Source organism: Cherax quadricarinatus, chromosome 13 (genome assembly GCF_038502225.1).
Source record: "Cherax quadricarinatus isolate ZL_2023a chromosome 13, ASM3850222v1, whole genome shotgun sequence".
Classification (NCBI taxonomy): Eukaryota; Metazoa; Arthropoda; class Malacostraca; order Decapoda; family Parastacidae; genus Cherax; species Cherax quadricarinatus.
Window position 1 is genome coordinate 9722034 of NC_091304.1, and position 72089 is coordinate 9794122.

Consider the following 72089-nt stretch of genomic DNA (forward strand, 5'->3'; position numbering starts at 1 on the left):
TGGACAGGGAAGGGTGGCGGCATCGAGGGGTCTGATGGCTCTGGTCTTCCTCGCCTGCCTGCGCTGCTCAGCTAGTGAGAATCTGCTTGCCTCGCAGGATGTTGCCCATTTCTGGACAACTGCTCGCCAGTCATTCCTGTCCTGAGTTATCAGCTCCCACATGGTGTGGTTGATGTTGAAAGCTTTCAGAGCAGTCTTAAGGGTGTCCTTATAGCGCTTCTTTTGGGCTCCTTGAGAGCGCTTTCCATGCTGCAGTTCGCCAAATAAGAGTTTCTTTGGCAGCCGGTGGTCTGGCATGCGAGCAACGTGACCTGCCCAGCGAAGCTGTGTCTGCATTAGAATGGTGTAGATGCTAGGCAGGCCAGCTGTAGTCAGCACTTCTGTGTCTGGGATCTTATCTTGCCATTTGATGCCAAGAATTTTTCTGAGCCGTGTGGTGTGAAAGTGGTTCAACTTTCTGGCGTGACGTTTGTAGACAGTCCAGGTTTCGCAGCCATAGAGAAGTGTGGTGAGGACTATGGCTCTGTACACCTTGATCTTGGTGCTTGTGGTGATGCCTCTTCGGTTCCATACATTCTTGTGGAGCATGCCGAAGGTGGCTCTGGCTTTGGCAAGTCTGGCATTCACCTCATCATCGATGACAACTTTTCTGGAAAGGGTACTGCCGAGGTAGGTGAATTTGTCTACGGCATTCAGTCGCTGCCCGTTGATGGTGATGTTTGGCTCAACATACGTCTTTCCCGGAGCAGGCTGATGCATCACTTCAGTCTTCGTTGTACCGATTGTCAGCCCGAAGTTGTTGCAGGCGTCAGAGAACTTGTCAACACTGTGCTGCATGGCGGCTTCTGAAGCAGCGTTGAGGGCGCAGTCATCAGCAAATAGCAGGTCATTGATGGTGTCAGTTGCAGCCTTGGTTTTTGCTTGAAGCCTCCTGAGGTTGAAGACAGACCCATCTGTACGGTACCTGATGCCGATTCCTGCGTCTGTGTCCCTGAATGCGTCTGTAAGCATGGCCGAGAACATCAGGCTGAACAGGGTGGGAGCAAGCACGCAGCCTTGTTTCACTCCATTTGAGACTGGGAATGGTTTAGACGTCTCTCCGTTGTCTTGGACTCTGGCCAGCATTCCATCGTGAAGTTGGCGTACGATGGCGATAAACGTCTTTGGGCAGCCGTACTTTGCCATGATTCTCCAAAGGCCCTCGCTACTAACGGTGTCGAAGGCCTTGGTCAAATCGATGTAGGTGGAGTACAAGTCGGCGTTCTGTTCCTGACATTTCTCCTGTAGCTGTCTAGCAGCGAACACCATGTCGATAGTCCCGCGATCTTTCCGGAAGCCGCACTGGCTTTCAGGTAGGAGTCCTTGCTCTAGATGTTCATTGAGCCGATTGAGTAGAACTCTAGCCAGGGTTTTGCCTGCGATGGAGAGCAGGGAGATACCACGGTGGTTGTCGCATGCCTGGCGGTTTCCTTTTCGTTTGTAGAGATGCACGATGGAAGCATCTTTAAAGTCCTGAGGAACTGTCTCGTACTGCCATACAAGCTGGAAGAGTTGGTGAAGTTTCTCTACCAGTGCCATTCAGCCTTCTTTGTAGACTTCAGCTGGGTGGTAGTAGTGTCTACCACTACTGGTACCAGTTACCACCACAACTGGTGCTAGATACCACCGCCACTGGTGCCAGCTACCACCACTGCTGCCAGACACCACCACTGGTGCCAGCCACCACCACTGGTGCCAGCCACCACCACTGGTGCCAGCTACCACCACTGGTGCCAGACACCACCACTGGTGCCAGCCACCACCACTGGTGCCAGCTACCACCACTGGTGCCAGCCACCACCACTGGTGCCAGCCACCGCCACTGGTGCCAGCTACCACCACTGGTGCCAGCTACCACCACTGGTGCCAGCCACCACCACTGGTGCCAGCTACCACCACTGGTGCCAGCTACCACCACTGGTGCCAGTTACCACCACTGGTGCCAGCCACCACCACTGGTGCCAGCTACCACCACTGGTGCCAGCCACCACCACTGGTGCCAGCTACCACCACTGGTGCCAGCCACCACCACTGGTGCCAGCTAACACTACTGGTGCCAGCCACCACCAGTGGTGCCAGCTACTACCACTGGTGCCAGACACCACCACTGGTGCCAGTTACCACCACTGGTGCCAGATACCACCACTGGTGCCAGACACCACCACTGGTGCCAGCCACAACCACTGGTGCCAGACACCACCACTGGTGCCAGCCACCACCACTGGTGCCAGTTACCACCACTGGTGCCAGCTACCACCACTGGTGCCAGCCACCACCACTGGTGCCAGTTACCACCACTGGTGCCAGCTACCACCACTGGTGCCAGCCACCACCACTGGTGCCAGCTACCACCACTGGTGCCAGCCACTACCACTGGTTTCAGCTACCACCACTGGTGCTAGATACCACTACTGGTGCCAGCCACCACCACTGGTGCCAGCCACCACCACTGGTGCCAGCCACCACCACTGGTTCCAGCCACCACCACTGGTGCCAGCTACCATCACTGGTGCCAGCCACCACCACTGGTGCCAGCCACCACCACTGGTGCCAGCTACCACCACTGGTTTCAGCTACCACCACTGGTGCCAGCCACCACCACTGGTGCCAGCCACCACCACTGGTGCCAGCCACCACCACTGGTGCCAGCCACCACCACTGGTGCCAGCCACCACCACTGGTGCCAGCCACCACCACTGGTGCCAGCCACCACCACTGGTGCCAGCCACCACCACTGGTGCCAGCCACCACCACTGGTGCCAGCTACCACCACTGGTGCCAGCCACCACCACTGGTGCCAGCCACCACCACTGGTGCCAACTACCACCACTGGTGCCAACCACCACCACTGGTGCCAGCCACCACCACTGGTGCCAGCCACCACCACTGGTGCCAGCCACCACCATTGGTGCCAGCCACCACCACTGGTTCCAGCCACCACCACTGGTGCCTGCCACCACCACTGGTGCCAGACACCACCACTGGTGACAGCCACCACCACTGGTGCCAGCCACCACCACTGGTGCCAGCCACCACCACTGGTGCCAGCCACCACCACTGGTGCCTGCCACCACCACCACTGCCAGACACCACCACTGGTGACAGCCACCACCACTGGTGCCAGCCACCACCACTGGTTTCAGCTACCACCACTGGTGCCAGCTACCACCACTGGTGCCAGCCACCACCACTGGTGCCAGCCACCACCACTGGTGCCAGCCACCACCACTGGCACCACCATTAATCCCCAACATTTACAACCAGCAATTAACACAGCTTATCACATGAACATAAATAATTAACGAGTGTCATCAAATAACGTTGATTCTGGAAATGTTTCATTACTAAAAATCTAATAATCTGATAATTAACACGCATAATAAATGTTACAATGTTTTCCAGTCAAAACTAACATTAATGAGCCTCCAGCGTCACTTAATGTTAAACAAAAAGTTAACTTAGGTAGACACTAGGTGAAGAAAAGACGGAAATAAAGACGCTTTTGTTAACGTTGTTTGGCAAATATCACTGTCGGTTTACGTACTTTATTTTCAAGGTTTCTTGATCAAGGATTCATGGATATTTTCTTTTCGTATTATTATTATAATCAAAAAGAAGCGCTAAGCCACAAGGACTATACAGCTTTCTTTCCGTAGCCGCTATCCCATAACATAATTTCTATCTACTCTCAGAACTTATGATGTAACGTTCATAATTTCTTTGTTATGACTGCTAGTTTAAACATTACTACTGCTACTACTACTACTTACAAGCGACTGTGTGACGCTCTCTCTACTAGGACTGGATCGTCACTGATGTAGCGACTGTGTGACGCCCTCTCTACTAGGACTGGATCGTCACTGATGTAGCGACTGTGTGACGCCCTCTCTACTAGGACTGGATCGTCACTGATGTAGCGACTGTGTGACGCCCTCTCTACTAGGACTGGACCGTCACTGATGTAGCGACTGTGTGACGCTCTCTCTACTAGGACTGGATCGTCACTGATGTAGCGACTGTGTGACGCCCTCTCTACTAGGACTGGACCGTCACTGATGTAGCGACTGTGTGACGCTCTCTCTACTAGGACTGGATCGTCACTGATGTAGCGACTGTGTGACGCTCTCTCTACTAGGACTGGATCGTCACTGATGTAGCGACTGTGTGACGCCCTCTCTACTAGGACTGGACCGTCACTGATGTAGCGACTGTGTGACGCCCTCTCTACTAGGACTGGACCGTCACTGATGTAGCGACTGTGTGACGCCCTCTCTACTAGGACTGGACCGTCACTGATGTAGCGACTGTGTGACGCCCTCTCTACTAGGACTGTTCCGTCACTGATGTAGCGACTGTGTGACGCTCTCTCTCCTAGGACTGTTCCGTCACTGATGTAGCGACTGTGTGACGCCCTGTCTCCTAGGACTGTTCCGTCACTGATGTAGCGACTGTATGACGCCCTCTCTCATAGGACTGTTCCGTCACTGATGTAGCGACTGTGTGACGCCCTCTCTCCTAGGACTGTTCCGTCACTGATGTAGCGACTGTGTGACGCTCTCTCTCCCTAGGACTGTTCCGTCACTGATGTAGCGACTGTATGACGCCCTCTCTCCTAGGACTGTTCCGTCACTGATGTAGCGACTGTGTGACGCCCTCTCTCCTAGGACTGTTCCGTCACTGATGTAGCGACTGTATGACGCCCTCTCTCCTAGGACTGTTCCGTCACTGATGTAGCGACTGTGTGACGCTCTCTCTCGTAGGACTGGACCGTCACTGATGTAGCGACTGTGTGACGCCCTGTCTCCTAGGACTGTTCCGTCACTGATGTAGCGACTGTGTGACGCTCTCTCTCCTAAGACTGTTCCATCACTGATGTAGCGACTGTGTGACGCTCTCTCTCCTAGGACTGTTCCGTCACTGATGTAGCGACTGTGTGACGCTTTCTCTCCTAGGACTGTTCCGTCACTGATGTAGCGACTGTGTGACGCTCTCTCTCGTAGGACTGTTCCGTCACTGATGTAGCGACTGTGTGACGCCCTCTCTCCTAGGACTGTTCCGTCACTGATGTAGCGACTGTATGACGCCCTCTCTCCTAGGACTGTTCCGTCACTGATGTAGCGACTGTGTGACGCTCTCTCTCGTAGGACTGGACCGTCACTGATGTAGCGACTGTGTGACGCCCTGTCTCCTAGGACTGTTCCATCACTGATGTAGCGACTGTGTGACGCTCTCTCTCCTAGGACTGTTCCATCACTGATGTAGCGACTGTGTGACGCTCTCTCTCCTAGGACTGTTCCGTCACTGATGTAGCGACTGTGTGACGCTTTCTCTCCTAGGACTGGACCGTCACTGATGTAGCGACTGTGTGACGCCCTCTCTACTAAGACTGGACCGTCACTGATGTAGCGACTGTATGACGCCCTTTCTCCTAGGACTGTTCCGTCACTGATGTAGCGACTGTGTGACGCCCTCTCTCCTAGGACTGTTCCGTCACTGATGTAGCGACTGTGTGACGCTCTCTCTCGTAGGACTGGACCGTCACTGATGTAGCGACTGTGTGACGCCCTGTCTCCTAGGACTGTTCCGTCACTGATGTAGCGACTGTGTGACGCTCTCTCTCCTAGGACTGTTCCGTCACTGATGTAGCGACTGTGTGACGCTCTTTCTCGTAGGACTGGACCGTCACTGATGTAGCGACTGTGTGACGCCCTGTCTCCTAGGACTGGACCGTCACTGATGTAGCGACTGTGTGACGCCCTCTCTCCTAGGACTGTTCCGTCACTGATGTAGCGACTGTGTGACGCTCTCTCTCGTAGGACTGGACCGTCACTGATGTAGCGACTGTGTGACGCCCTGTCTCCTAGGACTGTTCCGTCACTGATGTAGCGACTGTGTGACGCTCTCTCTCGTAGGACTGGACCGTCACTGATGTAGCGACTGTGTGACGCCCTGTCTCCTAGGACTGTTCCGTCACTGATGTAGCGACTGTGTGACGCTCTCTCTCCTAGGACTGTTCCATCACTGATGTAGCGACTGTGTGACGCTCTCTCCTAGGAATGTTCCGTCACTGATGTAGCGACTGTGTGACGCTTTCTCTCCTAGGACTGGACCGTCACTGATGTAGCGACTGTGTGACGCCCTCTCTACTAAGACTGGACCGTCACTGATGTAGCGACTGTATGACGCCCTTTCTCCTAGGACTGTTCCGTCACTGATGTAGCGACTGTGTGACGCCCTCTCTCCTAGGACTGTTCCGTCACTGATGTAGCGACTGTATGACGCCCTCTCTCCTAGGACTGTTCCGTCACTGATGTAGCGACTGTGTGACGCTCTCTCTCGTAGGACTGGACCGTCACTGATGTAGCGACTGTGTGACGCTCTCTCTCCTAGGACTGTTCCGTCACTGATGTAGCGACTGTGTGACGCTCTCTCTCCTAGGACTGGACCGTCACTGATGTAGCGACTGTGTGACGCCCTCTCTACTAAGACTGGACCGTCACTGATGTAGCGACTGTATGACGCCCTCTCTCCTAGGACTGTTCCGTCACTGATGTAGCGACTGTGTGACGCTCTCTCTCCTAGGGCTGGACCGTCACTGATGTAGCGACTGTGTGACGCCCTGTCTCCTAGGACTGTTCCGTCACTGATGTAGCGACTGTGTGACGCCCTCTCTCCTAGGACTGTTCCGTCACTGATGTAGCGACTGTGTGACGCCCTCTCTCCTAGGACTGTTCCGTCACTGATGTAGCTACTGTGTGACGCCCTCCTAAGACTGGATCGTCACTGATGTAGCGACTGTGTGACGCCCTCCTAAGACTGGACCGTCACTGATGTAGCGACTGTGTGACGCCCTCCTAAGACTGGATCGTCACTGATGTAGCGACTGTGTGACGCCCTCCTAAGACTGGATCGTCACTGATGTAGCGACTGTGTGACGCCCTCCTAAGACTGTACTGTCACTGATGCACCTCTCGGTTCTTCACATCACCTGGGAAGGCGCTACAGGGCTACTGGACTCCTTACTTTTGCAAGACGAAGACGCTGTGTTGAAAATGGTATAGAATACCGACAAGTTAGTGAATAAGACGCATGTGGAACAGTTAGTTATCTTTATTATTGAAACGTTTTGCCTACAAAGTAGGCTTCTTCAGTCAAATACAGAGATATCAGGTGTAGTACTGAAATAAAGGTGATGCAATCAGTCCATCAACCTTGGGGAAAAAGTATTTGCGGTGGTCAGTCCCTCAGCCTGGAGAAGAGTTTAGTTCCATGGTCTGGAACGATATCGTTCCATGGAGCTGAACTTTTCTCTAAGCTGAAGGACTGAAGACTGGTCCAGTGTCCTCTGGAGAGTGTAAGTTACTTGTAGGTAGCTTCAGTGACGCTACTTGGTAGCTTGTTCCACCTCGTCCACAACCATAGTGCCACACCAGTGCCACCTCACCCACACCCATAGTGCCACACCAGCGCCACATCAGTACCACAGTTTAGAGGATGAGATATGTTTCCGCCATGAAGGTAACAAGGTAAACAAAGATGCTAGTTTAACACCATTGTTTGGGAGATTATAAACACATGATGCGCCCCTCCATGTATTTGCATCTTTCAATTGAACACTGATATCTCTCTCAGTCGTAAGAAACACTGCTAACACACCCAGCTAATATAGTCGTCTTTATATTTTCCATTTATATTTTCTGTAATGTGAAGTACGAAACTGCGTCACATAATCTAATTAAGACCTTATCAACACAAGATAAAATGGTAATATAACCTTGGTACTTGTGATTCGTCTTATAAAGCTAAATTATCAACGTCTCCTCCCGCCCCAGGATCGAACTCGGATATTTTGGTTGTGAGCTACAAGCCACTGTTGCTTTGGTTACAGCGGCTTGTAGCCAGCCTTCCAGGTGACTGACGCATCTGGTTATGCTAGCGTGCCTAACAGGCCTGGTAGGCAATGCTCTCGCTTCACACACTGAGTATCCGTGGTTCGATCCTCGGCAAGGGTAGAAACATTGGGTGTGTTTCCTTACACCTGTTGTACCGTTTACCTAGCAAGCAAGTAGGTACCTTGGCTTTAGTCGACTGGTGTGAGTGGCATCCTGGGGGACAAGACTGAGGACCCCAATGGAAATAAGACAGACAGTCCCTTGATGATGCACTGCCTTTCTTGGGTTATCCTGGGTAGCTGACCCTCCGGGGTTAAAAATCCGAATAAAATCCTATCAGTCTGCATCATCCCAGAGGCCGCCTATATCCTCCCTTTAATTTGTGTGTGCACTCGTGTAGCCAGCACTCAACTTGCTGCTACTGTCCACTCATTTACTTCGTTTATGTCAACAGTGAAGAACAACAAGGGGACCAAAGATAGACTTGAGGGACGCCACTTGTGACTCTTCTAATTTCTGACTACTCTACTAGTATGTCAACTCTGTCTTGCGTCACACTCTGTAGAGCCCTCCAGGGTGTCACACTGTGTGGAACACTCACAGGTGTCACACTGTGTGGAACCCTCCCAGGTGTCACACTGTGTGGAACACTCAGAGATGTCACACTGTGTGGAACACTCAGAGGTGTCACACTGTGTGGAACACTCAGAGGTGTCACACTGTGTGGAACACTCAGAGGTGTCACACTGTGTGGAACACTCAGAGGCGTCACACTGCTGCCTACCTACCTGGAGCACACCTGGAGGATGTTCTGGAGGTCAACGCCCCCGCGCCCCGGTCTATGACCAGGCCTCCCGGTGGATCAAGGCCTGATCAACCAGGCTGTTACTGCTAGCCGCACGTAATCCAACGTACGAACTACAGTCCGGCTCGTCAGGTACTGACTTTAGTTGACTGCCCAGCATCTTCTTGAAGACAGCCAGGGGTCTATTAATAATTTCCCTTATGTACTCTGGGAGGCAGTTGAACAGTCTTGGGTTCCTGACACTTATTGTGTTATTTCTTAGTATACTCAAGGCGCCCTTGCGTTTCATTAGGGGGATGTTGCATCGCCTGCCTAGTCTTTGGCTTCAATAGGGAGTGATTCCCGTGTGCAGATTTGCGACTAGTCCCTCTAGGATCTTCCAGGTGTAAACTATGATATATCTTTCTCGCCTGCGTTCCAAGGAGTAAGGGACTTCAAGTGGTCCTAGTAACTAAGGTGCTTAACTGTACTTATACGTTCAGTGAAAGTTTTTTGAATATTCTCCAGAAATGCATTTTTGCCTGAACTGTCAGGGGAAGTTAGTGTACAGCAGTACTCCAGCCTAGAGAGAACAAGTTAGTGTACAGCAGTACTCCAGCCTAGAGAGAACAAGTTAGTGTACAGCAGTACTCCAGCCTAGAGAGAACAAGTTAGTGTACAGCAGTACTCCAGCCTAGAGAGAATAAGTTAGTGTACAGCAGTACTCCAGCCTAGAGAGAAAAAGTTAGTGTACAGCAGTACTCCAGCCTAGAGAGAACAAGTTAGTGTACAGCAGTACTCCAGCCTAGAGAGAATAAGTTAGTGTACAGCAGTACTCCAGCCTAGAGAGAATAAGTTAGTGTACAGCAGTACTCCAGCCTAGAGAGAATAAGTTAGTGTACAGCAGTACTCCAGCCTAGAGAGAACATGTGATTAAAGAGAATCAGCACTGGCTTGGCATCTCTTGTTTTGAAGGTTCTCATTATCTATCCTAGGTTCAGGGTGACACTACTGAAGTCTCCCGGTTCAGGGTGACACTACTGAAGTCTCCCGGTTCAGGGTGACACTACTGAAGTCTCCCAGTTCAGGGTGACACTACTGAAGTCTCCCAGTTCCGGATGAAACTACTTAAGTCTCCCAGTTCAGGGTGACACTACTGAAGTCTCCCAGTTCAGGGTGACACTACTGAAATGTCCCAACTCAGACTGACACTACTGAAGTCTCCCAGTTCAGGGTGACACTACTGAAATGTCCCAACTCAGACTGACACTACTGAAGTCTACCAGGTTGACACATTTTATTGCCTCACGCATGCAGATCATCCTGGGTGATGGATATATGACAGGAAAACAAAGGCAGCCTTCCTTCCCACAATGTAATTATCATGCAGCACCTATGTAGTGATCATGTACTCAATGCCCTCCTTAGTGTGCAGCATCAAACACACACACACACACACACACACACACACACACACACACACACACACACACATACATACATACACACATCCAGCAGAACCTTTTAAATGAGGTTATGTAGAACCAGTCTACATAAGTCCATCAGTCTGGTGGTTCACAGAACCACCAGATGAATGGACTGATCACATCGACTCCAGGCTGAGGGACTGATTACTTCAAACTCCTTCTGATCTTTAACCATTCTTCTCTGTTTTGGACTAAGGAAGCTACTAGTTAATGAAACGATTTCACAATAATGATACCCAAGTGTAGCACAAATGTCCAAGTGAGGTGAGTTAGTTACCAGTTGTCACGGACACATGTCAACAGAGGTGTATATCTCTCAGTGTACATACAGTAAGTGCGTACTTTAATTCCTTTACAAAGCTTAAAAGTATTCTTGACTGGTGGTGTAGAGGTGACATGCAGCCTTAACTACCCTCGTGTGGTTGATAGGCTTAAAACTATTAAAGCAACCAAGAGTAATAATATTAACAACATTCTGGTTTGTTCATCACAGTAAATGGCTGACGACCCGCTCACTGTTGCTTCTCCTTTAAGTTTAATCCAATTATGTGGTTAATAATATTAAAGCAGCAGTGATGAGCTTTAATAATGAGAGAAGTGAGGTCCCCGACCTGTTTTGTGACACACTAGGTTCCAGACCTGTGTTGTGACACACTAGGTCCCCGACCTGTATTGTGACACACCTGGTCCCCGTTCTGTGTTGACACATCAGGTCCCCGATCTGTGTTGTGACACACGAAGTCCCCGACCAGTGTTGTGACACACCAGGTCCCCGACCTATGTTGTGACACACCAGGTCCCAAACCTGTGTTGTGACACCAAGTTGGACAAACATCAGGTGGCCACTGGTGTGACACCAGACTGCACCAAACACCAGCTGACCTCCATTACGAACAAAAGTCCAAATAGAAGGCTTGTGTTTCCCGGCTGTAAGACAGATCACCAGTAAAGGAACGATCACAGATATATGAAGATTAACACCAAACATAATTTTTGAGCAGTCATCTACTCCCACCAACAATGTTTACAATATTTACAGAGTGTGCAAGGAAGCAGCAGTATCAGCTGATATCATTCTGGTATAATGATTACATCCCTTAGATGGGTAGTGGGCCATCATCCCACAGCTAAAATAATTAGCTGATGGCACCACCTTTCCTCTCGTACCATCCTAGGTAGCTGGCAGCGCTTAGCCAAAAATAATTGCAAATTTTACATGGATTACTTTAGGTTCTAGTCACTGTCACAGGGAGAGACATAGGACAGTATGACTAACATATGCTAAGACATTTTTGGAGGGTAGCAATGTGTTCCCTCATTAAAGAAAAGCCTTACTATGTGTACATAGTAAGAAAAAAGAGAAGCTTAAAGTTATCCATTATCCTAAGTTTAACTATCAGTACAGTAACACACAAATATAGAAGAAATATATCCTAACTAGCAAACAAGCCCTAGAGAATCCATACACACAGAATATATATATATATATATATATATATATATATATATATATATATATATATATATATATATATATATATATATTGCTGGAGTTCTATGACTAAGTAACAGAGCGACCTAGGGATGAGCACAGTGCACAGTATAACAGCCGAGGCTCACATCAGCAGAATAACCTCTACAGCCAATGCTCATTTGGCAAATCTAAGAGTGGCCATCAGGAATCTCAACAAAGAGGCATTCCGGGCTTTTTTTACAACATACGTCAGGCCCATCTTGGAATAAGTAGCACCAGTATGTAAACCACACCTTAGAAACTGGAGAAAGTGCAGACGTATGCAACAAGGCTTGTTCCTGAGCTAAGGTGCATGAGCTACGAGGAGAGACTAATGGAACTGGATCTAACGACATTGTAAGACAGAAGAACTAGGAGAGGGAGGGGAACATCGTAACAACATACAAAATACTCAAGGGAATTAATAAGATAGACAAGGATAAGCTGTTTAGAAGTGAGAAACAGGAACTCAGGGACACCACTGGAAGTTAAAAGGACAGATGAGCCACAGGGATGCTAAGAAGTATTTCTTCAGCTTCAGAGTAGTTGGGAAGGGGAATGAAGTTGGTGAAGAAGTGGTGAAGGCAAACTCCATACACAGCTTTAAGAGCAAGTATGATAGGGCCAACGAGGATAAGAGGGAGGGAATCTGGAGAGTGGCAAGAGGCCGGGACCAGGAGCTGTGAATCAACCTTTTCAACCAAAAATATGTGAGTACACACGCACGCACACACACACGCACACACACACACACACACACACACACACACACACACACACACACACACACACACACACACACACACACACACACACGGCTGCAGCATATGGGCGCCTAGCAAACCTCAGAACAGCATTCCGATATCTTAATAAGGAATCGTTCAGGACCCTGTACACAGTGTACGTTAGGCCCATATTGGAGTATGCGGCACCAGTTTGGAACCCACACCTAGCCAAGCACGTAAAGAAACTAGAGAAAGTGCAAAGGTTTGCAACAAGACTAGTCTCAGAGCTAAGGGGTATGTCCTACGAGGAGAGTTTAAGGGAAATCGACCTGACGACACTGGAAGACAAGAGAGATAGGGGGACATGATAACGACATACAAAATACTGAGAGAAATTGACAAAGTGGACAGAGACAGGATGTTCCAGAGATGGGACACAGCAACAAGGGGTCACAGTTGGAAGCTGAAGACTCGGATGAATCACAGGGATGTTAGGAAGCCTTTCTTCAGTCACAGAGTAGTCAGGAAGTGGAATAGTTTGGGAAGCGATGTAGTGGAGGCAGGATTCATTCATAGCTTCAAGCAGAGGTATGATAAAGCCTATAGTGCAGGGAGAGTGCCCTAGTAGCGGCCAGTGAAGAGGCGGGGCCAGAAGCTATGACTCGAGCCCTGCAACCACAACTAGGTGAGCACACACACACACACACACACACACACACACACACACACACACACACACACACACACACAAACGTCTACGATAGGGATGCCCGGGGGTTGCGCATGTGTCTTAATTTCATCTTGTCGGTATTACATACCATTCTTGTGCTACTGGTACTACCACCACTGCCTCTTCCTGCCTGTGTATAGCCGTCCTGCTCCACTTCTGTTGGTGTGACTTTGTAAATGGTCGGTTACAAAAAACGAGATTCTAAAAGTTTAGAGATCTCCAATGAATACTAGAAAGGACTGCCCTTCTAGCATCCAGCCTGTTACTGGGTTTTCGTAACAAGTAGTCAGTATCCTTGTCCAATTATCCATTAGAATTCAGTATGATTCAATAGTGCTTCAGGATTACAACTGGTAGGCTACTAACTAGAGAAATTAAAATTTAATAAATTTATTAAGTCTAGAGGTATATTATCAAATTAAATTAAATTAATCACTTCAAACAAATTAATAATAATCACTTCTCTCGTATACAATAGTACATATTGTGCTGAAAGCACATATCACATTTATAATTCTTAAGTACCGTCTGGTACATTAACATTTAATAAGATATTACAAATATGTACAAGTAAGTTTGTGTGTATGTGCTCTAAGTAGTTCGCTATGTCTCACGACTCGACTATACTTAAACAAGTGACTGACAAAGTCCTCACAAACTAACTTCTTGACCAACTGGCAATCAGAACAGTCTGCTTGAACAATAAAAAGAATGCTAAGCCCAATAGCAATATAACAAGCAACTGCGACACAGAATCAGAAACAAGGAGATAATATAACGACACTAAGTAGGGACCATCAGCAGATCCTCCACAGGTCACCAACCTCCCATACTACTGAATCTAAGTTCAGCATGAGAAAATCCCCGACTGTGATAATACACAGATACCAGTACAAGTTAGGTCAGAAGGTACAGCTCAGGACCTGAGTTACTCAGAGTGTCTAGGAGACACACAACCTCAGTACAACGTCGAAAATCACAAAGTCTATACAATGTTCTGTGAACAGTTCTACAGAACTAACAATAATGAGACAGAGACGGTCTTCCAACAAGGGCCTATAAGGGAGATTTAGGCACTTTGTCTGGAATACGTCCAACCACCCAGCGAGTCTAGACCAGACTGAATACTTCAGGCGAGGTTGTCATGTAGGGGGGTAATGAATAGGGGAATATGGGGGTAAGCGGGGGGAGTCAGTAGGTAGGGGACAGCCGAGGCAGTAGGAGGGATTTGTGCGGAGGTAGGTAATATGAGGTCACTGGTGACTACAACTTCACCTCTCATTACTCTACCCACCACACTACACTCCCTCTCACTACATGAAATAAAATAATGAGTAAAATAGCAAATAACGGGGACCGTGAATATTGCTATTCTACTCAAACACAGTTTATTATTAAGTCTTTGTACAATAATATATTTGGGAACAGAACATTATTGTGGTTTAGATAAATGGGGTAGTACACATAAGCAGTGAGACAGGGAACACAATCAACTTGACCAAAATGAATGTAACTTACAATATAGTTCAGAGGGCAGTTCATCACAGGAACTAAGCCACAGGTCCCAAGACCTACACAGCACGAGTACTGCGCCAAGCCAGTACTCTGCCCAATGCCTCCAACAGTCTCCTCCAGAGACTTCAGCAGCCTTCTCCCGAGCCCTGCACCCCAGCAGCAGCTCCGCTCGAAGTCTCTGCTCAGGAGCTCTGCACCCCAGCAGCAGCTCCGCTCGAATCTCATGATCATGCTCTTCCTTGGGCTTTTATGGTGGTCCAAGCACCCTCCACAACCACGTGTTGCGACCTGACGCCGAGCTCTGACGCTGTTAGGAACAAAAGACCTCAGACGTGGGCGTGGCTACAGACGTCTGCCAAGGCAAGGTGTGACCATATAATTGGTTAAATTAGGTCTCCCCAGAGACCTCACAAGCCCAGCTGGACTACATCACATCCCCCTTTCTCCCCCAATTTAAAATATCTGAGAACTAGGACAATTTGTCCTAGTTATTAGACTATTTTAATTCCAATCCCTTAAATCTATTACAATACAAAGACAAAATTATACATAATACAATTATATTTCCCTCAACCTCCTCAACTACCACAAGGCAGCATAATCAGTACCTCTGGCAGTTGGCCAGCATAATGGTCGCTCTCTGGTGCAAAGCCTCCTTACCCGTCATTTCTCCTTAAACCTAAATATCGGGCTCCAGTGCCTTCCCTACTTCTACTAGAAATGCACTAGCCAATGCTAGTCACCCTCGCACGTTAACCATTGGGCCAAACCTCTCTAGGCTTCTATGGCGTGGAAAACTGCTCCAACGGGTTGCATTCTTTCAAGTAACTGCAACTGGACCACTTCACGACCACCAAGGTCGCATTTTCGGCACACTTCACATGCACACTACAACATCTGAAAATCGAGACAGGGCAGGCATCGCAGCTAAGACCCTCCATTATCCTATGCCACTACTAGGATTCACTGGCCTCATAAAACAAGGCGGCCATAATCACTGGACCGTTTTCAAGGTCACCTTATTCCACACAGGTAACACTAACACTTCTGGCAAGTCAAAGTAGGCTGGGGACATCTCACACTCTTAATTGTCTCTCATGGCTGGCAGGGCATCCCCGCATACCTGTCGCACAGGTCGACCAGCAAGGCAGGACACACCTCCATGCCGCCCTTGAAAGCAGGCTGGTCCCAGCAGCTGGAGTCCATCTCCGCGGCTCACGTCCTTCCACATCTCCGAGGATGGCAACTCCTTCATAGTAGATTCTCCTGTCCTGGCACACCAGCCAGAATCCTTCACACACCACTGCAGCATCACTGCCATCTCCTCTTGAGCTAGGCAGCATCGCAGCATCACAGCACGGCCACAGCATATCCATCATCACAGCACGGCCGTATCACAGCAGCACATAGCACGGCCGTATCACAGCAGCACACAGCACGGCCACAGCATCGCAGCACGGCTACAGCATCGCAGCACGGTCCCAGCATCACAACACGGCCGCAGCGTCTCAACATCACAGCACGGCCGCAGCATCTCAACATCACAGCAGCACACAGCACGGCCACAGCATTGCAGCACGGCTACAGCATCTCAGCACGGCCACAGCATAGCAGCACGGCTACAGCATCTCAGCAGCATCACAGCAGCCGACATCAGCAGTAGCAGGCTATGGTCAGTTGCTCGAGGTGAGGTGAGGTCACTTCAGGTCATCAACAGCAGGTGCGGTCACCCATCCCTGGCAACTGCGGGTAACTGGCGGTCCGCAGGCAATGGTCACAAAGCTGGGTGACGCAGACAGACACCCACTACACTGGATGACAGACCAGGGCAGCAATACATCTACTGGGGCACATCAGCTGGGTGACTGGGCATATCAGCTGGGTGACTGGGCATATCAGCTGGGTGACTGGGCACATCAGGTGGACAGCAATCATAGGCAACTCTTCAATGGGTGACAGTTGTGGGTGAGTCTTCCAAGGCGGGCTGGGTGACTTCTCATTCCTCTGTAAATATTCAATTTCGGCCAGTAATTGCTTCCCCCAAAAGTCTCACCCAAATACTGATATTCTCCACCATTTATCTCAAACCAACAACCAATTCCACCAAATATAATATTACACCCAAACAATTATTTAGACCCACCGTCAAAAAAGGACAGTTAAGGTCACTAGGATTATAATATCATACAGATATTCACTTTAGATTTTACACACACAAGAAAAAAAAAAGTGGTAGCAAATGGTAGCATAACAAGTATAACCGAGCAGTCAAAAATAAGGCACATGGGACTGGTTCCTACTATAAAAATAATAAGAACCACCACCGCTTAGACACCATGTCATGTAGGTGGGTAATGATTGAATAGGATATAAGTGGGGAATATGGGAGTAAGGGATTATGTAGGCAGGGGAGAGGCAGGCGAGGTGGTAGGAGTGAGATGATTAGCGGAGGTAGGTAAGTAATGACAGGTCAGTGGTGACCACCACGACACTCTCATTAAATCTACAATACTCACTAACATATGCCTCGTCCACTCTTCACTCATATATAAACATAATAAAATATAAGAAATATGAATAGCAAGTAACAGGGAGAGTGAATATTGCTATTCTACTCAAACACAGTTTATTATTAAGTCTTTGTACAATAATATATTTGGGAACAGAACATTATTGTGGTTTAGATAAATGGGGTAGTACACATAAGCAGTGAGACAGGGAACACAATCAACTTGACCAAAATGAATGTAACTTACAATATAGTTCAGAGGGCAGTTCATCACAGGAACTAAGCCACAGGTCCCAAGACCTACACAGCACGAGTACTGCGCCAAGCCAGTACTCTGCCCAATGCCTCCAACAGTCTCCTCCAGAGACTTCAGCAGCCTTCTCCCGAGCCCTGCACCCCAGCAGCAGCTCCGCTCGAAGTCTCTGCTCAGGAGCTCTGCACCCCAGCAGCAGCTCCGCTCGAATCTCATGATCATGCTCTTCCTTGGGCTTTTATGGTGGTCCAAGCACCCTCCACAACCACGTGTTGCGACCTGACGCCGAGCTCTGACGCTGTTAGGAACAAAAGACCTCAGACGTGGGCGTGGCTACAGACGTCTGCCAAGGCAAGGTGTGACCATATAATTGGTTAAATTAGGTCTCCCCAGAGACCTCACAAGCCCAGCTGGACTACATCACAAGGTGAAGACACCCCCCCTCGATCACGTGATAGCTCCGTGGACAGCTGCAGCTCAGAAACAGAAGCCGGCAGTCTAACGAGCAAAGAGCGATAATTACAGTAGTTAGACAATCAAGACTTGAACTGAGCACATACCTAACAACATAACTAAGTCAAATATTATCGCAAATATAAGCAAATATTATCGCAAATATAAGCAATATAAAATTATATGAAAAGGTAATAATTATATATACATAATAATCATTGCAACCCATTCAGGGGTTGCAACATGGTCCAAGTCGGACCGAAACGTCATCGTAAGCTTCTCTCTTTTATGTGCGGGTTATTTGTGTAATATGTGACAAAGCCTACAGATCAGCCTTGGTTTGGCTTTCATTGTAGAGAGGCTGCTACTGCTAAGTACAAAGCATGGCGAAGGTATAAGAGACATCCTACCACCTATAACAGGAACTTGCACAGGCAAGCCTGTAGGCATATGGGTGACGTTCAAAAGTGGGCCATTGCTAAATTGGAGGTGGACACTAAAAGAAAGCTAGCATCAGGTAGGGTAGGCTCCAAAACCTGCCAAGATTGCTGAGATGATGTGCAGACCAGCTAGCAGCACCTCTAACTCATCTTTCAGCACTGCCTAGTACAGTGTAAATGGCCCTCTCTATGGAAAGAGGCAAATGTAGTCCCTGTTCACTAAAAGAAGAGCAGAGCAGAAATCAGCAACTGCAGACCAGTGTCACTCCTGTCAATCACTGGTAAGATCCTTGAGACAATAATCTCAAGACAAATGACAGTTTTTTGACTACCACTCACTACTTTGTGATCATCAATATAGCTTCAGGAAAGGTTACTCTGCTGCTGATATGTTGTTAAACCTCTCCACTAAGTGGCACCAGTCACTGGATGAATCCAAAGTCAGCTGTGTGGTAGCACTGGACATTGCTGGCGCTTTCGACCGGGTGTGGCACCAGGGCCTCTTAGCAAAACTTCAAGCACTGGGAATTGCAGGCTCTACCTTATGTCTCCTCAGTGATTACCTTCATGGTAGATCTCTAAGTGTAGTTCTCAATGGAACGGAATCAGCAAGACATCCTATTGGGGCAAGTGTTCCACAAGGAAGTGTACGGGGACCATTGTTATGGAATGTCTACTTCAACGACCTTCTTCATCTCATCCCAGAATCATATGCATATGCAGACGACTGTACCCTGACATTCACTTATCCAAGAGAAGAAATGCCAGCTGCCCTAAGCTACATAAATCACCAGCTGAGAGCTATATCAGCTTGGGGAAATAGATGGCAAGTAACATTTGCACCTGAGAAAACGCAAATGATGATCGTCTCTAGGCACCATGATGGTAATGCTGGTGCAGTAGTAAGGATGAATGGGAGGGTGTTGGCACCTGGAGAAGAAGTTGATATCCTTGGGGTGAAATTTGACTCCAAACTAACCATGAAGAACCATGTTGTAAATCTTGCAAACAAGGCAGCCAGGAAGCTTACAGCACTTCGCCGTATCTCGCATCTGCTTGACAGTAGGGGTTGCAAGATTCTGTACGAGGCACAAGTACGCTCACACCTTGAGTATGCTCCACTTTCTTGGTTTGCCTGGCCCCCCTCTCATCTGTGACTGCTTGACAGAGTAGAGAACAGAGCAAGACGTCTCATCTCTCGCCTGGACCCATCCTGGATAGATCTGTCATTTCAGTAGAGCCTTCAACATAGGAGGGATGTGGGTGACCATACTGTTACGTACAAGGCCAATATTGTCAGAGTACCACACTTGGATCCACTTTGAGGACAGAGTGAAACAAGCTTTTATGCCACAAGACGGGCAGAAAGCGGCAACTTCTCTCTGGCTGTACCCTTCTCCAGAACATCACTCCATCTGAGATCATATATACCCAGGATGACTCGAATATGGAACACATTCGTACAGCATAATGATGTCAACGAGATGAAGTCAGTTGATCACATGAAAATGCTGGCCCACAGATGACTCCAACTTCATCCTGTTCCCTACTTGTATGTCTCATAACAATAAAAATGCTTTGAAATGAGCTGATGTAGGTAACAGCTCTTAGCTTGCCAATAAAGTTAGGAATCCTTAACCTTGTCAAACCCTGTATAAAAAAGACACACACACACACGCGCGCGCGCGCACACGCACACAGACACACACACACAGACACACACAGACACACACACACAGACACACACACACAGACACACACACACAGACACACACACACAGACACACACACACAGACACACACACATCAAGCCGTGGAATAGCCTAGAAAGTGAAGTAGTGGAGGCGGGAACCATACATAGTTTTAAGGCGAGGTATGATAGAGCTCATGGAGCAGGGAGAGAGAGGACCTAGTAGCAATCAGCGACGAGGCGGGGCCAGGAGCTATGACTCGACCCCTGCAACCACAAATAGGTGAGTACAAATAGGTGAGTACACACACACACACAACACACACACACACACACACACACACACACACACACACACACACACACACACACACACACACACACACACACACACAAAGACTAAGAAACAAGGCTACTGGGGATGGCTGGGCTGAAAAGGAAACATTGGCAGAAAGGATCAAGAGTGGGGGAAAAAAAGGCTAAGCGAGGATCCATACATAGCTTTAAGAAGAGGTACGATAAAGTTTATGGAGCAGGGAGGGTTGTTCAAACAGGTGTTCACACTTCCACATGTACACTCATGCACGAGCATACGTGAGTAGTGAACACACACACACATGTACATTGCCACGTGCACATTGTAATGATAGGTGTGTACACCTGATATTAATAATATGCCTTTGTATTTACCTCACAATATATTCTCTCTTCCTTCCGTCCGTCCGTCCGTTCTTCCAACCATCTGTTCATAAATCCGTCCCTCCGTTTTTCCATTTATCTGTCCATAAATACGTCCATCCATTCGTCCATCCATTCGTTTATCCATCCCTCTGTTCGTCCATCCACCCGTCTGTCCACTCTTCCATCCATCCGTCTATAAATCCGTCCGTCTATTCTGCCCGTCCACAGAAATGTCCAACAGTAACTGCAGTACTGGCAGCATGATGTGGTTGTCTGCTACCAACCTGCCTGTATTGTGCACACACTGTGCACACACTGTGCACGTACTGTGCATGCAATGGTAGCAGAGTACGGAAGTGATACCACAACACATCAGTGTTAATGCATTGCTAGTGCTACCACAGCACGTTAGTGCTGTATTTCTGTGGCCTGCACACCTGGTTGTAACACGAAAACCAAGCAAGGAATGAGGAACGAGCAAGTAAGCAGTAAATAAATACTTATATATATTTCCTTCACCGAAAACACCATGCAAGTATATGTACAATATATACTATATGTACAAAGCAAGTTTTGCAATCAAGTGAGAATTGTGGTGGACCAGACTTGAGGTATGCCAATGGTGCCCCTAGAGTCTCCAGCATCGTTTCAAACACTGACCAGGCTTCCTTGTGACTGGCTGCGTTGAACCAAGATGCTAGCACAACAAGGGGGTCCCGCTTGTTATACTCTTAGTATTTGGTTTGCTGGTCGGGAGGACATGCTTATATGGGGGTGTGACTTACGTCGAATAAAATATAACATACTTATAGCATGCCACAACAGTGTTAGTGCTACCACGGCAGAATAGTGCAGTGGTGTGTGTGAGACTGGTTCTGGAGAACTCTGCAAAGGGTTAGCAGTGCTGGCTGGTCTTCTAAGAACCCAGCGATCCTTTCCAGGTATCAGGAAGGTCGCCGACCACTCCACAGTCTACCCTCCCTCACTCCATCAATTTTATCCACCCAGTAATATTCCTTCACTTCTGACCTGAATGGTAAGATAAATTTACCTTCCTGTGTTCTAATCAGTAAAACTAGAACAAATTAAAATTCATTTTACAGTAAGCCAGTCACTTCTACAGAATGGAACATAATTTAACAATTAAGAGGCTTAGACTATCCTAACCCAGACTAGCCTAACCTAGCCTGACCCCAGAATACCACCTACAACAGTCGAGTAACTAACAGTAGTACAAGCTCTTAGGTAAATAAGGGCAGCAGGAGCCTCGCTCAGTCCACGCATTGATCCCTGGTCCTCCCGGTTGTGAGCCGAACGTACCAGCGGTGAATTACTGGTCAGCAGTACCGGTTGGGAGAGCCATCAGTCCCAGGACAACCCTCGCAGCTTCTAGTTGTGTCCAGGTCAGTCACTGGGATCCCTGTGTGTGTCACGTCCACTCACTGCCCGAAATATTAGTGTGGTCACTGTAATGTTACAGTACCTTTTGATAGGACAGCAGTGCTATGTTGCAGTCCTAAGTTTAGCCCACTGGTGAGGCAACGTTTCGCTCACTGGTGAGACAGCGTTTCGCTCACTGGTGAGACAACGCTTCGCTCATTGGTGAGACAACGTTTCGCTTACTGATGAGACAACGTTTCGCTCACTGGTGAGACAACGTTTCGCTCACTGGTGAAACAACGTTTCGCTCAATGGTGAAACAACTTTTCGCTTACTGGTGAGACAACGTTTCGCTCACTGGTGAGACAACGTTTCGCTCACTGGTGAGACAACGTTTCACTCACTGGTGAGCTTCCAGTCAGTAGCTACAAAGAAAACTCACCTGAGAGCGAAACGGTTTAGCGGAAAGATATGTACAGAGTAAAGCTTCATAGTCCAGTGGTCGTTGAGCAGAGCTGGGTCAACTTAGTGACGAGTTGAAAGGTACAGGAGCTAGAGCCCGACGAAGACCTGTTGGTGTCACTTTCATCTGGTCAGGGTCACTTTCTGTACCAGAGCTGCAACGTTCAGGGCCACTGTACCAGACCATCAGCGTTCAGGGCCACTGTACCAGACCAGGAACGTTCAAGGCCACTGTACCAGACCAGCAACGTTCAAGGGTCACTGTACCAGACCAGCAACGTTCAAGGGTCACTGTACCAGACCAGCAAGGTTAAGGGCCACTGTACCAGACCAACAACACTCGGGGGTCACTATACCAGACCAGCAAGGTTCAGGGTCACAGTACCAGACCAGCAAGGTTCAGGGTCACAGTACCAGACCAGCAAGGTTCAGGGTCACTGTACCAGACCAGCAAGGTTCAGGGTCACTGTACCAGACCAGCAAGGTTCAGGGTCACTGTACCAGACCAGCAAGGTTCAGGGTCACTGTACCAGACCAGTAAGGTTCAGGGTCACTGTACCAGACCAGCAAGGTTCAGGGTCATTGTACCAGACCAGCAAGGTTCAGGGTCACTGTACCAGACCAGCAAGGTTCAGGGTCACAGTACCAGACCAGCAAGGTTCAGGGTCACTGTACCAGACCAGCAAGGTTCAGGGTCACTGTACCAGACCAGCAAGGTTCAGGGTCACTGTACCAGACCAGCAAGGTTCAGGGTCATTGTACCAGACCAGCAAGGTTCAGGGTCACTGTACCAGACCAGCAAGGTTCAGGGTCACTGTACCAGACCAGCAAGGTTCAGGGTCATTGTACCAGACCAGCAAGGTTCAGGGTCACTGTACCAGACCAGCAAGGTTCAGGGTCACTGTACCAGACCAGCAAGGTTCAGGGTCACTGTACCAGACCAGCAAGGTTCAGGGTCACTGTACCAGACCAGCAAGGTTCAGGGTCACTGTACCAGACCAGCAAGGTTCAGGGTCACTGTACCAGACCAGCATGGTTCAGGGTCACTTAGTTCAGGGCCACAACTTTTGAACCCAAAAGATCAAAGTTCAGAGAAGTCAGATAAAAGATTAACACCATCCAGACCATCCAGTGAGACCTAACACGTCATCCAGACCATCCAGTGAGACCTAACACGTCATCCAGACCATCCAGTGAGACCTACCACGTCATCCAGACCATCCAGTGAGACTTAACACGTCATCCAGACCATCCAGTGAGATCTACCACGTCATCTAGACCATCCAGTGAGCCCTAACACGTCATCCAGACTATCCAGTGAGACCTACCACGTCATCCAGACCATCCACTGAAACCTATCTCCTCATCCAGACCATCCAGTGAGACTATCATCCAGACCATCCAGTGAGACTACCATCCAGACCATCTAGTGAGACTACCATCCAGACCATCCAGTGAGACTATCATCCAAACCATCCAGTGAGACTACCATCCAGACCATCCAGTGAGACTACCATCCAGACCATCCAGTGAGACTACCAGCCAGACCATCCAGTGAGACTACCATCCAGACCATCCAGTGAGACTATCATCCAGACCATCCAGTGAGACTACCATCCAGACCATCCAGCGAGACTACCATCCAGACCATCCAGTGAGACTACCATCCAGACCATCCAGTGAGACTACCATCCAGACCATCCAGTGAGACCACCATCCAGACCATCCAGTGAGACTACCATCCAGACCATCCAGTGAAACTACCATCCAGACCATCCAGCTGCAGCGACAGTTGTGCTTCCCTACGTAGACTATTCATGGTTCTCACCATAATAATACTTACATATTTAATAAGCAAAAATCTTGAACATGGGCTAGTGAGCATCAACACCTGTGGAGACACAGGTCACAGATGTAAGAGGTTGCTCATACACAGGCAAAGAGGTGGAAAAACACCTGCCAGGTGGCTTACAAACATGTGTCAGTGGTGGCGCTACAGGCGCGTTGCAAGCAAGCTGTCGTGTCTGGAAGGCATCAATCACTATCACCTGGCAAGGAGAGAGAGAGAGCAGGAGTTTCTCACTCCTGTGTTGTAGCAGTAGGAAGGTGACCCAGGCTGTGTTGTAGCAGTAGGAAGGTGACCCAGGCTGTGTTGTAGCAGCAGGAAGGTGACCCAGACTGTGTTGTAGCAGCAGGAAGGTGACCCAGACTGTGTTGTAGCAGCAGGAAGGTGACCCAGACTGTGTTGTAGCAGCAGAAAGGTGACCCAGACTGTGTTGTAGCAGCACTTAGGTAGAGTGGTACATAGTGTGTGGCCAGGGGTCGCTGGTTGCACACTGTGTACATGTGATGCACACAAAGTTTATGCTGACACACACACACACACACACACACACACACACACACACACACACACACACACACACACACACACACACACACACACACACACACACACACACACACACACACACACACACACACACACACACACACACACACACACACATCTCTCCATGGGTCCTTAGAGAGGGAGCAGATATGTTGTGCGTACCACTTACCACAATCTTCAACACATCCCTGGAAACTGGGCAACTACCTGAGGTATGGAAGACGGCAAATGTAGTTCCCATTTTCAAAAAAGGAGACAGAAAAGAGGCACTAAACTATAGACCTGTGTCATTGACGTGTATAGTATGCAAAATTATGGAGAAGATTATCAGGAGGAGAGTGGTGGAGCACCTGGAACGGAACAGGAGTATAAATGCCAACCAGCACGGATTCACGGAAGGCAAATCCTGTGTCACAAACCTTCTGGAGTTTTACGATAAAATAACAGAAGTAAGACAAGAGAGAGAGGGGTGGGTTGATTGCATCTTCTTGGACTGCAAGAAGGCCTTTGACACAGTTCCTCACAAGAGATTAGTGCAGAAGCTACAGCATCAGGCGCATATAACAGGAAGAGCACTGCAATGGATCAGAGAATACCTGACAGGGAGGCAACAACGAGTCATGGTACGTAATGATGTATCACAGTGGGCACCTGTGACGAGCGGGGTCCCACAGGGGTCGGTCCTAGGACCAGTGCTATTTTTGGTATATGTGAACGACATGACGGAAGGGTTAGACTCAGAAGTGTCCCTGTTTGCAGATGATGTGAAGTTAATGAGGAGAATTAAATCTGATGAGGACCAGGCAGGACTTCAAAGAGACCTGGACAGACTGGACACCTGGTCCAGCAAATGGCTTCTCGAATTTAATCCTGCCAAATGCAAAGTCATGAAGATAGGGGAAGGGCACAGAAGACCACAGACAGAGTATAGGCTAGGTGGCCAAAGACTGCAAACCTCACTCAAGGAGAAAGATCTTGGGGTGAGTATAACACCGAGCATGTCTCCGGAAGCACACATCAATCAGATAACTGCTGCAGCATATGGGCGCCTGGCAAACCTGAGAACAGCATTCCGACACCTTAGTAAGGAATCATTCAAGACACTGTACACCGTGTATGTCAGGCCCATACTGGAGTATGCAGCACCTGTTTGGAACCCGCACTTGATAAAGCACGTCAAGAAACTAGAGAAAGTACAAAGGTTTGCAACAAGGTTAGTTCCAGAGCTAAGGGGAATGTCCTATGAAGAAAGATTAAGGGAAATCGGCCTGACGACACTGGAGGACAGGAGGGTCAGGGGAGACATGATAACGACATATAAAATACTGCGTGGAATAGACAAGGTGGACAAGGACAGGATGTTCCAGGGAGGGGACACAGAAACAAGAGGCCACAATTGGAAGTTGAAGACACAAATGAGTCAGAGAGATAGTAGGAAGTATTTCTTCAGTCATAGAGTTGTAAGGCAGTGGAATAGCCTAGAAAATGACGTAGTGGAGGCAGGAACCATACACAGTTTTAAGACGAGGTTTGATAAAGCTCATGGAGCGGGGAGAGAGAGGGTCTAGTAGCAACCGGTGAAGAGGCGGGGCCAGGAGCTAGGACTCGACCCCTGCAACCACAAATAGGTGAGTACAAATAGGTGAGTACACACACACACACACACAGGGAGAGAGTGAACCTAGTAGCACCAGCGAAAAGGCGGGGCCAAGAGCTATGAATCGACCCCTGCAACCACAAATAAGGGAGTACAAATAGGTGAGTACACAGACACACTTACACACAAACACACAGACATACACACACACACACACACACACACACACATACACACACACACACACACACACACACACACACACACACACACACACACACACACACACACACACACAGTGAATGAAGCAACACGAGAAGGACTGGAGAAAGTAACCTTCATCAAGGGGACTACACAGGTATGAGACAATTCCTACATGAGGGAAAGAGAACTAGAGGGAAAGACAGTAAATGAAATGATGGAACAAGTGACCACAAAGTGCAGGCAGGCAGAGAAGTTCATTCCAAGGGGTCACAGAAAAAACGACTAGAGTGAACCCATGGTTTACCTGGAGGTGTAACGAGGCCAAAGCAGAGTCTGTGAGAACATGGAAAAAGTATAGAAGACAAAGGACTCAAGAAAATAAGGAGTTGAGCAAAAGAACCAGAAATGAATATGCATGGATAACGAGAGAGGCCGAGCGCCAATATGAGAATGACATAGTATCAAAAGGCAGAGCTGACTCAATGTTGTTATATAGCCAAATCAGGAGGAAAACAACAGCTGAAGTCTCCCAGGGACTCTTGCTGAAGACTCCAGGGCGTTCTTGAAGACTAAAATGCACTTATTTGAAGACTCCCAGGCACTCTAGTTGAAGTCTCAAAGGCACTCTAGTTGAAGTCTCAAAGGCACTCTAGTTGAAGTCTCAAAGGCACTCTTGTTCATGTAACCTAATCATTCTAGTTAAAGACTCCCAGGCACTCTACTCGAAGTCTCCTATCCCTCTTGTAGAAGACTCCCAGACACTCTAGTTGAAGTCTCTCAGGCACGTGTGGTGCTGGGGGAAACACAATGTGTGTGGTGCTTGGGAGACACAGTGTGTGGTGCTAGGGAAATGCAATGTGTGTGGTGCTTGGGAGACACAGTGTGTGGTGCTAGGGAAATGCAATGTGTGTGGTGCTGGGAAGACACAACGTGTGGTGTTGGGGAGACACAACGTGTGGTGCTGGGGAGACACAACGTGTGGTGCTGGGGAGAAACAATGTGTGGTGCTGGGGAGACAACGTGTGATGCTGGGGAGACACAACGTGTGATGCTGGGGAGACACAACGTGTGATGCTGGGGAGACACAACGTGTGATGCTAGGGAGACACAACGTGTGATGCTGGGGAGACACAACGTGTGGTGCTGGGGAGACACAACGTGTGGTGCTGGGGAAAAACAATGTGTGGTGCTGGGGAGACACAACGTGTGATGCTGGGGACACACAACGTGTGATGCTGGGAAGACACGTGTGATGCTGGGGAGACACATGTGTGGTGCTGGGGACACACAACGTCTGGTGCTGGGGAGACACAATGTGTGGTGCTGGGGAGACACATGTGTGGTGCTGGGGACACACAACGTCTGGTGCTGGGGAGACACATGTGTGGTGTTGGGGACACACAACGCTTGGTGCTGGGAGACACAACGTGTGGTGCTGGGGAGACACAATGTGTGGTGCTGGGGAGACACAACGTGTGATGCTGGCGAGACACAACGTGTGATGCTGGGGAGACACAACGTGTGGTGCTGGGGAGACACAACGTGTGATGCTGGGGAGACATATGTGTGGTGCTGGGGAGAAACATGTGTGGTGCTGGGGACACACAACGTGTGGTGCTGGGGAGACACAACATGTGGTGCTGGGGAGACACAACGTGTGGTGCTGGGGAGACAACATGTGGTGCTGGGGAGACACAACGTGTGGTGCTGGGGACACACAACGTGTGGTGCTGGGGAGACACAACATGTGGTGCTGGGGAGACACAACGTGTGGTGCTGGGGAGACACAACATGTGGTGCTGGGGAGACACAACATGTGGTGCTGGGGAGACACAACGTGTGGTGCTGGGGAGACACAACGTGTGGTGCTGGGGAGACACAACATGTGGTGCTGGGGAGACACAACGTGTGGTGCTGGGGACACACGTGTGGTGCTGGGGAGACACAACATGTGGTGCTGGGGAGACACAACGTGTGGTGCTGGGGAGACACAACATGTGGTGCTGGGGAGACACAACGTGTGGTGCTGGGGAGACACAACATGTGGTGCTGGGGAGACACAACATGTGGTGCTGGGGAGACACAACGTGTGGTGCTGGGGAGACACAACATGTGGTGCTGGGGAGACACAACGTGTGGTGCTGGGGAGACACAACATGTGGTGCTGGGGAGACACAACGTGTGGTGCTGGGGAGACACAACATGTGGTGCTGGGGAGACACAACATGTGGTGCTGGGGAGACACAACGTGTGGTGCTGGGGAGACACAACATGTGGTGCTGGGGAGACACAACATGTGGTGCTGGGGAGACACAACGTGTGGTGCTGGGGAGACACAACATGTGGTGCTGGGGAGACACAACGTGTGGTGCTGGGGAGACACAACATGTGGTGCTGGGGAGACACAACATGTGGTGCTGGGGAGACACAACATGTGGTGCTGGGGAGACACAACATGTGGTGCTGGGGAGACACAACGTGTGGTGCTTGTGAGACACAACATGTGGTGCTGGGGACACACAACGTGTGGTGCTGGGGAGACACAACGTGTGGTGCTGGGGAGACACAACGTGTGGTGCTGGGGAGACACAACATGTGGTGCTGGGGAGACACAACGTGTGGTGCTGGGGAGACACAACATGTGGTGCTGGGGAGACACAACGTGTGGTGCTGGGGAGAGTTAATTTCCTCGATAAAACACTGTTGGCGTTTTATTTTAATGCTAAATAAAACACTGGTTTATTTCTTTATCATGAGAGAATGTATGTTTTCTGTCAGCCTGAAAGTCAAGTATCGTAGTCCTCTTGTATTTGTATGACTGTTAGTGCCGCTGATGTGGCATTCTTCAGGTCGTTATTGTTAGAAGTGATCAGGGTTCCAGGACCGAAACGTTTTCTAATAAGTCCTAGTGTTTGCTTACGTGTTTTTCTAAACCAACTTGTCGGTATTTATTACCAAGGTTTATAACAGCCTCTCATCATACATAAGGGGGGTTACAAATAAACCTCTGGCTGTCTTTAAGACGGAACTAGACAGATACCTAAAGTTAATGCCTGACTAGCCGTTCTGTGGCTCGTACGTTGGAATGTGTATGACCAGTAGTAACAGCCAGATCGATCAAGCCCTGAGCCACTGTGAGGCCTAATCATGGTCCGAGCCGCGGGGGCGTTGATCCCCGGAATAACCTCCGGGTAGACTCCACGTAGGTAGACCACCATCACTACTACTTCCACTCATCACCATACCACTAGTTAATATGTTGTTACGTGTCGGTATTTATTACCTCAGGTGGACCAGCACTGGACTGCAGTGCTGCCAAGTCTTATTCCATTAGACTTGACAAAGTTTGCTGTATGGGCAAAACGTTGTCTTAAATTTAGTTTCCAGTTACTGTTTCTTGTGTATTTATCAATCCTTTGCAACGACTGTAACCAAATGTTCGTGAGAGAAACATCAAGAGACTTCCACACACGTATTTCTGAACATCAGAAAGAGAGCACAAAAGACCACTTGAACAACGCCTGTTTCACACAGGCGTTGTTCAACGCCTGATCCAACGCCTGTTTCACACAGGCGTTGTTCAACGCCTGATCTATCACACTAACTGATACAAGACTAGACGTGAAAAAAACAGAAACTCAGAGTCCTACAATCATCACTAATCACGACATCAGACCCTTTCAACCGAAACTCCGGCTTCTACAGCATAGCTGAGCGTCTTACCACGAATACCTCTAGCAACAGAAGATGGCACTGCAGTAGATCTACTGGCCCATGCTAGGCAGGTCTTTCTCAAAGTCTAACAGCTTTTAAAGCTGCTGAGGCTTCATATACTGTCAAGAACTTCACCTAACTAACCCCCAATAGAAATAAGTTACTCTGACTTCTTTGTGTTATCCGAGGTAATTTACACATATGTTACTATGTATGATAACTGTAGTCACTTAAGTTTGTACAACTGTACTTATGTGTATCTGTACTTAAATAAACTTACTTACTTACCGTATATAAGCTCATAATACTGCGTTTATATTTGTGTTTCCAGCTGCGTAACATGGGCCAGTAGGCCTACTGTAGTGCTGCACTCTTTTGATGTTCTTGTTCCCTGAGAAGACAATATTACAGTGACTTGTGCCAGGTGACTTTATATTAAACAGCGGATATTACGCCTCAAAAAATAACCAGCATAGATTAAATTAGGACGGAGGTAAAGTCTTACACATAATATTAGACACACGAGAAACAACAGTGAAGTTAACAGCCCTAACTGAGACGGCAGGCAGTTTCAACACTTCAAAAGGGAAATGGATTCCTAGTGTGATTTCAAAATTCGGGGATGAAGAAATACATGGCAGCTCCAGACTTAAGATTTCACACACCTGGGACTACCAGCTCACACTGGCATCTCTCACGACCACAAGAACAAAGGAGCAGTGAACCACGCCTCCTGGCCTGTGCTGGGTAAGTTAGATTTGAACAGGACCTGCCTAGCAGGAGTTTTCGGGGATGATGAAGGTACTTCGTTGGGTAGCTTACCAGTGGCTTTTGTAATTCACTAGAGAAGACAGTGAAAAACTGAGGTAATCAGTCCCTCAGCCTAGAACAACTATACACAGACGACAATGGAAGGTAAGGTAATCAGTCCCTCAGACGGAGACAGATAAACAGTGTTTCTCTACACTGTATCACCAAGTGAGGTTCTTAACTTGATGGACAAGTGTCCAGTGAACTTTCACACTTCATCACATGACAGAGTTGTGCCAGTAGACACAACATGCAGGGGATGGGGGGAGGGAGGTGGCAGGTGACACAGTATTAAGGTAAGGGAGTGCCAAGTGGCACACGGAGGGTCCTAGGTGTCTGGCTTGCAACATGCGATGCCAGAGGTTCATCCTCGAGTGCCAGCCACTGTTAATACTGAATGATTATGCCAGCAATGTTTATACTTAGCTGCAGCCACTCACCACTACACTCACCACTACACTCACCACTACACTCACCACTACACTCACCACTACACTCACCACTACACTCACCACTACACTCACCACTACACTCAGCACTACACTCACCACTACACTCACCACTACACTCACCACTACACTCACCACTACACTCACCACTACACTCACCACTACACTCACCACTACACTCACCACTACACTCACCACTACACTCACCACTACACTCACCACTACACTCACCACTACACTCAGCACTACACTCACCACTACACTCACCACTACACTCACCACTACACTCACCACTACACTCACCACTACACTCACCACTACACTCACCACTACACTCACTACTACACTCACCACTACACTCACCACTACACTCACCACTACACTCACCACTACACTAACCACTACACTCACCACTACACTCACCACTACACTAACCGCTACACTCACCACTACACTCACCACTACACTCACCACTACACTCACCCCTACACTCACCACTACACTCACCACTACACTCACCACTACGCTCACCACTACACTCACCACTACACTCACCACTACACTCACCACTACACTCACCACTACACTCACTACTACTCTCACCACCACACTCACCACCACACTAACCACTACACTCACCACTACTCTCACCACCACACTCACCACCACACTAATCACTACACTCACCACTACACTCACTACTACACTCACCACTACACTCACCACTACACTCACCACTACACTCACCCCTACACTCACCACTACACTCACCACTACACTCACCACTACACTCACCCCTACACTCTCCACTACACTCACTACTACACTCACCACTACACTCACCACTACACTCACTACTACACTCACCACTACACTAACCACTACACTCACCACTACACTCACCACTACACTAACCGCTACACTCACCACTACACTCACCACTACACTCACCACTACACTCACCCCTACACTCACCACTACACTCACCACTACACTCACCACTACACTCACCACTACACTCACCACTACACTCACCACTACACTCACCACTACGCTCACCACTACACTCACCACTACACTCACCACTACACTCACCACTACACTCACCACTACACTCACCACTACACTCACCACCACACTCACCACCACACTAACCAGTACACTCACCACTACACTCACCACTACACTCACCCCTACACTCACCACTACACTCACCACTACATTCACCACTACACTCACCACTACACTCACCACTACACTCACCACTACACTCACCCCTACACTCACCACTACACTCACCACTACACTCACCACTACACTCACCCCTACACTCACCACTACACTCACTACTACACTCACCACTACACTCACCACTACACTCACCACTACACTCACCACTACACTCACCACTACACTCACCACTACACTCACCACTACTCTCACCACCACACTCACCACCACACTAACCACTACACTCACCAATACTCTCACCACCACACTCACCACCACACTAACCACTACACTCACCACTACACTCACTACTACACTCACCACTACACTCACCACTACACTCACCACTACACTCACCACTACACTAACCACTACACTCACCACTACACTCACCACTACACTCACCACTACACTCACCACTACACTCACCACTACACTCACCCCTACACTCACCACTACACTCACCACTACACTCACCACTACACTCACCATTACACTCACCACTACACTCACCATTACACTCACCACTACACTCACCATCACACTCACCACTACACTCACCATCACACTCACCACTACACTCACCATCACACTCAACCTCATGCTTGAGGTTGACTGACGTGCCCGGGCTGGGAAAGAAACATGGCTTGTGAACCAGGCTGCCCAGCTTATGTGGCATTCGTGGCTGAGTGGATAAGAGCGCTGCCTGAGAACCTTGACCGTCCCCAGCAGCAGTATCGAGTCCTGCTGAATGCGATCTTTCTCTGTATATACTCGCTTGTTTCTGTGTAGTGCACTGATATATATATATATATATATATATATATATATATATATATATATATATATGTTGTGCCGAATAGGAAAAAATGGTCAATTAGCAACAACTCATTGAAAGCTAAGTCCTTTCTAAAATTTTCTCTTATACGTTTAGAGATATTTTTTTCATTTATTTTAATTGAAAAATTAATAATTTTGTACCAAAAGAACCTTGGAAAACTAACCTGACCTTATTATAATAAGAGCAATTTATTTTAGCCTAATCCAACTAAATGTATTTTAGATAAGTTTACAATAATTTAATAATAAACAAACAATAAAATATATTTTTTTTATTAGATTCAGAATTATTTTTGCGAAATTACTGCACACACAAATTTTCGTTTACCTTATTCGGCAAGAAGAGCATTGCTATTTAAGCCAAAAATCACAGGTTTTAGCTATTTAGCACGACACACACACACACACACACACACACACACATATATATATATATATATATATATATATATATATATATATATATATATATATATAAACACTGATCTCTGGCCGAAGGAGACTCGAACCTACAAACCTTGGAACAAGGTACGCAGTGCTTTACCATTCTCACCACACTGGACAATACCTTGGCGCCCAGCTTGCGCCAATACCTTGGCGCAAGCTGGGCCAATATATATATATACATATATATGTGTGTGTGTGTGTGTGATCTGCTAATTTAGTTGTAAACCTTTGTAAATTTTCGAGTTTTTTGTACAGGTGTGTGTATAAAGTCAGGTGGTGGGGAGGTGGGTAGGTGGGAGGCGGTGGGGGGAGGGGAGGTGGGTAGGTGGGAGGCGGTGGGGGGAGGGGAGGTGGGAGGGAGGAGGTGGGGGGAGAAGAGGTGGGGAGAGGAGGTGGGGGAGAGGTGGGGGAGAGTAGGTGGGGGAGAGGAGGTGGGGGAGAGGAGGCGGGGGGAGAGGAGGTGGGGAGAGGAGATGGGGGGAGAGGAGGTGGGGGAGGGGAGGTGGGGGAGAGGAGGTGGGGGAGGGGAGGTGGGGAGAGGAGGTGGGGGGAGAGGAGGTGGGGGAGGGGAGGTGGGGGAGGGGAGGTGGGGGAGAGGAGGTGGGGGAGGGGAGGTGGGGGAGAGGAGGTGGGGGGAGAGGAGGTGATGGAGAGGAGGTGGGGGAGGGGAGGTGGGGGAGAGGAGGTGGGGGGAGAGGAGGTGGGGGAGAGGAGGTGGGGAGAGGAGGTGGGGGGAGAGGAGGTGGGGGAGAGGAGGTGGGGGAGAGGAGGTGGGGGAGAGGAGGTGGGGGAGGGGAGGTGGGGGGAGAGGAGGTGGGGGGAGAGGAGGTGGGGGAGAGGAGGTGGGGGAGGGAGAAAGGTCAAGTATGCTGAAATGTGTACATGAATTCTCACTACACGTCATGTTGTGTCTCACCTACTGTCTCACCTACTGTCTAACCTACTGCCTCACCTACTGTCTCACCTACTGCCTCACCTACTGTCTCACCTACTGTCTCACCTACTGTCTCACCTACTGTCTCACCTACTGTCTCACCTACTGTCTCACCTACTGTCTCACCTACTGTCTCACCTACTGTCTCACCTACTGTCTCACCTACTGTCTAACCTACTGCCTCACCTACTGTCTCACCTACTGCCTCACCTACTGTCTCACCTACTGTCTCACCTACTGTCTCACCTACTGTCTCACCTACTGTCTCACCTACTGCCTCACCTACTGTCTCACCTACTGTCTCACCTACTGTCTCACCTACTGTCTCACCTACTGTCTCACCTACTGTCTCACCTACTGTCTCACCTACTGCCTCACCTACTGTCTCACCTACTGTCTCACCTACTGTCTCACCTACTGTCTCACCTACTGTCTCACCTACTGCCTCACCTACTGTCTCACCTACTGCCTCACCTACTGTCTCACCTACTGTCTCACCTACTGCCTCACCTACTGTCTCACCTACTGCCTCACCTACTGTCTCACCTACTGTCTCACCTACTGTCTCACCTACTGTCTCACCTACTGTCTAACCTACTGCCTCACCTACTGTCTCACCTACTGCCTCACCTACTGTCTCACCTACTGCCTCACCTACTGTCTCACCTACTGTCTCACCTACTGTCTCACCTACTGTCTCACCTACTGCCTCACCTACTGTCTCACCTACTGTCTCACCTACTGTCTCACCTACTGTCTCACCTACTGTCTCACCTACTGTCTCACCTACTGCCTCACCTACTGTCTCACCTACTGCCTCACCTACTGTCTCACCTACTGTCTCACCTACTGCCTCACCTACTGTCTCACCTACTGCCTCACCTACTGTCTCACCTACTGTCTCACCTACTGTCTCACCTACTGTCTCACCTACTGTCTAACCTACTGCCTCACCTACTGTCTCACCTACTGCCTCACCTACTGTCTCACCTACTGCCTCACCTACTGTCTCACCTACTGTCTCACCTACTGTCTCACCTACTGTCTCACCTACTGTCTCACCTACTGCCTCACCTACTGTCTCACCTACTGTCTCACCTACTGTCTCACCTACTGTCTCACCTACTGTCTCACCTACTGCCTCACCTACTGTCTCACCTACTGCCTCACCTACTGTCTCACCTACTGCCTCACCTACTGTCTCACCTACTGCCTCACCTACTGTCTCACCTACTGCCTCACCTACTGTCTCACCTACTGTCTCACCTACTGTCTCACCTACTGTCTCACCTACTGTCTCACCTACTGCCTCACCTACTGTCTCACCTACTGTCTCACCTACTGTCTCACCTACTGCCTCACCTACTGTCTCACCTACTGTCTCACCTACTGTCTCACCTACTGTCTCACCTACTGTCTCACCTACTGTCTCACCTACTGCCTCACCTACTGCCTCACCTACTGTCTCACCTACTGCCTCACCTACTGTCTCACCTACTGCCTCACCTACTGTCTCACCTACTGCCTCACCTACTGTCTCACCTACTGTCTCACCTACTGTCTCACCTACTGTCTCACCTACTGTCTCACCTACTGCCTCACCTACTGTCTCACCTACTGTCTCACCTACTGTCTCACCTACTGTCTCACCTACTGTCTCACCTACTGCCTCACCTACTGTCTCACCTACTGCCTCACCTACTGTCTCACCTACTGCCTCACCTACTGTCTCACCTACTGCCTCACCTACTGTCTCACCTACTGCCTCACCTACTGTCTCACCTACTGTCTCACCTACTGTCTCACCTACTATCTCACCTACTGTCTCACCTACTGTCTCACCTACTGCCTCACCTACTGTCTCACCTACTGTCTCACCTACTGTCTCACCTACTGTCTCACCTACTGTCTCACCTACTGTCTCACCTACTGCCTCACCTACTGTCTCACCTACTGTCTCACCTACTGTCTCACCTACTGTCTCACCTACTGCCTCACCTACTGTCTCACCTACTGTCTCACCTACTGTCTCACTTACTGTCTCACCTACTGTCTCACCTACTGTCTCACCTACTGTCTCACTTACTGTCTCACCTACTGTCTCACCTACTGTCTCACCTACTGTCTCACCTACTGTCTCACCTACTGTCTCACTTACTGTCTCACCTACTGTCTCACCTACTGTCTCACTTACTGTCTCACCTACTGTCTCACTTACTGTCTCACCTACTGTCTCACCTACTGTCTCACCTACTGTCTCACCTACTGTCTCACCTACTGTCTCACCTACTGTCTCACCTACTGTCTCACTTACTGTCTCACCTACTGTCTCACTGTCTCACCTGCTGTCTCACCTACTGTCTCACCTACTGTCTCACCTACTGTCTCACCTACTGTCTCACTTACTGTCTCACCTACTGTCTCACCTACTGTCTCACTTACTGTCTCACCTACTGTCTCACCTACTGTCTCACCTACTGTCTCACCTACTGTCTCACTGTCTCACCTACTGTCTCACCTACTGTCTCTCCTACTGTCTCACCTACTGTCTCACCTACTGTCTCACCTCCTGCCTCACCTACTGCCACACCTACTGTCTCACCTACTGTCTCACCTACTGTCTCACCTCCTGCCTCACCTACTGTCTCACTTACTGTCTCACCTACTGTCTCACCTACTGTCTCACTTACTGTCTCACCTACTGTCTCACCTACTGCCTCACCTACTGCCTCACCTACTGTCTCACCTACTGTCTCACCTACTGTCTCACCTACTGCCTTATCTACTGTCTCACCTACTGCCTCACCTACTGCCTCACCTACTGTCTCACCTACTGTCTCATCTACTGCCTCACCTAGTGCCTCACCTACTGCTTCACCTACTGTCTCACCTACTGTCTCACCTACTGTCTCACCTACTGTCTCACCTACTTCCTCACCTACTGTCTCACCTGCTGCCTCACCTACTGCCTCACCTACTATCTCACCTACTGTCTCACTTACTGTCTCACCTACTGCCTCACCTACTGTCTCACCTACTGTCTCACCTACTGTCTCACCTACCGGTTCATCTACTCTCTCACCTACTGCCTCACCTACTGTCTCACCTACAGTCTCACCTACTGTCTCACGTACTGTCTCACGTACTGTCTCACCTACTGCCTCACCTACTGCCTCACGTACACACGTACGAATCACTCATCAAGGATACGTACCAGCCACTCATTATGGACACGTACCAACCACTCATCAACAACACGTACCAACCATTCATTAAGGACACGGACGAACCACTCATCAAGGACACACATACCTCCCACTCATCAATAACACGTACCAACCACTCATCAAGAACACGCACCAATCACTCATCAAGGACACCTACCAATCACTCATCAAGAACACGTACCTATCACTCATCAAGGACACGTACCAACCACTCATCAAGAACACGTACCAACCACTCATCAAGAACACCTACCAATCACTCATCAAGAACACGTACCAATCACTCATCAAAGACACGTACCAACCACTCATCAGGAACACGTACCAACCATTCATCAAGGGCACGTACCAACCTCTCATCAAGGACACGTACCAACCACTCAAGGACACACGTACCAACCACTCATCAAGGACACGTACCAACCACTCATCAAGGAGACACGTACCACCCACTCATCAAGGACACACGCACCAACCACCCATCAAGGACACACGTACCAACCACTCATCAAGGGCACATGTACCAACTACTCATCAAGGACACACATACCAAACACTCATCAAGGACACACGTACCAACATCTCATCAAGGACACACGTACCAACCCCTCATCAAGGACACACGTACCAACCCCTCATCAAGGACACACGTACCAACCACTCATCAAGGACACACGTACCAACCACTCATCAAGGACACACGTACCAACCACTCATCAAGGACAACTGTACCAACCACTCATCAAGAACACACGTACCATCCAATCAAGGACACACGTACCAACCACTCATCAAGGACACACGTACCAACCACTCATCAAGGACACATGTACCAACCACTCATCAGGGACACACATACCAACCACTCATCAAGGACACAAGTACCAACCACTCATCAAGAATACACGTACCAACCACTCATCAAGGGCACACGTACCAACCACTCATCAAGGACACACGTACCAACCACTCATCAAGGACAACCATACCAACCACTCATCAAGAACACACGTACCAACCAATCGTCAAGGACACACGTACCAACCACTCATCAAGGACACACGTACCAACCATTCATCAGGGACACATGTACCAACCACTCATCAAGAACAACCGTACCAACCACTCATCAAGAACACATGTACCAACCACTCATCAGGGACACATGTACCAACCACTCATCAAGGACACACGTACCAACCACTCATCAAGAACACACGTACCAACCACTCATCAAGGACACACGTACCAACCCTTCATCAAGGACATACGTACCAACCCCTCATGAAGGACACACGTACCAACCACTCATCAAGGACACACGTACCAACCACTCATCAAGGACAACCGTACCAACCACTCATCAAGAAGACACGTACCAACCAATCGTCAAGGACACACGTACCAACCACTCATCAAGGACACATGTAGCAACCACTCATCAAGAAGACACATACCAACCAATCATCAAGGACACACGTACCAACCACTCATCAAGGACACACGTACCAACCACTCATCAAGGACACCTGTACCAACCACTCATCAAGGACACACATACCAACCACTCATCAAGGACACACGTACCAACCACTCATCAAGAACACACGTACAAACCATTCATCAAGGACACACGTACCAACCAATCATCAAGGACACACGTACCAACCACTCATCAAGGACAACCGTACCAACCACTCATGAAGAACACACGTACCAACCATTCATCAGGGACACATGTACCAACCACTCATCAAGGACAACCGTACCAACCACTCATCAAGAACACACGTACCAACCACTCATCAAGAACACACGTACAAACCATTCATCAAGGACACACGTACCAACCAATCGTCAAGGACACACGCACCAACCACTCATCAAGGACACACGTACCAACCACACATCAAGGACACATGTCCCAACCACTCATCAGGGACACACGTACCAACCACTCATCAAGGACACACGTACCAACCACTCATCTAGGACACATGTACCAACCACTCATCAAGGACACATGTTCCAACCACTCATCAAGGACACACGTACCAACCACTCATCAAGGACACACGTACCAACCACTCATCAGGGACACACGTACCAACCACTCATCAGGAACACCCGTACCAACCACTCATCAGGGACACATGTACCAACCACTCATCAAGGACACACGTACCAACCACTCATCAAGAACACACGTCCCAACCACTCATCAAGGACACACGTAGCAACCACTCATCAAGGACACACGTACCAACCACTCATCAAGGACACACCAACCACTCATCAAGGACACACCAACCACTCATCAAGGACACACCAACCACTCATCAAGGACACACCAACCACTCATCAAGGACACACGTACCAACCACTCATCAAGGACACACGTACCAACCACTTATCAAGGACACGTCCCATCAACTGAGCTAAAACTTTCAACTCGTTTCGTTTATTTTCCGTCTAATTAGTTTCTTTCCATTTCGTTACTGAGCTAATTTCTTCGCTACTGAACTCATCCCTTCGTCACTCGGCTCATCCCTGCGTCAGTCTCAGCTCACCCCTGCGTCAGACTCAGCTCACCCCTGCGTCAGACTCAGCTCACCCCTGCGTCAGACTCAGCTCACCCCTGCGTCAGACTCGGCTCACCCCTGCGTCAGACTCGGCTCACCCCTGCGTCAGACTCGGCTCACCCCTGCGTCAGAGTCAGCTCACCCCTGCGTCAGACTCGGCTCACCCCTGCGTCAGACTCAGCTCACCCCTAGATCAGACTCAGCTCACCCCTGCGTCAGACTCAGCTCACCCCTGCGTCAGACTCCGCTCACCCCTGCGTCAGACTCCGCTCACCCCTGCGTCAGACTCCGCTCACCCCTGCGTCAGACTCAGCTCACCCCTGCGTCAGACTCCGCTCACCCCTGCGTCAGACTCCGCTCACCCCTGCGTCAGACTCCGCTCACCCCTGCGTCAGACTCAGCTCACCCCTGCGTCAGACTCAGCTCACCCCTGCGCCAGACTCCGCTCACCCCTGCGTCATACTCCGCTCATCCCTACGTCATACTCCGCTCACCCCTGCGTCAGACTCCGCTCAGCCCTGCGTCAGACTCCGCTCACCCCTGCGTCAGACTCCGCTCACCCCTGCGTCAGACTCAGCTCACCCCTGCGTCAGACTCCGCTCACCTCTGCGTCAGACTCCACTCACCCCTGCGTCAGACGCAGCTCACCCCTGCGTCAGACGCAGCTCACCCCTGCGTCATACTCCGCTCATCCCTACGTCAGTCTCCGCTCACCCCTGCGTCAGACTCCGCTCACCCCTGCGTCAGACTCCGCTCACCCCTGCGTCATACTCCGCTCACCCCTGCGTCAGACTCAGCTCACCCCTGCGTCAGACTCAGCTCACCCCTGCGTCAGACTCAGCTCACCCCTGCGTCAGACTCCGCTCACCCCTGCGTCAGACTCCGCTCACCCCTGCGTCAGGAGGAGGAGGAACTTGCCGTCATTTCATATTTCTGAAGGTAATTATGAGTGTGTGATAACAGTTATTTGATGGTGACACCACTAGTACCTACTAGTAACTACCAGTCAGCACTAGTAACTATCAGTAACTGCTAGTAACTACCACTAACTACCAGTAACCACCAGCCTTTATGTTGTCAAATTGCTAGGTGCCAAAGATTCCCATGTAGCGAGAAGGCACGGGAGGGTGCACGGTAGGGGGCACGGGAGGGTACACAGGAGGGTGCACGGGAGGGTACACGGGAGGGTACACAGGAGGGTGCACGGGATGGTGCAGGGAAAGTGCACGGGAGGGTGCACAGAAGGGGAGCACAGGAGGGGTATCACCTCGTCACTTCTCTACATCATCAATATTACCTACTCAAGAGGCTACCAGAACTAGCACAGAACAAGAGAACACAGAACTACTAGGATTCACATGTTCCTGAGCGCGGACACTTGTCTGTATGCTGTACACGGTACACGCAGGTACTTAACACAGGTAGTAAGCGAGTTATAATGAGCCAGGATACATGACACACGACTTACCAAGACTCGCTAAACAAGATCACCTCAAACTCCCTCGTGAAGCGCAGTTACAGACGGCAGAAATGAAGCTTATGGTGTGAGTGAACACAAGAAAGAACATTGCAGTAGGCCTGGTGGCCCATGCTAGGCAGGTCCAACTCACACCCACTCATCACAGTGGATTGAAATTGGAGATATGTTGTTAACAAGAAAAATCAGTAATGATAATAGTATATAATATCCACAAGTTGACCAGTAAGACACATGTTCAATTGTTAGGTAACCTTATTCCGAAACGTTTCTCCTACGCAGTAGGCTTTTTCAGTTGAAGTATATCTTCAGCCATAGAGTTGTCAGGAAATGAAACAAAGAGTGTAGTAGTGGAGACAGGATCCATACATAGCGTTTATGAAGAGGTACGATTAGGCTCTTGGAGCCCGGAGAAAGTGGACCTAGTAGCGACCAGCGAAATGGCTGGGCCAGGAGCTGTGAATCGGCCCCTGCAACCACATATAGGTGTGTACAAAGGATGTAGCAGTAGTAGTAGAGATATAAAGACAATGTAATCAGTCCATTAGCCTTGACTAGGTAGTTTTGAGGTGGTCAGTCCCTCAGCCTGGAGAAGAGTTCCGTTCCATAGTCTGGAACAATGTGAAGATGAAGTATCAGACTGGTGGAGACATATAAATTGCTGAAGGTGAAGCGTAGAATGGATAAATAGAGGCTGGGAGGAGCCTAGCATGTGTTAGCAGACCCTTCTCCCATTTACTACACAATGTGCTCATCTCACTAACTCCTCATCACCCTCACTATATCGTCACAGTCCCCCTTTATAACGCACCCTTTACGATATCTCTCCCCTGGACGTCACCCTCAATGCCTGCGTCACCCCTCAACACTCCCTCCTCATCAGCTCAGTACCATACCTCCTCGTCAGTCCAGTACCGTGCCTAGTCGTCACAATGGTACTCTTCCCCTCATCACCCCAGTACCTGCATGACACGTCGATACCTCCTCCTCGTCACCCCAGTACCATATCTCGTCAGCCCAGTCTCGTACCTCCTCGTCACCCCGACTATCTCCTCCCGCATCATCACCTCAGCCCAGTAGCAGCACCTTCCCAGAGAGACAGACAGCGTCCTCTCCTCTACCCCCCTCCCCTCAAACACTATCCTCCCCTTCCCCTCCAACACAATCCTCCCCATTCCCCTCCCCACTCCACCACCCTACCAATGTCATTTACAGTCTCACGGTTGAGTAGCTCACCACCATCTTGCTTTTATATATATCTGCAATTGCACAAGCAGGATCCTGTTTAGGCAGTCTATAATAACTGTACTTCAAACTTTTGACTGGAGAAATGATGAAGACACTTAGTAGAAGAGTGAATCAAATATATCCATGGCGAGAAAGGTGTGAAAATTATGCGAATCATCAGAGCCTGCAACCTTTTCAGCCATTTTTAATCTAGAAATTGTGTGCATCTCGGCGCACGTAATGGTGCGCGAGTGGTGTCCTTGTGAGCCGTTTGATGAAGCAGTAGCCAAGGACCCAGGTGATCACACAAGCACACCAAAATGCTTCCAACCCTCTGAGAATAAAACTTCATTAACAAGTTTGAGGAATTGAGAGAGAGAGAGAGAGAGACAGACTGAGAGAGAGAGAGATGGTTGAGCGAGGGACGGCGTGGATAGTGACGGCAAGACATCACCGTATTAATAGCCCAACACAACGCTCACACATCTCTTCCTCCACACTCCACGATCAAATATTTTTTATTATTTTTTTGGCCCCTAAACCCAATTTTGAACATCATTTCATATAATAGTACTTTACATGCATTAAAACTATCAAAATATGTATACAGAATTCGGAGAATATTTGGTTAACGGCATTTGATAAGTGGAGATACTAGCCCAGAGTGTGCAGGCAGCAGCACTGTTGTTGACTGTGTGTCAGCTAGGTGCAGGCAGCAGCACTGTTGTTGACTGCTGTGTCAGCTAGGTGCAGGCAGCAGCACTGTTGTTGACTGCTGTCAGCTAGGTGCAGGGGGCAACACTTGTTGACTGCTGTCAGCTAGGTGCAGGCAGCAACACTGTTGTTGTTGACTGCTGTGTCAGCTAGGTGCAGGCAGCAACACTGTTGTTGTTGACTGCTGTGTCAGCTAGGTGCAGGCAGCAACACTGTTGTTGTTGACTGCTGTGTCAGCTAGGTGCAGGCAGCAACACTGTTGTTGTTGACTGCTGTGTCAGCTAGGTGCAGGCAGCAACACTGTTGTTGTTGACTGCTGTGTCAGCTAGGTGCAGGCAGCAACACTGTTGTTGTTGACTGCTGTGTCAGCTAGGTGCAGGCAGCAACACTGTTATTGTTGACTGCTGTGTCAGCTAGGTGCAGGCAGCAGCACTGTTGTTGACTGCTGTGTCAGCTAGGTGCAGGCAGCAGCACTGTTGTTGTTCACTGCTGTGTCAGCTAGGTGCAGGCAGCAACACTGTTGTTATTGACTGCTGTGTCAGCTAGGTGCAGGCAGCAACACTGTTGTTGTTGACTGCTGTGTCAGCTAGGTGCAGGCAACAACACTGTTGTTGTTGACTGCTGTGTCAGCTAGGTGCAGGCAGCAGCACTGTTGTTGACTGCTGTGTCAGCTAGGTGCAGGCAGCAGCACTGTTGTTGTTCACTGCTGTGTCAGCTAGGTGCAGGCAGCAACACTGTTGTTGTTCACTGCTGTGTCAGCTAGGTGCAGGCAGCAACACTGTTGTTGTTCACTGCTGTGTGTCAGCTAGGTGCAGGCAGCAACACTGTTGTTGTTCACTGCTGTGTCAGCTAGGTGCAGGCAGCAACACTGTTGTTGTTCACTGCTGTGTCAGCTAGGTGCAGGCAGCAACACTGTTATTCACTGCTGTGTCAGCTAGGTGCAGGCAGTAACACTAGTTGTTGACTGCTGTGTCAGCTAGGTGCAGGCAGCAACACTGTTGTTGTTCACTGCTGTGTGTCAGCTAGGTGCAGGCAGCAACACTGTTGTTGTTCACTGCTGTGTATCAGCTAGGTGCAGGCAGCAACACTGCTGTTGTTCACTGCTGTGTCAGCTAGGTGCAGGCAGCAACACTGTTGTTGTTCACTGCTGTGTATCAGCTAGGTGCAGGCAGCAACACTGCTGTTTTTCACTGCTGTGTCAGCTAGATGCAGGCAGCAACACTTGTTGTTCACTGCTGTGTGTCAGCTAGGTGCAGGCAGCAACACTGCTGTTGTTCACTGCTGTGTCAGCTAGGTGTAGGCAGCAACACTTGTTGTTCACTGCTGTGTGTCAGCTAGGTGCAGGCAGCAACACTGCTGTTGTTCACTGCTGTGTCAGCTAGGCTCAGGCAGCAACACTGTTGTTGTTCACTGCTGTGTGTCAGCTAGGTTCAGGCAGCAACACTGTTGTTGTTCACTGCTGTGTATCAGCTAGGTGCAGGCAGCAACACTGTTGTTGTTCACTGCTGTGTCAGCTAGGTGCAGGCAGCAACACTGTTGTTGTTCACTGCTGTGTGTCAGCTAGGTGCAGGCAGCAACACTGCTGTTGTTCACTGCTGTGTCAGCTAGGTGCAGGCAGCAACACTTGTTGTTCACTGCTGTGTGTCAGCTAGGTGCAGGCAGCAACACTGCTATTGTTCACTGCTGTATCAGCTAGGTACAGGCAGCAACACTGTTGTTGTTCACTGCTGTGTCAGCTAGGTTCAGGCAGCAACACTGTTGTTGTTCACTGCTGTGTATCAGCTAGGTGCAGGCAGCAACACTGTTGTTGTTCACTGCTGTGTGTCAGCTAGGTTCAGGCAGCAACACTGTTGTTGTTCACTGCTGTGTCAGCTAGGTTCAGGCAGCAACACTGTTGTTGTTGACTGCTGTGTCAGCTAGGTGCAGGCAGCAACACTGTTGTTGTTCACTGCTGTGTCAGCTAGGTGCAGACAGCAACACTGTTGTTGTTCACTGCTGTGTGTCAGCTAGGTGCAGGCAGCAACACTGTTGTTGTTCACTGCTGTGTCAGCTAGGTGCAGGCAGCAACACTGTTGTTGTTCACTGCTGTGTCAGCTAGGTGCAGGTAGCAACACTGCTGTTGTTCACTGCTGAGTGTCAGCTAGGTGCAGGCAGCAACACTGTTGATGTTGACTGTTGTGTCAGCTAGGTGCAGGCAGCAACACTGTTGATGTTGACTGCTGTGTCAGCTAGGTGCAGGCAGCAACACTGTTGTTGTTCACTGCTGTGTCAGCTAGGTGCAGGCAGCAACACACACACACACACATTCACACACACACACACACACACACACACACACACACACACACACACACACACACACACACACACACACACACACACACACAGTTGATGAGAAAAATTCACTCGATCGAAGACCAGGCAGAACTACAAAGGGATCTGGACAGGCTGCAGACCTGGTCCAGTAATTGGCTCCTGGAGTTCAATCCCACCAAGTGCAAAGTCATGAAGATTGAGGAAGGGCAAAGAAGACCGCAGACGGAGTACTGTCTAGGTGGCCAGAGACTACAAACCTCACTCAAGGAAAAAGATCTTGGGGTGAGTATAACACCAGGCACATCTCCTGAAGCGCACATCAACCAAATAACTGCTGCAGCATATGGGCGCCTAGCAAACCTCAGAACAGCATTCCGACATCTTAATAAGGAATCGTTCAGGACCCTGTACACCGTGTACGTTAGGCCCATATTGGAGTATGCAGCACCAGTTTGGAACCCACACCTAGCCAAGCACGTAAAGAAACTAGAGAAAGTGCAAAGATTTGCAACAAGACTAGTCCCAGAGCCAAGAGGTATGTCCTACGAGGAGAGGTTAAGGGAAATCAACCTGACGACACTGGAGGACAGGAGAAATAGGGGAGACATGATAACGACGTACAAAATACTGAAAGGAATTGACAAGGTGGACAAAGACAGGATGTTCCAGAGATTGGACACAGTAACAAGGGGACACAGTTGGAAGTTGAAGACACAGATGAATCACAGGGATGTTAGGAAGTATTTCTTCAGGCATAGAGTAGTCAGGAAGTGGAATAGTTTGGGAAGCGATGTAGTGGAGGCAGGATCCATACATAGCTTTAAGCAGAGGTACGATAAAGCTCATGGTTCAGGAAGTGACCTAGTAGCGACCAGTGAAGAGGCGGGGCCAGGAGCTCGGACTCGAACCCCGCAGCCTCAACTAGGTGAGTACAACTAGGTGAGTATACGCACACATACACGCACACACATACACACAGACACACACAGACACACACACACACACACACACACACACACACACACACACACACACACACACACACACACACACACACACACACACACACACACACACACACATCATTTGAAACTGGGCAACTCCCTGAGGTATGGAAAATGGCAAATGTAGTCCCAATTTTTAAAAAGGGAGACAGACATGAGGCACTAAACTACAGACCTGTATCACTAACGTGTATAGTATGCAAGGTCATGGAGAAGATCATCAGGAGGAGAGTGGTGGGGCACCTGGAAAGAAACAAGTGTATAATTGACAACCAGCACGGTTTCAGGGAAGGAAAATCCTGTGTCACAAACCTACTAGAGTTTTATGACAAGGTGACAGAAGTAAGACAAGAGAGAGAGGGGTGGATCGACTGCGTATTTTTGGACTGCAAGAAGGCTTTCGACACAGTTCCTCACAAGAGGTTACTGCAAAAGCTAGAGGACCAGGCACACATAACAGGAAAGGCACTGCAATGGATCAGAGAATATCTGACAGGGAGGCAACAACGAGTCATGGTACGCGACGAGGTGTCAGACTGGGCGCCTGTGACAAGCGGGGTTCCACAGGGGTCAGTCCTAGGACCTGTGCTGTTCTTGGTATACGTGAACGACATAACGGAAGGGATAGACTCAGAAGTGTCCTTGTTTGCAGACGATGTGAAGTTAATGAGAAGAATCGAATCGGACGAGGATCAGGCAGGACTACAAAGAGATCTGGACAGGCTACAAGCCTGGTCCAGCAACTGGCTCCTTGAATTTAACCCTGCCAAATGCAAGGTCATGAAGATTGGGGAAGGGCAAAGAAGACCGCAGACACAATATAGTTTAGATGGCCAAAGACTGCAAACCTCACTCAAGGAAAAAGATCTGGGGGTGAGTATAACACCGAGCATATCTCCTGAGGCGCACATCAATCAGATAACTGCTGCAGCATACGGGCGCCTGGCAAACCTACGGATAGCATTCCGATACCTCAGTAAGGATTCGTTTAAGACTCTGTACACCATCTACGTCAGGCCCATACTGGAGTATGCAGCACCAGTTTGGAATCCACACCTAGTCAAGCACGTCAAGAAATTAGAGAAAGTGCAAAGGTTTGCAACAAGACTAGTCCCAGAGCTACGGGGATTGTCCTATGAAGAAAGGTTGAGGGAAATCGGCCTGACGACACTGGAGGCCAGGAGGGTCAGGGGAGACATGATAACGACATATAAAATACTGCGCGGAATAGACGAGGTGGACAAAGACGGGATGTTCCAGAGATGGGACACAGACACAAGAGGTCACAATTGGAAGTTGAAGACTCAGATGAATCAAAGGGATGTTAGGAAGTATTTCTTCAGTCATAGAGTAGTCAGGCCATGGAATAGCCTAGAAAGTGATGTGGTGGAGGAAGGAACCGTACATAGTTTTAAGGCGAGGTATGATAGAGCTCATGGGGCAGGGAGAGAGAGGACCTAGTAGCAATCAGCGAAGAGGCGGGGCCAGGAGCTGTGACTCGATCCCTGCAACCACAAATAGGTGAGTACAAATAGGTGAGTACACACACACACACACACACACACACACACACACACACACACACACACACACACACACACACACACACACACACACAAACACACAGACACACAGACACACACACAGACACACACACAGACAGACACACACACACACAGACACACACAGACACACACACACACACACAGACACACACACACACACACACGCACACACACACACACACACACACACACACACACAAACACACACACACACACACACACACACACACACACACACACACACACACACACACACACACACACACACACACACACACACACACACACACACACACACACACATACACACTAACACACACACACACAAACACACACACACACACACACAAACACACACACACAGACACACACACATACACACACACTAACACACACACTGCCTAGTCACTATGGTGTGAGTTATTTATAACTTGCACGACCCCCACACCTCGCTCAAGCATATATTGAAAGAGCTTCATAGCGGTCAACCGTGTTGGTAGCGGTGGTATGTGTAGCCTAAACTATCATTACACCAGTCCTGACCATCAGCATGACTCACACACTCACATCACTGACCTGACTCACACTGCAACACTACTGACCTGTCTCACACTGCAACACTACTGACCTGTCTCACACTGCAACACGACCTGACTCACACTGCAACACTACTGACCTGTCTCACACTGCAACACCACTCACCTGACTCACACTGCAACACTACTGACCTGTCTCACACTGCAACACCACTCACCTGACTCACACTGCAACACTAGAAACTCACTAAGATTTACACACGCTGCCTTGACAACCCTTCAAAGCTGGAGCTAATGTGTGTGTGTGTGTGTGTGTGTGTATACTCACCTAATTGTCGTTGCATGGGTCGATTCTTAGCTCCTGGCCTCGCCTCTTCACTGGTCTCTACTACGTCCACTCCATGAGCTTTATCGTACCTCATCTTAAAGCTATGTATAGTACCTGCCTCCACTACCTTACTGTCCAGACTATTCCACTTCCTGACAACTCTATGATTGAAGAAATACTTCCTAACATCCCTGTGACTCTTCTGAGTCTTCAACTTCCAATTGTGTCCCCTTGTTGCTGTGTCCCATCCCTGGAACATCCTGCTAGTTACCATTTTGTCTTAAGCACATCTATTAGACACTAGGCCTGTTGTATATGCGAGTGTATGTGTGTGCGAGGTAGACAGCATCGACAAGGCTACGGCAGTTAGTCGACAAAGTGGAAGAATTCAGTTTCGGGCACAAGAGTGGTGTTGTTGAAGGCATTAACCAGACTGGTGTGACCTTGGTGCTGCTCCCGGCAATATGGCAGACCACATTCTCTCTCGGCTTTCTCATTCTCTTTATTATCTTAGTTCCCTCTTTCTCCTCCCATTTTATCCAGGTAAATTCTAATTCCATACAATTGATTTGTATTTTATTATTCTGCATAACCTGAGAATCATTTACAGAGAAGAAATGAAAGAGTGTCATATATGGTGGACGTGGAAGGGAATACTTGACGCTTAAGCTGCTCTCACTCGCTTCGAATAAGGAACACTGCTGTTGTTGCTGCTACTGCTGCTGTGACTTGTTCTGGCGATAATGACCTCTGCTGTTGCTGCTGACAATGCCCAACCTGTTATTACAGTTGTTGTGTTACTCCTGACAATGTTAGACTGCTTAACCTGGCGTTGGTCCACTGTTGCTGCCACACCTGTCGCTGTTGCTGCCACACCTGTCACTGTTGTTGCCACACCTGTTACTGTTGCTGCCACATCTGTCACTGTTGTTGCTACACCTGTCTTCTGGAGGCATATCTTCTGTTGTCACACATACTACTGTTGAAACGGTGTCTTCCTGTTACCACACCTGTCACTAGGAAATGTTGCCGTTTCTAAGTTTGCTACTGTTAACTGTGTCTACCGTTACCCCACACGACACTGTTTGGAATGCTGTTATGCTACATCGTACACTGTTGACAATTACTACTGCTAGAGTAGTCAACAGTTAGCCTTTTTTTCTTGCACCGTTGTAACGGTTACTGTTGTTCATATTCACATGACTGACGATGCTGTTATTGTTACACTGACCACTGCTGTTACTGCAGAGACTGTTTCTGCTGTCACTACTGCTGTTGATGATGTTGCTGTTGTTACTGCTTCTGTTATTGTAATTACTGCTGCTGTTACTACTGCTGTTACTACTACCGTTGCTACTCCTGTTACTTCCACTGTTACTACTACCGTTACTACTTCCACTGTTACTACTACCGTTACTACTTCCACTGTTACTACTACTACTACGGTTACTAATTCCACTGTTGCTACTGTTACTACTTCCACTATTAATACCACTGTTGCAACTACTATTACTCTTACTGCCTCCACTGTTACTACTACTGTTACGAATTCTCCCATTACTACTGCTATTACGAACACAGGTGTTGGCTAGTCGTCTGCACACCTGTGTTACGAACAGTGGTGTGCAGACCACTAGCCTACACCTGTGTTGAAACAAGGAACAACCAAGAGACAGCAGAAAATATATATTTATATATTTTCTTCACCAAACAGAAAGCAATGATATATACAATATTTACAGAAGATGTCTACAGGAAGGCAAATTGCAAGCAAGAGACACTGTGAGAACCGTCTTCGACCAGACTTGGAGGTAAGTCTGCCAAGGTTGACTCACAGTGTACCACATCGCTTCACAACTCTGGCTGTCTTCCTTATGACTGGCTGCTGGAACCAGGGTGCCAGCATAATGAAGGGGCCCCTAATCCTTACCCTTAGCACCCGGTTTACTGCTCAGGAGGGCATTCATATATAACGGTGTGTGACATATATATATATATATATATATATATATATATATATATATATATATATATATATATATATATATATATATATGTGTGACATATGCTATATAAAATGTAACATACTCTTAGCATAGTACACCCCCACCCCCCATGTTCTAGCATAGTACACCCCCACCCCCCATGTTCTAGCATAGTACACCCCCACCCCCATGTTCTAGCATAGTACACCCCCACCCCCATGTTCTAGCATAGTACACCCCCACCCCCATGTTCTAGCATAGTACACTCCCACCCCCCATGTTCTAGCATAGTACACCCCCACCCCCCATGTTCTAGCATAGTACACTCCCACCCCCCATGTTCTAGCATAGTACACCCCCACCCCCCATGTTCTAGCATAGTACACCCCCACCCCCCATGTTCTAGCATAGTACACTCCCACCCCCCATGTTCTAGCATAGTACACCCCCACCCCCCATGTTCTAGCATAGTACACCCCCACCCCCATGTTCTAGCATAGTACACCCCCACCCCCCATGTTCTAGCATAGTACACTCCCACCCCCCATGTTCTAGCATAGTACACCCCTACCCCCCATGTTCTAGCATAGTACACCCCCACCCCCCATGTTCTAGCATAGTACACCCCCACCCCCCATGTTCTAGCATGGATTGATTAGTTTTGTCTCTGCACTCAGCCTAACAGTGCTGCTGGTCTGTCTAGCAGTACTGCTCGTCTGTCTAACAGTACTGTTCGTCTGTCTAACAGTACTGCTCGTCTAACAGTACTGCTGGTCTGTCTAGCAGTACTGCTCGTCTGTCTAACAGTGCTGCTGGTCTGTCTAGCAGTACTGCTGGTCTGTCTAGCAGTACTGCTGGTCTCTCTAGCAGTACTGCTGGTCTGTCTAGCAGTACTGCTCGTCTGTCTAACAGTACTGCTGGTCTGTCTAACAGTACTGCTCGTCTGTCTAACAGCACTGCTGGTCTGTCTAGCAGTACTGCTCGTCTGTCTAACAGTACTGCTGGTCTGTCTAGCAGTAATGCTCGTCTGTCTAACAGTACTGCTGGTCTGTCTAGCAGTACTGCTCGTCTGTCTAACAGTACTGCTCGTCTGTCTAACAGTACTGCTGGTCTGTCTAGCAGTGCTGCTCGTCTGTCTAACAGTACTGCTGGTCTGTCTAGCAGTACTGCTGGTCTGTCTAACAGTACTGCTCGTCTGTCTAACAGTACTGCTCGTCTGTCTAACAGTACTGCTGGTCTGGCTAACAGTACTGCTAGTTTGCCTAACAGTACTCCTGGTCTAACAGTACTGTTGGTCTGGCTAACAGTACTGCTGGTCTGGCCAACAGTACTGCTGGTCTGTCTAACAGTACTGTTGGTCTGCCTAACAGTACTGATGGTCAGTCTAACAGTACTGCTGGTCTGTCTAACATTCATTACTGTTGGTCTGTCTAACAGTACTGTTGGTCTGCCTAACAGTACTGTTGGTCTGCCTAACAGTACTGCTGCTCAGCATAACAATACTGTTGCTCAGCCTAACAGTACAGTTGGTCTGCCTAACAGTATTGCTGGTCTGGGTAACAGTACTGCTCGTCTGCCTAACAGTACTACTGCTCAGCCTAACAGTACTGCTGGTCTGCCTAACAGTATTGTTGGTCTGGCTAACAGTACTGCTGGTCTGCCTAACAGTACTACTGCTCAGCCTAACAATACTGTTGGTCTGCCTGACAGTATTTCTGGTCTGGGTAACAGTACTGCTCGTCTGCCTAACAGTATTGTTGGTCTGCCTAACAGTACTGTTGGTCTGGCTAACAGTACTGCTGGTCTGCCTAACAGTACTGTTGGTTTGGCTAACAGTACTGTTGGTCTGCCTAACAGTACTGTTGGTCTGGCTAACAGTACTGCTTGTCTGGCTAACAGTATTGTTGGTCTGGCTAACAGTACTGCTTGTCTGGCTAACAGTACTGTTGGTCTGCCTAACAGTACTGTTGGTCTGGCTAACAGTAATGCTTGTCTGCCTAACAGTACTGTTGGTCTGGCTAACAGTACTGCTTGTCTGGCTAACAGTATTGTTGGTCTGGCTAACAGTACTGTTGGTCTGGCTAACAGTACTGTTGGTCTGGCTAACAGTACTGTTGGTCTGCCTAACAGTACTGTTGGTCTGGCTAACAGTACTGTTGGTCTGCCTAACAGTACTGTTGGTCTGGCTAACAGTACTGCTTGTCTGGCTAACAGTACTGTTGGTCTGGCTAACAGTACTGCTTGTCTGGCTAACAGTACTGTTGGTCTGGCTAACAGTACTGCTTCTCTGGCTAACAGTATTGTTGGTCTGGCTAACAGTACTGTTGGTCTGGCTAACAGTACTGCTTGTCTGGCTAACAGTACTGTTGGTCTGGCTAACAGTACTGCTTGTCTGGCTAACAGTACTGTTGGTCTGGCTAACAGTACTGCTTCTCTGGCTAACAGTATTGTTGGTCTGGCTAACAGTACTGTTGGTCTGGCTAACAGTACTGTTGGTCTAGGGCTTCAGTAGACTCACTGTGGTTGTCTGTTATTTATATAATTCCTCAAGGTTATTGTGACGACTGATAGAGGTGTTATCTTGTCACCAGCCTCGTTGATGTAGTTGTTGCTACCACCACCACTACCACCACCACCACCACTACCACCACTACCAGCACCACCACCACTACCTCGACATTGAAGCAGCTGTATAGTGGGTTTGTCGTATGATATGGTCAGCGTGTCACACTGACCCATTGCTCTCCACATAATTTGCTGAGCTCACTGTTGTTTGGGTACGGCTAGCCAGTGGCCCAGCCGTGGCCACTATAGCCCGGTTGACCCCATCATGGCCCCGTGTGGAGAAATTTTTTCAACCAAACGGGGGTCGAACCCCCTTTCAAGGGGCGGCGACCCCTCTTAAGGGAGCTGAGACCTGTCTCTCTGCTTTCCTACACTGGAGAGCAGGAGGTCATTATCTTCTCTTTCTTACAACCAAGCATTTTGCACTCAGCGGCTTTAAACTGCAGCACTCCAGAAACACCCATTTATCTTAATATGTGTGCCTGAACCTTCAAAATCCAGACACTTTCTAATGGATGTGCAGATCCACAGCAGATAAGATCGACACCCAGTAGTCGCACGTGTCCAGTAAAAATTCTGTTTCCTCGTGTTAATAAAAATTCAAAATAACTTGCTTCAGAACTATTATTTCTAGGAGCATTATTCTTCTTAACAGGCATCTTAGACTCGAGGAATCCACTCCTGTTTCGTCTGAGCAAATAATTGCCCGTAAAAGGAGGGCAAAGTTGCAGTGGGTTCTGCAGTCTGAGTTCAGCCAGTGGGCATGTGACGAACTGGCCGAGTGCTGGCTGGTTGGGCCACACCTTGTTGAATGCAGAAACATTTGTGGCGATATTCGTGTGCATATGAATCCCAAGTCATGTACTGACAATCTCCAGGAAGACTGAAGACACTATTCCTGCCATGAATAATTATGGACTATTAGAGAGTGACAGTCGTCAGGCGGCGTGTGCCAAACAGAAGATAGGGGTAAAGATGTCCAACGTCGTATATATCTTAAGCCATCGACAGCAGCCTCATTGATGTAGAGTCACCGGCTCCCGTTACAATGAGATAGCTAAGTCTCTATGTTACTGGACATCCTTCTAATACCACTGCAGTGCCCAGGGTCGATGTTAGGTGACTAGGACTAGCTATTCGGGGCCATGAGGGGCGGGCCAAGCCCAAAACACAGGTAAGGGTCACCCACGACTTCCAGGTGATATACCTTATATACTGATAATATATGTCAGCTGGGCGGGCATTAACCCTAGTTATAATCACCTTCATTTCAGTCATGGTGGGTATACAGACTGCAAACATTGAAGGAAAACACTGGTAGAGGCTGCATGTGTTTTGAGCTGTTATCCCTTGTGAAGAAAGTTCACTGGATAATTCTTCTCCAGACTGAGGGACTGACCACCTCAAAACTAAGTCTCCCAGGGTGATGGACTCTTTACATCGTCTCTACGTCTCTACTGCCTCCTCTGTACTCTACTGAAGAAGCCTACTGTATAGGCGAAACATTTCTCAATAAAGAAAACTAACTGTTGCACAAGTATTTTACTTATCAGTTTGTCAGTATTGTTTATCATTATCATATTGACAGTGTCAACGTTTATTTTCACTGTCAAGGTGATGACTATTGTTTCACGGTGCTGGAGATTATCTGGACAGGCTATTTATAATGTGGTTATTCACATCTTGTGAACTTATATACCTCATGTATACTGTCATGTAGGGGGGTAATGATTGAATAGGATATAAGTGGGGGCCATGGGAGTAAGGGATTATGTAGGCAGGGGAGAGGCAGGCGAGGTGGTACACATAAGCAGTGAGACAGGGAAATACAATCAACTTGACGAAAATGAATATAACTTACAATATAGCACAGAGGACAGTTCACTACAGGAACTAAGCCACAGGTCCCAAGACCTATACAGCACGAGTAATGCGCCAAGCCAGTACTCTGCCCAATGCCTCCAACAGTCTCCTCCAGAGACTTCAGCAGCCTTCTCCCGAGCCCTGCACCCCAGCAGCAACTCCGCTCGAAGTCTCTGCACCCCAGCAGCAGCTCCGCTCGACTCTCTGCTCAGGAGCTCTGCACCCCAGCAGTAGCTCCGCTCGAAACTCTGCTCAGGAGCTCTGCACCCCAGCAGTAGCTCCGCTCGAATCTCCTGATCATGCTCTTCCTTGGGCTTTTATGGTGGTCCAAGCACCCTCCACAACCACGTGTACGACCTGACGCCTAGGTCTGAGGCGTCAAGAACAAAAGACCTCAGACGTGGGCGTGGCTACAGACGTTTGCCAAGGCAAGGTGTGACCATATAATTGGTTAAATTAGGTCTCCCCAGAGACCTCACAAGCCCAGCTGGACTACATCACAATACCACATATGTTTCCCCACAAGTGCACGTAGAGTACAAAGTATTCACTCAATTACTGTAAATTAACACTACTAAGTGTTTGAGAACACAGTGTGAACACCAGGTTCATTTTGTTGGTAAAATATTACTGTGCCAACTCTTGTTACGGCCGACGTACAGACATCAGTGTAGTTGTGATCCATTAGACATATGTGCGACATCTGGGTATCTTATTTGTAGACGTTTCGCCATCCAGTGGCTTTATCAGTACAAGGATATAATGTGAAGAATGTAAAACTGTATACAAAAGCTGAGGTAATCGGTCCCTCAGCCTTGGTGCTGGTGAAGACTACTGGAGTCTAGAAGATTGTGAAGCACAGACGGGAACACTGGCACTTATATAAGCACCAACTCCAAGGCTGAGGGATTATCTCGTCTTTTGTATATAGTTCTACGGTCTTCACATTACGTCCTTTTAATTGTACTGATCAACTCACTGGATGGCGAAACGTCTATAAATAAAGACACCCAGATGCCACCACTGCCACTGCCACCACTACAACTATCACCACTGCCACTGCCACCACTACAGCTATCACCACTGCCACTACCACCACTGCCACTACCAGCACTGCAACTACCACCACTACAACTACCACCACTGTCACTACCACCACAGCTACTGCCACCGTTACAACTACCACCACTGCCACTACCATCACTACTGTTGTCACCACTACAACTACCACCACTGCCACTAGTCCACCACTACCACTACCATCACTGCCACTACCACCACCACTATCACCACCACTACCACCACCACTACCACCACCACTACCACCACCACCACTACCACCACCACTACCACCACCACCACTACCACCACTACCACCACTACCACCACCACCACTACCACCACTACCACCACCACTATCACCACCACTACCACCACCACTACCACCACCACTACCACCACTACCACCACCACTACCACCACCACTACCACCACCACTACCACCACCACTACCACCACCACTACCACCACCACTACCACCACCACTACCACCACCATCAGCACCACATCGACAAAACTGTTTTTTCTCCCGTAATTACAGTTACACGTCATCAGCTCAGCAGTGATCACAGGAGTCACTGCTGTGATCACTGCTACCAAGTCTCTTTCTGGCAGTGTATATACACCCAATGTTGTGTGTATATATATATATATATATATATATATATATATATATATATATATATATATATATATATATATATATATATATATATATATATATATATATATATATATATATATATATATATATATATATATATATATATATATATATATACATGCATATATACACACACAGAGTTGAATATTTCTTAGTGTATATACACTGAGAGTTTAATCTCTACACCACAGCAGCAGACAACACTGTCGGACAACCACCACAGCAGTACCACAGCAATACAAGACTACCGCAATAACACCACAATAACATCACAATAAGACTAGAAAGGCAGCGTGAGACGACTATGTCGTGGCTGGAAGGGTATTCACCCTCTCCTAGTGACATTACCTGTAATTTAGTGCCGGGAAAGGTGCTTCCCCAGTCCCTCTTACCCTCCCCTAGCCCCTTCCCTCCCCAGCCCTCTTCCCTCCCCTAGTCCCTTAGTCCCTGCCCCCCTCTAGCCCCTTCCCTCCCCTATTCTCTGCCCTCCCCAGGTCTTTCCCTCCCCTAGCCCCTTCCGTCCCCAGCCTCCTTCCCTCCCCTAGCCCTTGCCTTCCCCAGCCCCTTTACTACCCAGGCCCCAGGAATCTCCCAGCACCAGAACGCACTCCTAGACCTACCTCACCCTAGCACCATATCCAGCCCCCACTTCAACCCTTTGCATTCCCAACACTTCAGCCTAGCTTCTCTCCCCAGTACTCACTCATAGCTCCCTCTGCCCAGCATGCAATCATAGCCCACCCTCTGTCAGTAATGTCAATGGTATGTGTACCATTAGCGACCGTTATAATAGGGTGTGCCATAGAAGAGACACCCTGCTATGAGGCGCAGCCTGCTGGGCAGTCACTAGCTACAGTTACACTCAGTTGGGATCCTGCGGCTGTGTAAGTATCTTGTATAATAAATGACAGAACCGAGGCTGTCTATCACTCTCCATGTATGTGGTGTAACCCACAATATACTCAGACGAGGATAACAGAATGGAGGTAGTACTGGGATTAAACTCCTTGATGGTCAAAGACCATAATAATATATATAATAATAATAATATCTTAATTTACTACAAGTACAAGGTATACAGACCAAGCTGACATCAATGACATCAATGGCAGAGCATTTCGGGCAAATTAGGTCAGTGTCCCAGGATGCGACCCACACCAGTCGACTAACATCCAGGTACCCATTTTACTGATGGGTCAACATAGACAACAAGTGTAAAGAAACACGTCCAATTTTCTACCCTGGCTGGGAATCGAACTCAGGCCCTCGTTGTGTGAAGCGAGAGGTGTAGCCACCAGGCCACCAGAACCATCTTGCCAAACGTCCAGTGGGTTGTTTGTTCTGCAATATTAGTGGTGCATGAGCTGTGAAGATATGGACTGGTTACCGACTATTTCTCAAAAATATCTTAGATCTCACACGATGGTTAATTCTTCCTCTTCAGATATAGTGAAGTTGTCAGTTTTAGTTATGACTCAGTTGGTAAATGGGACTGGACTGTACTTGTCATCACTGGGTCGGCCCCTGTGTCAGTAACATAAGTGTTGGTTGTCAGATAAAAAAAGGTTTCTCAAATTTGGAGAATGTAAGAACATGAGGAGAAATGAGTTTAGACTTAATTGTTTAACATACTCATACGTGATTGATGGTCTAGCTGGGAGGAATATTGTGAGACCTCTACTGTGAGACCTCTACCCACTCTACCTGAGGTATCCCAGCGAGTGAGCACGTCTCCTGTGTATCCCAGTGCTTAACAGAATAGGGAATAGCATATGGAGGTACAAAATAAAAAAAATGGGAACTATGGCTATAGTTTACTTAATAACATAAAAGGGCTAGAATACCACATATACTGATGGACATTTACATAATATAACAATTGACCTATGAGACTTATTACCAGGGGGAAAGGTAGATGTTATCAGTAACACGGACTAGTACTCACTCTTAATTCACCGACCAGCTGACCCGAGATTCCCAATGCGTGGTCCACTACACACGCAGCTGTCCAGAGCTCTCGCTCCCCGGACCTGTCACCAACAACCTCCTTGCTCAGCTGTTCCCTGGGCTTATATCGTAGTCAAAATACCCCCTCCCCAATGGGGTATGTACCACGTGTTACGACCTGACACCGAGGTCTGACGCCGTCAAGAACAAAAGACCTCAGACGTGGACGTGACTACCCGACATTTGCTAAGGCAGGTGTGACCATATAATTAGGTCTCCCTAGAGACCTCACAAGCCCATCTGAACTGCATCACAGTATACTTCCTCGCCAGTTCTGTCATGGGAGCTGCAATAGATGGAAATTTATGATAAATGATCTGAGGAATCCTTCTAAACCAACAAAGGAACTTGTGGCTTCAGCCACGTCTGTAGCTTGAGGAAATTATGGACGACAATTACTTGACTTTGGTCAGTAAGGTATACTCTTAACCCACATTAAGAGTATACCTTACTAATAAACTTTATCTGTGACCTGAGAAACTGACACTTAGAGAGCTTGATTTATAGATTAGTGTCAGTCAGTTTCTCCAGGACCACATTTAACCTCTCGAGATGTGTCTTTGCGCCATATGAGAGACATAATGAGACTCCTAGAGATCGTCACAATTTTAAAAAATGTGATAAGGGAGCTACAAAGACCTAAAACAATTCTAAGGAAATGGTAATGACCCATATAGGAGTGGAGAAGACAACTCTTATGAGAACAGGTGTAGTCTTTTGGCCTGTACACCTGCTCGTAGCATGATTAACCAAGGTAGAAATGAGAAATAAGTAATGGTCAGCAGTGAGAAAATACTTACATATATATGTATGTATATATATATATATATATATATATATATATATATATATATATATATATATATATATATATATATATGTGTGTGTGTGTGTGTGTGTGTGTGTGTGTGTGTGTGTGTGTGTATATATATATTTCACCAAAATAGCAAGCAAGTATATGTACAATATATATACACTACGTACAAAGCAAGTCTTCAAGCAAGACACACAGTGAGAACTGTGCATGACCAGACTTAAGGTAAGTCCGCCAATGTTGATCCACAAATCTCCAGCATCACTTCACAACTTCGTCAGTCTTCCTTGTGATTATCTGGGTTGAACCAGGAGTTTAGTATAAAAGTGGGGCCCCTAACTGCTATACTCTTGAACTGTCAGGAGGGCGTGGATTTATAGGTGTGTGACATACACCAAATAAAATATATCGTACTCTTAGCATGGCACACTCTTGGTTGTCATGCAAAGTCGTGTCAATATACCTATAACAAGCCAAGTGTCAAAATATGGTTGTTGCTGATGTTCCATAACAAATCAGCCAGAACAGGCAGCGGAAAATGGCTGAGGATCACGTTTGTGTAAAGTTGGAAAAAGTATATAATGGGGCACCATGTTCAATCTTTCCAGGAATTAAAAGATTAATCTCAGTAGTAGAGACGACGTCTCGGCTCCACGTATGAAGAGATTACCAAAAAGTTCTTCACTGGAGGAAATAAGAAGAATTAAAAATTACCCGAGGAAGCGGAGAGGAAGGAAGAGGTGTGGAGGGGGGGAGAGAGGAAGTGAGGGAAGGAGGGAGAGAGGGAGGGAGAAAGGAAAGGAGGGAGGAAGGAAGAGAAGGAGAGAGGAAGGGAGGGAAGGAAGGATTTCCCAGTTCAACGCCCGCTTCTGGTGGATGTAAGAGACGTCAAGTGACGTCTCACTGTGTCTGAGTGGATGTAAGAGACGTCAAGTGGCGTCTCACTGTGTCTGAGTGGATGTAAGAGACGTCAAGTGGCGTCTCACTGTGTCTGAGTGGATGTAAGAGACGTCAAGTGACGTCTCATTGTGTCTGAGTGGATGTAAGAGACGTCAAGTGACGTCTCACTGTGTCTGAGTGGATGCAAGAGACGTCAAGTGACGTCTCACTGTGTCTGCATGGATGTAAGAGACGTCAGGTGACGTCTCACTGTGTCTGAATGGATGTAAGAGATGTCAAGTGACGTCTCACTGTGTCTGAGTGGATGTAAGAGACGTCAAGTGACGTCTCACTGTGTCTGAGTGGATGTAAGAGACATCAAGTGACATCTCACTGTGTCTGAGTGGATGTAAGAGACGTCAGGTGACGTCTCACTGTGTCTGAATGGATGTAAGAGACGTCAAGTGACGTCTCACTGTGTCTGAGTGGATGTAAGAGACGTCAAGTGACGTCTCACTGTGTCTGAGTGGATGTAAGAGACATCAAGTGACATTTCACTGTGTCTGAGTGGATGTAAGACAAGTCAAGTGACATCTCACTGTGTCTGAGTGGATGTAAGAGATGTCAAGTGACATCTCACTGTGTCTGAGTGGATGTAAGAGACGTCAAGTGACATCTCACTGTGGCGTGGTCTTGGGTGACGAGGCCGACTGGTCTAGAGGGAGGTCACACTCTCTCTATCTAATACTTTCTCTATTTCTAATACTTTCTTTCTAATACTCTGTCTAATGCTCTCTCTCTAATACTCTCTCTTTCTAATACTCTCTTTCTAATACTCTCTTTCTAATGGCCTGTCTAATTCTCTCTCTTTCTTATGCTCACTCTTTCTTATACTCTCTCTTTCTAATACTCTCTCTCTAATACTCTCTCTTTCCAATATTCTCTCTCTGATACTCTCTCTTTCTAATATTCTCTCTCTAATACTCTCTCTTTCTAATATTCTCTCTCTAATACTCTCTCTTTCTAATATTCTCTCTCTAATACTCTCTCTTTCTAATATTCTCTCTCTAATACTCACTCTTTCTAATACTCTCTCTCTAATACTCTCTCTTTCCAATATTCTATCTCTAATACTCTCTCTTTCTAATACTCTCTCTCTAATACTCTCTCTTTCCAATATTCTCTCTCTAATACTCTCTCTTTCTAATACTCTCTCTCTAATCCTCTCCTTTTTTTACACAGGGTTTGACAAGGTTAAGGATCCCTAGCTTTATTGACAGCTATTTACAGGTTAAGGATTCCTAACTTTATTGGCAAGCAAAGAGCTGTTACCTACATCAGCTCATTTGAAAGCATTTTTATTGTTATGAGACATACAAGTAGGGAATACTCTCTCCTTTCTAAAACTCTCTCTCTCTCTTTCTAAATACTTTCTCCTTTCCATTTCTATTACTCTTTCTCCTTTCTAATACTCTCTCTTTTCTGAAACTCTCTTTCTAATTCTCTCAAATACTCTTTTTTTTCTAATCCTCTCTCTCTGTTATTCTCTCTAATAACCTCACTCCTTTCTAACACTCTCTTTCCTTCTTAATTTTCCTTTTAATACTGTCTCTTTTCTAATGCTCTCACTCTTTAATGCTCTCACTTACTAATACTCTCACTTTTTAATGCCCTCACTCTTTAATGCTCTCACTTACTAACTCTCACTTTTTAATGCCCTCACTTTCTAATGCTCTCACTTTCTAATATTCTCACTTTCTAATACTCTCACTTTCTAATGCTCTCACTTTCTAATATTCTCACTTTCTAATATTCTCACTTTCTAATATTCTCACTTTCTAATAGTCTCACTTTCTAATATTCTCACTTTCTAATACTCTCACTTTCTAATACTCTCACTTTTTATTGCTCTCACTTTCTAATGCTCTCACTTTCTAATACTCTCACTTTCTAATATTCTCACTTTCTAATACTCTCACTTTCTAATACTCTCACTTTCTAATGCTCTCACTTTCTAATACTCTCACTTTCTAATACTCTCACTTTCTAATACTCTCACTTTCTAATATTCTCACTTTCTAATATTCTCACTTTCTAATACTCTCACTTTCTAATACTCTCACTTTCTAATACTCTCACTTTCTAATACTCTCACTTTCTAATACTCTCACTTTCAAATACTCTCACTTTCTAGTGCTCTCATTTTCCAATACTTTCACTTTCTAATATTCTCACTTTCTAATACTCTCACTTTCTAATACTCTCACTTTCTAATATTCTCACTTTCTAATACTCTCACTTTCTAATACTCTCACTTTCTAATATTCTCACTTTCTAATACTCTCACTTTCTAATACTCTCATTTTCTAATACTCTCACTTTCTAATATTCTTACTTTCTAATACTCTCACTTTCTAATACTCTCACTTTCTAATACTCTCACTTTCTAATACTCTCACTTTCTAATACGCTCATTTTCTAATGCTCTCACTTTCTAATACTCTCACTTTCTAATATTTTCACTTTCTAATACTCTCACTTTTTAATGCTCTCACTTTATAATGCTCTCACTTTTTAATGCTCTCACTTTCTAATACTCTCACTTTCTAATACTCTCACTTTCTAATGCTCTCACTTTCTAATGCTCTCACTTTCTAATACTCTCACTTTCTAATGCTCTCACTGTCTAATGCTCTCACTGTCTAATGCTCTCACTTTCTAATGCTCTCACTTTCTAATACTCTCTCCATTCTAAAACTTTCTCTCATTTCTAATTATTTCTCTAAATACAGCACATCACTGTGAATGGTACCATAGCACTCTGGATGGCAGCACAGCGCTGTGGATGGCAGCACAGTGCTGTGGATGGCAGCACAGCGCTGTAGATGGCAGCACAGTGCTGTGGATGGCAGCACAGTGCTGTGGATGGTAACAGAGCGCTGTAGATGGCAGCACAGAGCTGCGGACGGCAGTACAGCATTCTAAATGGCAGCATAGATCTGTGGATGGCAGCACATCGCTGTGGATGTCAACACAGCGCTGCGGATGGCAGCACAGCGCTGCGGATGGCAGCACAGCGCTGTGGATGGCAGCACAGCGCTGTGGATGGCAGCACAGTGCTGTGGATGGCAGCACAGAGCTGTGGATGGCAGCACAGTGCTGTGGATGGCAGCACAGTGTTGTGGATGGCAGCACAGTGCTGTGGATGGCAGTACAGCACTGTTGATGGCAGCACAGCACTGTTGATGGCAGTACAGCGCTGTGGATGGCAGCACAGTGCTGTGGATGGCAGCACAGCGCTGTGGATGGCAGCACAGTGCTGTGGATGGCAGCACAGCGTTGTGGATGGCAGCACAGTGCTGTGGATGGCAGCACAGTGCTGTGGATGGCAGCACAGTGCTGTGGATGGCAGCACAGTGCTGTGGATGGCAGCACAGCGCTGTGGATGGCAGCACAACACTGTGGATGGCAGTACAGCGCTGTGGATAGCAGCACAGTGCTTTGGATGGCAGCTCAGCGCTGTGGATGGCAGCACAGTGCTGTGGATGGCAGCACAGCGCTGTGGATGGCAGCACAGTGCTGTGGATGGCAGCGCAGCGCTGTGGATGGCAGCACAGTGCTGTGGATGGCAGCACAGCGCTGTGGATGGCAGCACAGTGCTGTGGATGGCAGCACAGCGCTGTGGATGGCAGCACAGTGCTATGGATGGCAGCACAGTGCTGTGGATGGCAGCACAGTGCTGTGGATGGCAGCACAGCGCTGTGGATGGCAGCACAGCACTGTGGATGGCAGTACAGCGCTGTGGATGGCAGCACAGCGCTGTGGATGGCAGCACAACACTGTGGATGGCAGTACAGCGCTGTGGATAGCAGCACAGTGCTTTGGATGGCAGATCAGCGCTGTGGATGGCAGCACAGTGCTGTAGATGGCAGCACAGCGCTGTGGATGGCAGCACAGTGCTGTGGATGGCAGCACAGCGCTGTGGATGGCAGCACAGTGGTGTGGATGGCAGCACAGCGCTGTGGATGGCAGCACAGTGCTGTGGATGGCAGCACAGCGTTGTGGATGGCAGCACAGTGCTATGGATGGCAGCACAGTGCTGTGGATAGCAGCACAGTGCTGTGGACGGCAGCACATCGCTGTGGATGGCAGCACAGCGCTGTGGATGGCAGCACAGTGCTGTGGATGGCAGCACAGCGCTGTGGATGGCAGCACAGTGCTGTGGATGGCAGCACAGCGCTGTGGATGGCAGCACAGTGCTGTGGATGGCAGCACAGCGCTGTGGATGGCAGCACAGCGCTGTGGATGGCAGCACATCGCTGTGGATGGCAGCACATCGCTGTGGATGGCAGCACAGCGCTGTGGATGGCAGCACAGTGCTGTGGATGGCAGCACATCGCTGTGGATGTCAACACAGCGCTGCGGATGGCAGCACAGCGCTGCGGATGGCAGCACAGCGCTGTGGATGGCAGCACAGCGCTGTGGATGGCAGCACAGTGCTGTGGATGGCAGCACAGAGCTGTGGATGGCAGCACAGTGCTGTGGATGGCAGCACAGTGTTGTGGATGGCAGCACAGTGCTGTGGATGGCAGTACAGCACTGTTGATGGCAGCACAGCACTGTTGATGGCAGTACAGCGCTGTGGATGGCAGCACAGTGCTGTGGATGGCAGCACAGCGCTGTGGATGGCAGCACAGTGCTGTGGATGGCAGCACAGCGTTGTGGATGGCAGCACAGTGCTGTGGATGGCAGCACAGTGCTGTGGATGGCAGCACAGTGCTGTGGATGGCAGCACAGTGCTGTGGATGGCAGTACAGCGCTGTGGATGGCAGCACAGCACTGTTGATGGCAGTACAGTGCTGTGGATGGCAGCACAGCGCTGTGGATGGCAGCACAGTGCTGTGGATGGCAGCACAGTGCTGTGGATGGCAGCACAGTGCTGTGGATGGCAGCACAGCGCTGTGGATGGCAGCACAGCACTGTGGATGGCAGTACAGCGCTGTGGATGGCAGCACAGTGCTGTGGATGGCAGCACAGCGCTGTGGATGGCAGCACAGCACTGTGGATGGCAGTACAGCGCTGTGGATGGCAGCACAGCGCTGTGGATGGCAGCACAACACTGTGGATGGCAGTACAGCGCTGTGGATAGCAGCACAGTGCTTTGGATGGCAGCTCAGCGCTGTGGATGGCAGCACAGTGCTGTGGATGGCAGCACAGCGCTGTGGATGGCAGCACAGTGCTGTGGATGGCAGCACAGCGCTGTGGATGGCAGCACAGTGCTGTGGATGGCAGCACAGCGCTGTGGATGGCAGCACAGTGCTGTGGATGGCAGCACAGCGCTGTGGATGGCAGCACAGTGCTATGGATGGCAGCACAGTGCTGTGGATGGCAGCACAGTGCTGTGGATGGCAGCACAGCGCTGTGGATGGCAGCACAGCACTGTGGATGGCAGTACAGCGCTGTGGATGGCAGCACAGCGCTGTGGATGGCAGCACAACACTGTGGATGGCAGTACAGCGCTGTGGATAGCAGCACAGTGCTTTGGATGGCAGATCAGCGCTGTGGATGGCAGCACAGTGCTGTAGATGGCAGCACAGCGCTGTGGATGGCAGCACAGTGCTGTGGATGGCAGCACAGCGCTGTGGATGGCAGCACAGTGGTGTGGATGGCAGCACAGCGCTGTGGATGGCAGCACAGTGCTGTGGATGGCAGCACAGCGTTGTGGATGGCAGCACAGTGCTATGGATGGCAGCACAGTGCTGTGGATAGCAGCACAGTGCTGTGGACGGCAGCACATCGCTGTGGATGGCAGCACAGCGCTGTGGATGGCAGCACAGTGCTGTGGATGGCAGCACAGCGCTGTGGATGGCAGCACAGTGCTGTGGATGGCAGCACAGCGCTGTGGATGGCAGCACAGCGCTGTGGATGGCAGCACAGTGCTGTGGATGGCAGCACAGCGCTGTGGATGGCAGCACAGCGCTGTGGATGGCAGCACATCGCTGTGGATGGCAGCACATCGCTGTGGATGGCAGCACAGCGCTGTGGATGGCAGCACAGTGCTGTGGATGGCAGCACAGCGCTGTGGATGGCAGCTCAGTGCTGTGGATGGCAGCACAGCGCAGTGGATGGCAGCACAGCGCTGTGGATGGCAGCACAGCACTGTTGATGGCAGCACAGTGCTGTGGATGGCAGCACAGCGCTGTGGATGGCAGCACAGTGCTGTGGATGGCAGCACAGCGCTGTGGATGGCAGCACATCGCTGTGGATGGCAGCACAGCGCTGTGGATGGCAGCACAGTGCTGTGGATGGCAGCACAGCGCTGTGGATGGCAGCACAGCGCTGTGGATGGCAGCACAGCGCTGTGGATGGCAGCACAGTGCTGTGGATGGCAGCACAGCGCTGTGGATGGCAGCACAGCGCTGTGGATGGCAGCACAGTGCTGTGGATGGCAGCACAGTGCTGTGGATGGCAGCACAGCGCTGTGGATGGCAGCACAGCGCTGTGGATGGCAGCACAGCGCTGTGGATGGCAGCACAGCGCTGTGGATGGCAGCACAGCGCTGTGGATGGCAGCACAGTGCTGTGGATGGCAGCACAGCGCTGTGGATGGCAGCACAGTGCTGTGGATGGCAGCACATCGCTGTGGATGGCAGCACAGCGCTGTGGATGGCAGCACAGTGCTGTGGATGGCAGCACAGTGCTGTGGATGGCAGCACAGCGCTGTGGATGGCAGCACAGCGCTGTGGATGGCAGCACAGCGCTGTGGATGGCAGCACAGCGCTGTGGATGGCAGCACAGCGCTGTGGATGGCAGCACAGTGCTGTGGATGGCAGCACAGCGCTGTGGATGGCAGCACAGCGCTGTGGATGGCAGCACAGCGCTGTGGATGGCAGCACAGCGCTGTGGATGGCAGCACAGCGCTGTGGATGGCAGCACAGCGCTGTGGATGGCAGCACAGTGCTGTGGATGGCAGCACAGCGCTGTGGATGGCAGCACAGCGCTGTGGATGGCAGCACAGCGCTGTGGATGGCAGCACAGTGCTGTGGATGGCAGCACAGCGCTGTGGATGGCAGCACAGCGCTGTGGATGGCAGCACAGCGCTGTGGATGGCAGCACAGTGCTGTGGATGGCAGCACAGCGCTGTGGATGGCAGCACAGCGCTGTGGATGGCAGCACAGCGCTGTGGATGGCAGCACAGCGCTGTGGATGGCAGCACAGCGCTGTGGATGGCAGCACAGCGCTGTGGATGGCAGCACAGCGCTGTGGATGGCAGCACAGCGCTGTGGATGGCAGCACAGCGCTGTGGATGGCAGTACAACGTTCAGAAACATACATCAGCTTTAAACACGTAATAGCCTGAGGACACTTACTCAAAATATTTAAAACTAGATATACTATAAGATAGATATTCTTTATGAAGAAGAACATCAACTGGGATCTAGTAAATCGTGCCAGCAACGAAACATGCTGGCAAGATACTTTGAACTGCACTGGATTCGAACCTGCGTCTAGATAGGACCAACTCTGAGGAAACAAGTCGTGATTATGTAAGCTGCTTGCTACCTGGAATCTAGGTGGAGGGTGTTCCAGGGGTCGACGCCCCCCGACGCCTCTCTGTGGATCAGGGTCTGATCAACCTCCTAGTGTGTGATAAGGAGACATGCTCCTTCTACAGACAAAATTATGGACTCACGGAACTTCTCAGCCGTGTTAGACTATATGAAGTGTGGATGGAAGTACTGGCTGGGGAAATAGCAGATGCTGACCATAAATTGCATGAATCATACAGAATCCAGCAGAGACAGAGAGAGCAAAAAGTAATTAAGGAACTTGGGAGATATCCAAAATACTTCCAGGGCAAAGACCACATTCATTAATGGGTCTTTGCTCAAACAAGATGAGACTTACACTGGTGACAGTAAAAAAATGAATGAGATACTGAAGTCTGAATATAGCTGTGTTTAGTGAGCCGTTAATCAGAATGAAAATCGATAAACTGAATGAATTCTTCACGATCGAGACTCGAAACCTCGTCAGTATCTTCAAAATTTTTAACACAGCCCTAACAGCACTAGACTTTGAGAAAGCCATTGACGACATGGCGATGCACTCTGCCCCAGGTCCACACTCATGGATCTCCGTGTTCATCAAGAATTGCAAGAAACCCTACGGATAAGGAGCATGGACACGGAGGTCATCCCACAGTCGTTAAAAACAACAGATGTGGCATGCAAAGAGTACGTAACCTTCATTAGGCGCATGTACACACCCTCATTGACAGGCTATCTCCCCCAACCAGCGAACCTTGGACTAAGGGCTGACGATGGGGCCCCGTCGTTCGATCAGTACCCAGGTTCCAGCCAATGAGAAGATGGTTTTGGCAATCACAGAGGTGATGTGGGTACCACTCACCCGTCTGCCCTTGTCATTCCCATTCTAGAGCTGGTTGAAGCATGGTCTGCTCTCTAGTGGCTTCTATTCTGCCTTGCTTACCGTGGAGTGCACTAATACCTATTGGTGTACATAGTGTACATACTTCTGTTCTAAATTGGTGAAGGATGATATAAGTCAAAAGTTTTTCTGCTGCGTTTATTTTGCTCCCTTTACCCCCAGGATAACAGGTCTTTGGGACTCCTAGGTTTTAATAACAGATAAAGCCCCACTCCACAAAGGTGGCAGCAAAGCAATAGCAAAGAATTATAGACCAATAACACTAACATTTCACATCGTAAAAACCTTTGAAAGATTCTAAGAAGCAAGATCGCCAGCTACTTGGATACCCAACAATTGCATAACCCAGGGTAGCATGAGTTCAGAGTAAGTGGCTTCTGTCTCTCACAACTGCTGAACCACTATGACATGGTCTTGGATGCACTGGAGGATAAACTGAATGCAGATGTAGTATACAAAGACTATGAAAGAGCCTTCGACAAGTGTGATCATAGTGTACTAGCGCACAAAATGCGACCTAGAGGAATAACTGGAAAAGTGGGTAGACGGTAAATAGAGTTAGGTCAGAGGCTACCATAGTGAAAAGCTCTGCTCCCCGAAGCACAGAACTCATCCTCATCCTTATATCTCGCACAGAGACATAAACCAGAGCACCGTATCATCCTTCGCAGATAATACTGAAATCTCATGAGAGTGTCATCCATCGAGGACTGAAAGCCTCCAAGCGGATATAAACCAAGTTTTCCAGTGGGCCTCAGAAAACAATATGATGTTCAGAGAAGACGATGTCCCTTTACTCTGCTATGAAAAACTCTAGGAAATAAGAGTTAAAACAGAGTATAAAACTAACTAACCACTCAACAAAGCAAGAAAAAAAAAACTCATGTGAAGGACTTCAGAGTAATAATGTCAGAGGATCTCACCTTCGAGGAACACAACTGTGAGGAAAATAATAGGATGGATAATGAGAACCTTCAGAACAAGGAAGACCAAGCCAATGATGATCCTCTTTAAGTCACTTTTTTTATCTGGGCTGGAATACTGCAGTTCACTAACAGCCTCCTTCAAGGCAGAAGAAACTGCAGATCTGGAGAGTATACGGAGAACCTTCACTGCATGTATAAATTCACCAAAACACTTTAATTACTGGGAACGTTTGAAGTTACTTGACCTGTATTCCTTGGAAAGCAGGCGAGAAAGATGAATCATAATTTATACCTGGAAAATCCTAGGACTGGTCCCAATTCTGCACACAGAGATCACTCCATACAAACGCTAGAAGATTGTGCAACGTAACCCAAATAAAAAGTAGGAGTACCGTGAGTACATTAAGACAATACAATAAGTGTAAGGGGCCCAGGATTATTCATCTGCCTCCTTTCACATGTAAGGGGAATTACGAATAGACTCCTGACTGTCTTCAAGTGGGAATGGGATAGCTTCCTAAAATCAGTACTTGATCAACCAGGCTGTAGTTCATAGGCTGGAGTGCATACGATCCCCAGTAAGAGCCTGGTTGATCACTCCATGGTCCACCGGAAGGCCCGGTCATGGACCGGGCAGTGGGGGCGTTGACCCCTCGGAACTTTCTTCAAGTAGATTCCAGTTATCCACCGTAACAGAAAGTGGTATCCCTGGCACTCTAATAACAACTCAG